Below are 72,089 nucleotides of genomic sequence, written 5' to 3'. Positions count from 1 at the left end.
TTTTGGTTACTACATGAAAATACACATAAAGAAAAACCCTTAAATGAGTTGGTGTGTCCAAAACTTTTGACTGTCACGTTCCTGACCTGTTTTCCCTTATTTTTGTATTTGTTTAGTATGGTCAGGGCGTGAGTTGGGGTGGGCATTCTATGTTGTGTGTCTAGTTTGTCTGTTTCTGTGTCCAGCCTAATATGGTTCTCAATCAGAGACAGCTGTCAATCGTTGTCCCTGATTGAGAATCATATATAGGTGGCTTGTTTTGTGTTGGGGATTGTGGGTGGTTGTTTCCTGTCTCTGTGTTTGTGTTCTGCACCAGATAGGACTGTCTCGGCTTTCTATTTTGTTATTTGTTAATGTTCATCGTTTATCATCTTATTAAACATGTTGAACAATAACCGCGCTGCATTTTGGTCCTCTCCTTCATCCCAGGAAGAAAGCCGTTACATTGACTGCTACTTATATATTATATAGTTATATATTTATATATATATATAACTTAAACATTTCTCATGAGGAAATTGTTCAACTGTCTTAACGCTTGTTTTACTCCAGCCCTTTCAGCTCTGGCAGGGTGACCGCTTTGTTGTTTTTCGAATCCCCTTTCCACCAAGTCGGCCCCAAGAGCTTTATGACTGACACCTTTCCTAACCTGCAGGAACAATCTGGGCACAGCAGATCATCACTTCTGTCTGCGAGTCAGAGATGGGTGATATCTATCCCAACAACTTGGAGATGATGCCATGGCTGGAGTATATTGACAAACGCCCTGACTATTCCTTACGCCCTAACCCGCGGCTATTCGCCTCCCACCTCACCCCTGTACTCATGCCCCCAGGCCTGAGGGACAAGAAGGCAAAGGTAGGCAAAGGAGGGTAGAATGAGAATGGTAATGGAGTACCCTACATGGAGGCCCGTAGGGCTGTAAATATCTCTCTTATTCTCAGATGATCTATGTGATGCGGAACCCAAAGGACAACGTGACTTCCTACTATCACTGGTGTGTTAACTGGGCCATGTTTGTGACCCCAAAGTGCTTCGAGGACTTTCTGGACCAGTGGTTAGCAGGGAATGGTAGAGTAAAGACATCATTCATAAAACACCATGGTTGTGTCCCAAAGTGCTTCGAGGACTTTCTGGACCAGTGGTTAGCAGGGAATGGTAGAGTAAAGACATCATTCATAAAACACCATGGTTGTGTCCCAAATGAATACCCTATTCCCTACATAGTGAACTAATTTTCACCATGGCCAATAGGGCTCTGGTCAAATAGGGTTCCACGTGGGACACTCAACAGCCTGTTATGATGCCGACAGCCTGTGTCCTAAATATTACCCTTTTTCACAGTTACACTACTTTTGACCAATCCATGAATACTGTATTGACCTTGGTGACACAGCCTGTTATGACCCTGTTATTTGCCCTACAGTTGGTGCTTCGTCCTGGTTTGACCACATCAGAGAGTGGCACAGTAAGAGAGACCAGTACAACATCTTGTTTCTGACCTATGAGGACATGATCATGGTAAGATATTACAGACTCATCTGACACCCGTATGACCTCTGACCTCCGTATGACCTCTGACCTGGATAGCTAGCTAGAGGCAACCAACCAGCCTGACTTTACCTATCCCTCAATATTTCAACCTAATTTTCCGATTTTATTAACAAGGATGGACATGGAAATGAAGAGGGAGACAGACAGAGGACAGAGTGTGTAGAAGTTCTGTGGGACCGGTATGTGATCCCACACAGGTAACAAGGATGGACATGGAAATGAAGAGGGAGACAGACAGAGGACCGAGTGTGTAGAAGTTCTGTGGGACTGGCATGTGATCCCACACAGGCAGGGGATTGTTAATGTCCCGAAGGGCAGTGGCCTTCACCACTTGACCAACCCCAGGGCACAGGGTTCCATCTTTAAATGGACATGCTTCTCCTTTCTCAGGATCTGAAGACAGCCGTGACGAAGATCTGCCGTTTCCTGGAGAGGGACCTGACTGAAGCAGACATCAACAAGATCGTGGAAAAAGCCACGTTCAAAAACATGAAAAACGACCGCAAGGCCAACTATGAGTTCATACCAGAAGACATTCTCAAAAAGGGGCAGTTCCTGCGCAAAGGTCAGGATCAGTTCTGCCTTTCAGATCATAATGAATAAGATCACATGGGACACAGTGGCCTGATCCCAGATCAGCACTTCTACTCTGAGACGCTTCATGAATATGGGCCTGAGATTGGGGGAGAAGAAAAAAAAAACTGTTTATAAATAAACTGCATATAAACCATTTTATAATGTTCCTACTCTGAATAATGATGTGTTGGTTGTGCTGTGGCAGGTAAAATCGGGGAGTGGAAGAACATGTTCACAGTGGCCCAGAGTGAGAGGTTTGACCAGGTCTATAAGGAACGGATGAAAGACATGACTCTGAAGTTCATCTGGGACATGGCTCAACAATCAGAGTGATGAGAGCCTCAGCTCCCTGGCTTCCTCTACCTGGGACATGGCTCAACAATCAGAGTGATGTGAGCCTCAGCTCCCTGGCTTCCTCTACCTCCTCACGTTCAGGAGTTCCAACAGCTGAGTGATGATTCCAGACTTGGAAGGATGGCAATGCAAGTCTACAGTGATAGAAGGGCGGAGCCTACAGCTCTGCCGCCACAAACCTCCCAGTGGACACTCTGCTAACGACATTCATGTCAATTATCTGTTGAATGTACCAAAACTTGACAATTCCTAAACCATTATTTTTTTTTGTATTGATGAGGAATTAAATGAAACAATACTGTCAGACTCAGATCTTTTATTTAAATGAATATTTATTTATTTATTTATTTATTTTGAGGTAAAGAGAACGCTCGCTGACAGTACAGCCGAGCCCAAAGGGCGGGGAAGATGGAGGAAGATGCTGAGTTGATATCAAGCAGTGGGTCGAGTAAATTAGACGAATGTTCTGAGTGGACAACAGTAGTATTGAAAACTGGAACAAAATGGAAATAGTCTAAAACTGGAGTGGAGGAAACGTGTGTTAAACGATAATGAATCGCGTCTTGTTGGGATGTGTTTTTTTTGAGTAAGGATGCATATGTGGGAAACCGGTTTGAGGTGTCAAATGGTGAAGTATGAGCTTGGAAAAGTGGAGTCTTGTCAGAGTGACTAGGAGTGGTCTTATTCTGATTTATTGTATTTCTGAAGAACAGAGGGTGATTTCAGTGAGATTCAAAAGAATCGGAACAACAGGTTTTGTGTTTTGAATTTCGCCCGTCCAAAGGAGTCATCTCAGGGGTGACGACGGATGTTCAGGTTTAATACCTGAAGATATTTCCTGGTGTGGTTGGTGCCCGGCGTCTGACCCGCTGGGTGAATGGAGAAAAATAAGGAAGTCTGTCGGTCCTGTTGTTTTTTTTTGATAAAGAGCAAATACCTACGCATGTGAAGCTTGGTTATGTAAAATACGCTGTAAGAGCTTTCGTCCTCAAATCACTGCAGTGCAAGAATTGTAAAGGATTTGGCCATGTTTCAAGTGTGTGCAGACGAACGGAGTATACTGAAGGACCGGTGTGTAGAAGGACGACGGTGTTGCAATTATGGTGTTGATCATGATCCTGAGTTCCTGTAGAGCCCTGTAAGGGTGAAGGAAATTGAGGTGAGGATCATGATCCTGAGTTCCTGTAGAGCCCTGTAAGGGTGAAGGAAATTGAGGTGGGGATCATGATCCTGAGTTCCTGTAGAGCCCTGTAAGAGTGAAGGAAATTGAGGTGAGGATCATGATCCTGAGTTCCTGTAGAGCCCTGTAAGGATGAAGGAAATTGAGGTGGGGATCACGATCCCGAGTTCCTGTAGAGCCCTGTAAGGGTGAAGGAAATTGAAGGTGGGGATCACGATCCCGAGTTCCTGTAGAGCCCTGTAAGGGTGAAGGAAATTGAGGTGGGGATCACGATCCCGAGTTCCTGTAGAGCCCTGTAAGGGTGAAGGAAATTGAGGTGGGGATCACGATCCTGAGTTCCTGTAGAGCCCTGTAAGGATGAAGGAAATTGAGGTGGGGATCACGATCCCGAGTTCCTGTAGAGCCCTGTAAGGTTGAAGGAAATTGAGGTGGGGATCACGATCCCGAGTTCCTGTAGAGCCCTGTAAGGGTGAAGGAAATTGAGGTGGGGATCACGATCCTGAGTTCCTGTAGAGCCCTGTAAGGATGAAGGAAATTGAGGTGGGGATCATGATCCTGAGTTCCTGTAGAGCCCTGTAAGGGTGAAGTTAGAGCGGTCATTCGAATCTCCTATGCGGAGGCCATTAAAATAATTGAGAAAACAAGTGATTCTAGTGAAGAGATGTTAATGGGTACACCACAGCCTGTAGTAAATGTTTGCTGCCAGACAAAAGATACCTTGGATGTTATAAAAGTGGATTTTGTTCCACTCATTGCCACAGTTATAAACTGTACAGCACAAGTCTCAAAGAAGTCAAAGAAACGGGACATTATTGTGGCTCCGACAGAATAGTTTTTTGGGACTCGAGGATTCTGAAGAATTGCAAGGGGTACTGGCACCGGAAGACCCGCCCTCCCTGGTTCCCCTTGAGCCTGTGTAGGGATCAGATCGGTTTTATTTATTTTTAACAGAAAAGTTGTTTGATTTCCAACCTGCATAGTAGGTGCATTTGCTCCTGTCAGATCATTGGAAATCCGTCTATTCACACACACACACACACACACACACACACACACACACACACACACACACACACACACACACCATGTATTAATCTATAAGTATAACATAAGGGTGTATAGACTAGTATAACATAAGGGTGTATAGACTAGTATAACATAAGGGTGTATAGACTAGTATAACATAAGGGTGTATAGACCAGTATAACATAAGGGTGTATAGACAAGTATAACAGAAGGGTGTATCCACTAGTATAACATAAGGGTGTATAGACTAGTATAACATAAGGGTGTATAGACTAGTATAACAGAAGGGTGTATTCACTAGTATAACATAAGGGTGTATAGACTAGTATAACATAAGGGTGTATAGACTATAACATAAGGGTGTATCCACTAGTATAACATAAGGGTGTATAGACCAGTATAACATAAGGGTGTATAGACAAGTATAACAGAAGGGTGTATCCACTAGTATAACATAAGGGTGTATAGACTAGTATAACATAAGGGTGTATACACTAGTATAACATAAGGGTGTATTCACTAGTATAACATAAGGGTGTATAGACTAGTATAACATAAGGGTGTATAGACTAGTATAACATAAGGGTGTATTCACTAGTATTACATAAGGGTGTATAGACTAGTATTACATAAGGGTGTATAGACTAGTATTACATAAGGGTGTGTAGACTAGTATAACATAAGGGTGTATAGACTAGTATAACATAAGGGTGTATCCACTAGTATAACATAAGGGTGTATCCACTAGTATAACATAAGGGTGTATAGACTAGTATAACATAAGGGTGTATAGACTGGTATAACATAAGGGTGTATAGACTGGTATAACATAAGGGTGTATAGACTAGTATAGCATAAGGGTGTATAGACTAGTATAACATAAGGGTGTATAGACTAGTATAACATAAGGGTGTATAGACTAGTATAACATAAGGGTGTATAGACTAGTATAACATAAGGGTGTATAGACTAGTATAACATAAGGGTGTATAGACTAGTATAACATAAGGGTGTATAGACTAGTATAACATAAGGGTGTATAGACTAGTATAACATAAGGGTGTATAGACTAGTATAACATAAGGGTGTATAGACTAGTATAACATAAGGGTGTATTCACTAGTAATCGCTCCTCTTTCACCCCAGCTGCCAAACTAACCCTGATTCAGATGACCATCCTACCCATGCTTGATTGCTGTGTTGTTGTCTTAGATCTCTTTTTATGTAGTGTTGTGTTGTCTCTCTTGTCGTGATGTGTGTTTTATCCTATATTTTTATTTTATTTTCTATTTTAAATCTCAGGCCCCCGTCCCCGCAGGAGGCCTTTTGCCTTTTGGTAGGCCGTCATTGTAAATAAGAATTTGTTCTTTACTAACTTGCCTAGTTAAATAAAGGTTAAATAAAAACAAAATAAAAATAGTATAACATAAGGGTGTATCCACTATTATAAACTGGGTGGTTCGAAACCTGAATGCTGATTGGCTGACAGCCGTAGTATATCAGACCGTATACCATGGGTATGACAGAACATAATTACACTACATGACCAAAAGTATGTGGACACCTGCTCGTCAAACATCTCATTCCACAATCATGGGCATTATTATGGAGTTGGTTCCCCCTTTGCTGCTATAACAGCCTGCAGTCTTCTGGGAAGTCTTTCCACTAGATGTTGGAAAATTGCTGTGGGGACTTGCTTCAGCCACAAGAGCATTAGTGAGGTCGGTCACTGATGTTGGGCGATAAGGCCTGGTGTGCAGTCGGCGTTCCAATTAATCCCAAATGGGTTTGATGGGGTTGAGGTCAGGGCTCTGTGCAGGCCAGTCAAGTTCTTCCACACCGATCTCGACAAACCATTTCTGTATGGACCTCGCTTTGTGCACTTGGGCATTGTCAGGCTTTAACAGGAAAGGGCCTTCCCCAAAGTTGGAAGCGCAGAATCCTCTAGAATGTCATTGTATGCTGTAGCTTTAAGATTTCCCTTTACTGGAACCAAAGGGCCTAGCCCGAACCATGAAAAACAGTCCCAGACCATTATTCCTCCTCCACCAAACTTTACGGTTGGAACTATGCATTGGGACAGGTAGCGTTCTCCTGGCATCCGCCAAACCCAGATTTGTCTGTCGGACTGCCAGATGGTGAAGAGTGATTCATCACTCCAGAAAACGCGTTTTGTCTGCTCCAGAGTCCAGTGGCGACGAGTTTTACACCACTCCAGCCGACGCTTGGCATTGCGCATGGTGATCTCAGGCTTGTGTGCGGCTGCTCGGCCATGGAAACCCGTTTCATGAAGCTCCCGACGAACAGTTCTTGTCCACATACTTGTGTATATGTAGTGTGTGTTGATAACCAGTTTATAATAGTAATAAGCCACCTCGGGGGTTTGTGGTATCTGGCCAATATACCACGGCTAACGGCTGTATCTGGGCACTCCGTGTTGTGTCGTGCATAAGAACAGCCCTTAGCCATGGTATATTGGCCAAATACCATACCTCCTTGGGCCTTATTGCTGAAGTGTAACACTGGTGTGACAGTGGAAAAGGAGCACATTTTTTCCCCCCCAGACATTTTTATGGACAGATTCAGTTGAGATAAGTGTGCAATATTGACTTCCATGTAAATCATTAACTTATGTCAGACTTGTGTGGTTCTCAAGTCAGAATACAGCCAAGTGTGCATACTTTGGGAAAAAGGGTTCACTTGTAAAATGGAGACCTCATTGTTGTGCATCTGAATGTTGTAAAATATGTTGTCAATGATACATATAGCTGGTAGCCAATGTTACATACAGCTGGTAGCCAATGTTACATACAGCTGATTGTCAATGTTACATACATCTGATTGTCAATGTTACATACAGCTGCTTATAATAGTTCTGAAGAGTTTAAGTCACAACTTCATCAAACCACATCACTGTCCCAAATGCCATATCCTGCCGTTGTGTCCTTGAGTAAAGCACTTCACCCTTAAAACTGTTTTTTGGACGCTACATTGGCTGCCCTCTGCTCCAACGTGTGTGTCTTTCAGAGGGGTTGGGATAAAGCAGAAACCTGATCAATCAAATATTCTCCATCAGATCACAGATCAGGCAGAATTCCTTCATGATTTCTTGAACTTTTTTGGAACTGAGCTCTGCACAGAAAATAAAAATAAATAGCATTAAACAAATGCAAGTGGGAAACTATTTTCCCATTAGTGAGTCCCAACAATTAGCTTGATCAGTTATCCCCCTTTTCAAATTCCAGGCAAAGCATCATACATGCTTATCTGTCTGTAAAACATAACCTGAAATACACAATATTGAGGAACTTGATGGAATGAGACTGAAAGGAACACTTACTTGGGTAGACTGACTGAGCGGGACATGAAAGTCAAAATGACAAACAGGAATCCCACAAAAGCAGCCAGACTGATCCAGAATAGGATCACTATCAAGTCTGAGGAGTTGACAATGTTAGTATCGCTGCATTACACTAAGGATTCATCCCAAATGGCACCCTATTTCCTTTGTAGTGCACTACTTTTAACCAGGGCCCTATGGGAATAAGGTGCCATGTGGGACACACTACTGCACACTAAGACCTCATCTCAACTATTCATGTAAAAGTAAAACAACGAGTGGCTCATAATAATGACGCAGGAGGAGATGGCTGCCGTTTTACGATCCCCTAACCAATTGTGCTAATTTGTGTGTGTTTTTTTCACGTTATTTGTAACTTATTTTGTACATAATGTTTCTGCTACCGTGTCTTAAGACCTGAAAAGATCTTCTAGATATCAGGACAGCGATTACTCACCCAGTACTGGAGGAATACTTTTTCTTTAACGAGTTGGACGGGAAGGATTTACTTCAGATGCCCGACAAGGCCCTCATCCCCGTCATTTGCAGGAGAAAGAGACAGAGGTATCGGGGACAAAGGTCTGGGTGCCTTGTAAGGATAAGACGGCGAGTGGGTAATCTCCCTTTACCATCGGTCCTATTAGCCAATGTACAATCAATGGATAATAAAATAGACTAACTACGACCACCTATATCCTACCAACAGGACATTAAAAACTGTAATATCTTATGTTTCACCGAGTCGTGACTGAACGACGACATTAATAACATACAGCTGGTGGGTTTTACGCTTTTTCGGCAGGATAGAACAGCGGCCTCTGGTAAGACAAGGGGCGACGGTCTATGTATATTTGAAAACAACAGCTGGAGCACGAAATCTAAGGAAGTCTCGAGGTTTTGCTCGCCTGAGGTAGAGTATCTCATGATAAGCTGTAGACCACACTATCTACCGAGAGAGTTTTCAACTATATTCTTCGTAGCTGTCTATTTACCACCACAAACCGATGCTGGCACTAAGACCGCACTCAATGAGCAAACAGAAAAACGCTCATCCAGAGGCGGTGCTCCTAGTGGCCGAGGACTCTAATGCAGGGAAACTTAAATCCGTTTTACCTCATTTCTACCAGCTTGTAGAAATGAAACGTGCAACCAAAGGGAAAAAAACTCCAGACCACCTTTACTTCACACACAGAGATGCGTACAAAGCTCTCCCTCACCCTCCATTTGGCAAATCTGACCATAATTCTATCCTCCTGATTCCTGCTTACAAGCAAAAATTAAAGTAGGAAGCACCAGTGACTTGGTCAATAAAAAAGTGGTCAGATGAAGCAGATGCTATGCTACAGGACTGTTTTGTTAGCACAGACTGGAATATGTACCGGGATTCTTTCCGATGGCATTGAGGAGTACATCACATCAGTCACAGTGACCGTACGTACATACCCCAACCAGAAGACATGGATTACAGGCAACATCCCCACTGAGCTAAAGGGTAGAGCTGCCGCTTTCAAGGAGCGGGACTCTAACCCTGAAGTTTATAAGAAATCCCACTATGCCCTCCGACGAACTATCAAACAGGCAAAGTGTTAATACATGACAAAGATTAAATCGTACTACACCGGCTCCGACGCTCGTCAGATGTGGCAGGGCTTGCAAACTATTACAGACTACAAAGGGAAGCACAGCCGCGAGCTGCCCAGTGACACAAGCCTACCAGTCAAGCTAAATTACTTCTATGCTCGCTTCGAGAGCAAGTAACACTGATACATGCATGAGAGCGTCAGCTGTTCTGGACGACTGTGTGATCACACTCTCCATAGCCGATGTGAGTAAGACCTTTAAACAGGTCAACATTCACAAGGCCGCAGGGCCAGACAGATTACCAGAACATGTACTCCGAGCATGCGCTGACCAACTGGCAAGTGTCTTCACTGACATTTTCAACCTCTCCCTGACTGAGTCTGTAATAACAACATGTTTCAAGCAGACCATCATAGTCCCTGTGCCCAAGAACACTAAGGTAACCTGCCTAAATGACTACCGCCCCGTAGCACTCACTTAGGTAGCCATGAAGTGCTTTGAAAGGCTGGTCATGACTGACATCAACAGTACCATCCCGGAAACCCTAGACCACTCCAATTTGCATACTGTCCCAACAGATCCACAGATGATGCAATCTCTATTGCACTCAACACTGCCCTTTCCCACCTGGACAAAATGAACACCTATGTGAGAATGCTATTCATTGACTACAGCTCAGCGTTCAACACCATAGTGCCCTCAAAGCTCATCACTAAGCAAAGGACCCTGGGACTAAACACATCCTTTTGCAACTGGATCCTGGACTTCCTGACGGGCCGCCCCCAGGTGGTAAGAGTATACGCCACGCTGATCCTCAACACGGGGGCCCCTCAGGGGTGTGTGCTCAGTCCCCTCCTGTACTCCCTGTTCACTCATGACTGCACGGCCAGGCACGACTCCAACACCATCATCAAGTTTGCCGATGACACAATAATAGTAGGCCTGAGCACGTACCCCAACGATGAGACAGCCTATAGGGAGGAGGTCAGCGACCTGGCCGTGTGGTGCGAGGACAATACACTCTCCCTCAACGTGATCAAGACAAAGGAGATGATTGTGGACTACAGGAAAAGGAGGACCAAGCACGCCCCGTTCTCATCAACGGGGCTGTAGTGGAGCAGGTTGAGAGCTTCAAGTTCCTTGGTGTCCACATCACCAACAAACTATCATGGTCCAAACATACCAAGACAGTCGTGAAGAGGGCACGACAAAGCCTATTCCCCCTCAGGAGACTGAAAAGATTTGGCATGGGTCCTGAGATCCTCAAAAGGTTCTACAGCTGCACCATCGAGAGCATCCTGACTGGTTGCATCACTGCCTGGTATGGCAACTGCTCGACCTCCGACCGCAAAGCACTATTGAGAGTAGTGTGTACTGCCTAGTACATCACTGGGGCCAAATTTCCTTCAATCCAGGACCTCTACACCAGGCGGTGTCAGAGGAAGGCTGTACAAATTGTCAAAGACTCCAGTCACCCTAGTCATAGACTGTTCTCTATGCTACCGCATGGAAAGTGGTACCAGAGCACATAGTCTAGGTCAAAAAGGCTTCTTAACATATTCTACCCCCAAGCCAGAAGACTCCTGAACAGCTAATCAAAGGGATACACAGACCTCTCTTTTAATTTTTTTTAAATTTATTTCACCTTTATTAAACCAGGTAGGCCAGTTGAGAACAAATTCTAATTTACAACTGCGACCTGGCCAAGATAAAGCAAAGCAGTGCGACACATACAAGAACACAGAGTTACACATGGAATAAACAAACGTACAGTCAATAATACAGTAAAAAAGTCTATATACAGTGTGTGCAAATGAAGATTAGGGAGGTAAGGCAATAAATAGGCCATAGTGGCGAAATAATTACAATATAGCAATTAAATACTGGAGTGATAGATGTGCAGAAGATGAATGTGCAAGTAGAGATACTGGTGTGCAAAGGAGCAAAAAAAACTAAAAACAATATGGGGATGAGGTAGTTGGGTGGGCTATTTACAGATGGGCTATGTACAGGTGCAATGATCTGTAAATTGCTCTGACAGCTGATGCTTAAAGTTAGTGAGGGAGATATGAGTCTCCAGCTTCAGTGACTTCATTGGCAGCAGAGAACTGGAAGGAAAGGCGGCCAAAGGAGGAATTGGCTTTGGGGGTGACCAGTGAAATATACCTTCTGGAGCGCGTGCTATGGGTGGGTGCTGCTATGGTGACCAGTGAGCTGAGATAAGGCGGGGCTTTACCTATCAAAGACTTATAGATGACCTGGAGCCAGTGGGTTTGGCAACGAATATGAAGCGAGGGCCAGCCAACGAGAGCATACAGGTCGCAGTGGTGGGTAGTATATGGCGCTTTGGTGACAAAACGGATGGCACTGTGATAGACTACATCCAATTTGCTGAGTAGAGTGTTGGAGGCTATTTTGTAAATGACATCGCCAAAGTCAAGGATCGGTAGGATAGTCAGTTTTACGAGGGTATGTTTTGGCAGCATGAGTGAAGGATGCTTTGTTGCGAAAATAGGAAGCCGATTCTAGATTTAATTTTGGATTGGAGATGCTTAATGTGAGTCTGGAAGGAGAGTTTACAGTCTAACTAGACACCTAGGTATATGTAGTTGTCCACATAAGTCAGAACCGTCCAGAATAGTGATGCTAGATGGGCGGGCAGGTGCGGGCAGCGATCGGTTGAAGAGCATGCATTTAGTTTTACTTTCATTTAAGAGCAGTTGGAGGCCACGGAAGGAGTGTTGTATGGCATTGAAGCTCGTCTGGAGGTTAGTTAACACAGTGTCTAAAGAAGGGCCAGAAGTATACAGAATGGTGTCGTCTGCGTAGAGGTGGATCAGAGACTCACCCGCAGCAAGAGCGACATAATTGATCTATACAGAGAAAAGAGTCGGCCCGAGAATTGAACCCTGTGGCACCCCCATAGACTGCCACAGGTCCAGACAACAGGCCCTCCGATTTGACACACTGAACTCTGTCTGAGAAGTTGTTGGTGAATCAGGTGAGGCAGTCATTTGAGAAACCAAGGCTTTTGAGTGCCGATAAGAATGCGGTGATTGACAGTCGAAAGCCTTGGCCAGGTCGATGAATACGGCTGCACAGTATTGTCTTTTATCGATGGCGGTTATGATATCGTTTAGGATAATTTTAGAAAGAGAGGGTCCAGATTATCTAACCCAGTTTATTTGTAGGGGTCCAGATTTTGCCGCTCTTTCAGAACATCAGCTGGATTTGGGTGAAGGAGAAATGGGGGAGGCTTGGGCAAGTTGCAGAGCTGTTGACTGGGGTAGGGGTAGCCAGGTGGAAAGCATGGCCAGCCGTAGAAAAATGCTTTTTGAAATTCTCGATTATCGTGGATTTATCGGTGGTGACAGTGTTTCCTAGCCTCAGTGCAGTGGGCAGCTGGGAGGAGGTGCTCTTATTCTCCATGGACTTTACAGTGTCCCAGAACCTTTTTGGAGTTTGTGCTACAGGATGCAAATTTTTGCGCTGCTGCTACTCTCTGTTTATTACCTATGCATAGTCACTTTAACTCTACCTACATGTACATATGACCTCAATTACCTCGACTAACCGGTGCCCCCGCACATTGACTCTGTACTGGTACCACCTGTATAGCCTTGCTATTGTTATTTTACTGCTGCTGTTAAATTATTTGGTTCTTTTATTTTTTACTCATCTATCTTTTACTTAACACTTATTTTTCTTAAAACGGCATAGTTGGTTAACGGCTTGTAAGTAAGCTTTTCACTGTAAGGTCTACCACACCTGTTGTATTCGGCTCATGTGATTTGATTTCTATGGGGTGGTTTATCTTGGGTTTGTGAAGTATCACTTAATTTTCTTATTTTCTTTTTACAGCTTTCTTGTGTTGTCAGCTACCCTTGAAATCCACATCGATCTTTATGATTAGCATCATTGATTTATCATCATATCGCCATCCTCAACTTGTGAGAAACACTTGAATAGCAACCTGACCCCACTGCTCACCCCTGTGGCGTGTTGTTGCAGCAATCCAGTCCTGGCCTCTTCTAGTCTGTCTCGCGAGAATTTGGTTCTGTGTTCCCGAGACGTGTTTCCCTCGGAAACGTTTTGGCCACACCTATTATCGCAAAGCGGATAGATGGGTTAGCAATGCAAGCGAATGTTTGCGACTACATAAACATAGTCAGCTAAATGAACGCGTATTATTAATTTAAAACGGTAATTTTTTCGGCATATCAACATATAATTATGGATTCCGTCAACGCTTTCAACTTGGAGGTAAAACATGAAGCTGTCGGTTAGCTAGCTACGCAGCTATTCTGCTAGCTAATCTAGCTAATGTTAGCTAGTTGAACTGTCGATGTATTGTCCAAATATGTCATAATTTAGCCAACTGTGTGTCATGTTACTAAAATGATGTAGACCAACAGAAGGACAATGTGTTTATTAAATGTAATAGCAAATCAAACGTTAGCTAGCTAAGCTACCCACTTTTCGACCTTCCAATCTCCAACTCAAAAATGACTAACGTTACGCAGCTAACGATAACAATCTAAAAGCTATCATGCAAGATGATGGCGAACTTTGCCCTTCTTGTTGACCTAAGAAGATGGAGCATCAACCTCAAGAGTTTTCTTGCTCAACTGGTCTGCGATTAATGTTTAACTCATGCCATAAACTGCTGATAGTGTGAACGCTATTGCACGGGCAATTTGCTGTTTTGTTGTGCTGATAGGGTCGGCTTGTTATTGACAAATACGCCAATGGTGGCTAATTTAGCTAACTAACTAACCTGAGTTGGTTTTGTTGTAGGAAATGCAGAAGCACATGGTTATGTCACTAAAAGTTTGATAATGTTAGTTGCCCAGTTGTTTCTATGTAAAAAGTTGGTTATGTCTTCCTGAAAAATACATCGTTACGTGAATATAACTAGTGTTACGGGGTAACGTTAGCAAGCGTCATTCTTGTTAGATAGCTGTCTTCCTCTTGCAGGTGACTAACGTTAGCCGTTAATTTTTTTTTAGCCTAATCCGAAATATGCAGTTTTTCCTTTCTTCACGTTGTATATGTTATTCTGTATTTGCACCATGTGTTCAGTGTAGAGGCATCAGTGTTTCCCCCCGTGAACACGACCTGTCTACCCTCAATCCCTCAATTCTGGTTTTACTGCTTATAAAAACAAATGTGCATTTGGGATTTATGTGGAGTCTGGATTAGATGACCTCGTTTAGGTGCTAGCTAAAGGTACTCTTCGTTTTCCTCCTTGTCCAGTTATTCTCCATGATTGACATGAAGCCTCCAATATCACGAGCAAAGATGATGTCAGTCACTAAATCAGCAATAAAGGCTATCAAGGTAAGTTCGGCCAACATTAGAGAAACGTGTGTGTTTCTCATTGGGAAATGAAATATGTAATTTATTTTAATGACAAAATGTGACCGTGTTTAGATTCACACCATGAAACATTTGATCCTGTTTCCACTTCTTGTCCCCCTCAGCTATACAAGCATGTCGTCCAGATTGTAGAGAAGTTCATCAAGAAGGTAAGTCATGGAAACACAACCAAGGAACTATTATCAATAGGGGGTCACTTTGCTTTCAGACAATGCCAGTAGCTTTCAAAAGCATATAACAAAAACAAACTTTTTTTTTTTTTTACCCTTAATGTAATTTTGTAGACCAGTGATAATGTGGAAAGACCAGTGATGATAACATCTGTTACTTGGTACTCCAGTGTAAGCCAGAACTGAAAGTTCCTGGCCTATACGTGGTGGATTCCATTGTCCGACAGTCCCGACACCAGTTTGGAGTGGACAAGGACGTCTATGGACCCAGGTTCCAAAAGAACTTCACTCAGACCTTCCAGAACCTCTACCTCTGTCCACACGATGACAAGGTGGGTTATTACTGTAGCTGTTTCAGGGATGCAGCGATAACACACTAATCAGCGGTTAAATCATTGATTTTTGTATAAATTTAATCAACGGTCAAATCATTGATGTTTGTATAAAATTAATCAGCGGTTAAATCATTGATGTTTGTATAAATTTTATCAACGGTCAAATCATTGATGTTTGTATAAAATTAATCAGCGGTTAAATCATTGATGTTTGTATAAAATTAATCAGCGGTTAAATCGTGGATGATTGTATTAAATTAATCAGCGGTTAAATCGTGGATGATTGTATTAAATTTAAGCAGCGGTTAAGTAGTGGATGATTGTATTTAATTAATCAGGGGTTAAGTAGTGGATGATTGTATTAAATTAATCAGCGGTTAAATAGTGGATGATTGTATTAAATTTAAGCAGCGGTTAAGTAGTGGATGATTGTATTTAATTAATCAGGGGTTAAGTATTGGATGATTGTATTAAATTTAATCAGGGGTTAAGTAGTGGATGATTGTATTACATTTAATCAGGGGTTAAGTAGTGGATGATTGTATTACATTTAATCAGGGGTTAAGTAGTGGATGATTCTATTACATTTAATCAGGGGTTAAGTAGTGGATGATTGTATTACATTTAATCAGGGGTTAAGTAGTGGATGATTGTATTAAATTTAAGCAGCGGTTAAGTAGTGGATGATTGTATTTAATTAATCAGGGGTTAAGTATTGGATGATTGTATTAAATTTAATCAGGGGTTAAGTAGTGGATGATTGTATTAAATTTAAGCAGCGGTTAAGTAGTGGATGATTGTATTTAATTAATCAGGGGTTAAGTATTGGATGATTGTATTAAATTTAATCAGGGGTTAAGTAGTGGATGATTGTATTACATTTAATCAGGGGTTAAGTAGTGGATGATTGTATTACATTTAATCAGGGGTTAAGTAGTGGATGATTGTATTAAATTTAAGCAGCGGTTAAGTAGTGGATGATTGTATTTAATTAATCAGGGGTTAAGTATTGGATGATTGTATTAAATTTAATCAGGGGTTAAGTAGTGGATGATTGTATTAAATTTAATCAGGGGTTAAGTAGTGGATGATTGTATTACATTTAATCAGTGGTTAAGTAGTGGATGATTCTATTACATTTAATCAGGGGTTAAGTAGTGGATGATTGTATTACATTTAATCAGTGGTTAAGTAGTGGATGATTGTATTACATTTAATCAGTGGTTAAGTAGTGGATGATTGTATTACATTTAATCAGTGGTTAAGTAGTGGATGATTGTATTAAATTAATCAACGGTTAAATAGTGGATGATTTGTATTGACTTAATCAGTAGTTGGGTCGGGTGTGGCTGTATTGGGTCGGGTGTGGCTGTATTGAGCTGATACAAAAATTAAGAGTTGAAACCTTACTCTTTCTGATATTCTTAAGGGCCAACTAAAACAACATAACTGTAAACCTCTCTCATTACGGATTCTTATTCCTCCCCTTTCTGTCTCCCTTTCCCTCTCTCCCTGCAGAGTAAAATCATCCGTGTTCTCAACCTGTGGCAGAAGAACGCTGTATTTGAGATGGACATCGTCCAGCCCCTGTTGGACATGGCTGCTGGCTCCTTAGTCCCTGCTCCCTCCCCCGAGGAGGACCCCCAGCCCCAGGTGCCCAGTGCCTCTATAGCATCAGTCCAGTCCCCAGTCTCCAGTTCTTCCATAGCAGCAGCCCTGCCCCAAGTCTCCAGTGCCTCCATAGCAGCAGCCCTGCCCTTGCTCCCCCCACAGCTCCAGAACCCTGAGGCCCTGGCTGCTGTGGCACAGCTTTTCCAGTCTGGACAGGGACACGAGGTGAGAGCTATATAGAATGAAAGTATGCATCACAATACCAGGTCAGCCATTATGAGTGCACCCTACTTCTGTGAAGTTAAATTGCCATTGTCAGTGGTTCTATTCCAGTTATACTCATTCTAAGTATTTTGTTATAGTTACACTATTACACACTACTAGCTCATATACCCCAGAACAACATGACTGTGACAGAAATTCACCATTGCTCTTTCTTGACCAATCCATTTGGCTGTTTACTGTAAACTAGTAAATTCTTCTGAAAATAAAGTTCTATACCAGCCCAATAAAGGATAAATGCATAGTATCTTGCTTGTCACCAAGGTAGTAACTGATTGGGTGGATTAAGTGTAATTCTGCTGTATTCCTTCCTGTCTGTCCAGCTTCAGAAGATCCTCCAGAGGTTCCAGCCAGGGCAACAGACTCCACCTATGGTTCCCAACACCATGGCTGAACAGAACCACCCACAGATGGTCCAAGGCCAGCATAATACACACCATCCACTGTTGAACACACACCACACACATCCTACGGAGCAGAAGAACTCACTAGCTAAGGTAATGCATTTTTGTACTTTAGGCATATTTTTGACCAACAGACAATTTAAGAGGCCTAATCAAACAGGACAGCTTTTGATTTCTGATTTATTAGGATCGTAATTAGCGACAGCTAGTCTTACTGGGATCCAACACATAAATAAAAATGTTTGTCACATATCAAATTTATTTCAAGCCCTTTTTACATTAGCAGATGTCACAAAGTGCTATACAGAAACCCCGCCTAAAATCCCAAACAGCAAGCAAGGAAGATGTAGAAACATGGTGGCTAGGACAAACTCCTTATAAAGGCAGGAACCTAGGAAGAAACCTAGAGAGGAACCAGTCTGAGAAAGGTGGCCAGCCCTCTCTCTGTGCCGGGTGGAGATTATAACAGTACATGGCCATTAAGGCCCGATCATTCTTCAGGATGTTCAAACGTTCATAGATGACCAGCGCGGGTAAATAATAAGCACAGTGGTTGTAGAGGGTGCCACATGTCAGTACGACACAAGTAAATGTCAGTTGACTTTTCATAGCCTAGCATTCAGAGGTCGAGACAGCAGGTGCGCTAGAGAGAGAGTTGAAAACAGCAGGTCTGGTGAACATGTCAGGGTTCCATATTAGCAAGCAGAACAGGTGAAACAGGAGCAGGTGGACTGAGTACAGCCAGGTGGACTGAGTACAGCCAGGTGGACTGAGTACAGCCAGGTGGACTGAGTACAGCCAGGTGGACTGAGTACAGCCAGGTGGACTGAGTACAGCCAGGTGGACTGAGTACAGCCAGGTAGTCCTGAGGCATGGTCCTACTGCTTAGGTCCTACTGGAGGGGGGAGAGAGAGAGAAATAGAGGGAGCATACTTAAATTCACACAGGACACCAGATAAGACAGGCGAATTACACCAGATATAACAGACTGACCCAGGCCCCCTGGCAGTATAGTTACTGGAGACTGGGGGGGGGGGGGGGGGTCGGGGACACTATAGCCACGTCCGACGATACCCCCGGACAGGGCCAACCAGGCAGGATATAACCCCACCCATTTTGCTAAAGCACAGCCCCCACACCACTAGAGGGATATCAACAGACCACCAACTTACTACCCTGAGACAAGGCTGAGTATAGCCCACAAAGATCTCCTCCACCGCACAAGCCCGCGCAAGACCAGACAGGAGATCATGTCAGTGATTCCACCCATTCAAGTGATGCAGGGACGGCATGGCAGAGCACTAGAAAGCCGGCGACTCAGCCCCTGTAATAGGATCAAAGGCAGAGAATCCCAGTGGAGGAAGTGGAGCCGGCCAGGCGTTGACAGCAACGGTGGTTCTTCCCTCCAGTGCCTCGCCGTTCACCTTCGCAGCCCTGGGCCAGACCACACTCAATCATAGGACCTACTGAAGAGATGAGTCTTCAGTAAAGACTTAAAGGTTGAGATGGAGTCTGCGTCTCTCACATGGGTAGGCAGACCATTCCATAAAAATATTAAAAAATATATAAAAATATAGAGAAAGCCCTGCCTCCAGCTGTTTGCCTAGAAATTCTAGGGACAATAAGGAAGCCTGTGTCTTGTACGTGTAGGTATGTACGGCAGAACCACATCGGAGAGATAGGTAGGAGCAAGCAAAGCCCACGTAATGCTTTGTAGGTTAGCAGTAAAACCTTGATCAGCCCTAGCCTTAACAGGAAGCCAGTGTAGAGGCTAGCACTGGAGTAATAGGATCACATTTTTTAGGTTCTAGTCAAGATTCTAGCAGCCATGTTTAGCACTGACTGAAGTTAGTGCTTTAGCTGGAGAGTAGAGCATTGCAGTAGTCTAATCTAGAAGTGACAAAAGCATGGATTCGCTTTTTTGCATCATTTTTTGACAAAACAGTTTCAGATTTTTGCAATTGTTATGAAGATGGAAAAATGATGTCCTAGCTGTGTTCGTCAAAAGAGAGATCACGGTCCAGATTAACGCTGAGGTCCTTCAGTTTTATTTGAGACGACTGACGACATCAAGATTAATTGTCATATCATACAGCAGATCTCTTTGTTTCTTGTTACCTAGAACTAACGGTTTGGTCTGATTTTTTAAAAAGTAAAACATTTGTGTCCCTTCACTTCCTTACGTCTGAAACACAGGCTTCCAGGGGGGGGCAATTTTGGGGCTTCACCGTATTTCATTGAAATGTACAGCTGTGTGTCGTCCGCATAGCAGTGAAAGTTGACATTGTGTTTCCCGAATGACATCACCAAAAGGTAGAATATATAGTGAAAACAATAGTGTTCCTAAAACGGAACCTTGAGGAACACCAAAACTTAAAATTGATTTGTCAGAGGACAAATCATCCACAGAGATGAACTGATACCTTTCTGACAGATAAGATCTAATCCAGGCAAGAACTTGTCCGTGTAGACCAGTTAGGATTTCCAATCTCTCCAAAAGAGTGTGGTGATCGATGGTGTCAAAGGCAGCAGTAAGGTCTAGGAGGACAGATGCAGAGGCTTTGTCTGACGCCATTAAAAGGTTATTTACCACTTTAACTAGTGCAGTCTCGGTGCTATGATGGGGTCTAAAACCAGACTGGAGCTTTTCATATACTTTATTTGTCTTCAGGGAGACAGCGAGTTGCTGTACAACACCTTTTTCCCACAAAACTGAGAGGAATGGGATATTCAATATAGGCCGATTTTATAGTTTTTTTAATACATTTTCTGGGTCAAGGTTTGGCTTTTTCAAGAGAGGCTTTATTACTGCCACTTCTTTACTGAGTTTGGTACACATCTGGAGGATAGGGTTTTTTATGTTCAACATAGTAGGACCAAGTACAGGAAGTAGCTGTTTCAGTAGTTGGAATATGGTCCAGTATGCAGCTTGACGGTTTAGAGGCCATGAATGTGTCGAGATACAGGATTTAAAAAAACTTGTCTCCATTGATCCTAGGTCCTGGCAGTTCTGTGTAGACTCAGGACAACTGAGGTTTGGAGAAATACTCCTCATCGAGGAGTCTGTAATTTTCTTTCTAATCATCGTTGTTTTTTTCGTCGAAGTCGCTGAATTCATCACTGCTGAAGTGAAAGCCATCCTCTCTTGGGGAATGCTGCTTTTTGGTTAGCTTTGTTACCGTATCAACAAATGCTGTAGTGTTCTTATTCTCCTCAATTAGGTTTGGAAAAATAGGATGATCGAGCAGCAGTGAGGGCTCTTCGATACTGCAATGTATTGTCTTTCCAAGCTTGTCGGAAGACTTCCAGTTTGGTGGAGCTCCATTTCCGTTCCAATTTTCTGGAAGCTTGCTTCAGGACTCTGGTATATTCTGTATATCTGGGCGCTAGTTTCTGATGACAAATGTTTTTTTTGTTTTTAAGGGTGCGACTGCATCTTGGGTTTTACGCAAGGTTAAATTTAGATCCTCAGGTGGTTAACTGATTTTTGTACTCCGACGACCTTGGGTAGGTGGAGGGAGAACGGAAGGGCATCTAGGAATTTTTGGGTTGTCCAAGAATTTATACAACGGCTTTTGATGATCCTTGGTTGGGGTCTGAGCAGATTTATATGTTGCGATTGCAAATGTAATAAAATGTTGGTCCTATTACTCCATGATTATGAAGAAGAACATTAAGATCCACAATATTTATTCCACGGGACAAAACTAGATCCAGGGTATGACTGTGGCAGTGAGTAGGTCCGGAGACATGTTGGACTAAACCCACTGAGTCGATGATGGCTCCGAAAGCCTTTTGGAGTGGGTCTGTGGACTTTTCCATGTGAACATTGATGTCCCCAAAAATGGGAATATTATCTGCCGTGACTGCAAGATCCGATAGGAACTCAGTGAGGAACGCTGTATACGGCCCAGGAGGCCTGTAAAACAGTAGCTATAAAACGTGATTGAGTAGGCTGCATATATTTCATGACTAGAAGCTCAAAAGACAAAAACACACCTTTTTCCCCCTTTGTAATTTGAAATTTGTCGTAAATGTTAGCAACACCTGTGCGGGATGCGTGGAGGATATGGTCACTAGTGTAATCAGGAGAAGAGGCCTCCAGATGCTCCAACCCCCCCCCCCCCCCCTCCCTATAGTTCCCAGCACCATGGCTGACCAGACATTACAATTTGCATACATTTATTAAAATTAACATGTAGTGTGTTTGTGTGAATCTATCAGTTACACATACATGTCAGTACATACACACAACAAATAGGTCGCATGGGGGAGAGGCGTTGTGCCGTGGTTTTCTTAAAGCCTCCTTGAGAGGGATGGTCAGTCACAGATATTAAGTCTAGTGTGATTATTACGGATGTCGAAGGAAATCATTGTACTCTGTTATGGATGTGTAGCTAAATTATGCATCTCTTATTGTTGTGTAGCTAAATTATGCAGGTCTTATTGTTATGGATGTGGAGCTAAATTATGCATCTCTTCATTGTTATGGAGCTAAATTATGCAGGTCTTATTGTTATGGATGTGGAGCTAAATTATGCATCTCTTTATTGTTATGGAGCTAAATTATGCAGGTCTTATTGTTATAGATGTGGAGCTAAATTATGCATCTCTTTATTGTTATGGAGCTAAATTATGCAGGTCTTATTGTTATGGATGTGGAGCTAAATTATGCATCTCTTTATTGTTATGGAGCTAAATTATGCAGCTCTTATTGTTATGGAGCTAAATTATGCAGCTCTTATTGTTATGGAGTTAAATTATGTAGCTCTTATTGTTATGGAGCTAAATTATGCAGCTCTTATTGTTATGGAGCTAAATTATGCAGCTCTATTGTTATGGAGCTAAATTATGCAGCTCTTATTGTTATGGAGCTAAATTATGCAGCTCTTATTGTTATGGAGCTAAATTATGCAGCTCTTATTGTTATGGAGCTAAATTATGCAGCTCTTTATTGTTATGGAGCTAAATTATGCAGCTCTTTATTGTTATGGAGCTAAATTATGCAGCTCTTTATTGTTATGGAGCTAAATTATGCAGCTCTTATTGTTATGGAGCTAAATTATGCAGCTCTTATTGTTATGGAGCTAAATTATGCAGCTCTTATTGTTATGGAGCTAAATTATGCAGCTCTTATTGTTATGGAGCTAAATTATGCAGCTCTTATTGTTATGGAGCTAAATTATGCAGCTCTTATTGTTATGGAGCTAAATTATGCAGCTCTTATTGTTATGGAGCTAAATTATGCAGCTCTTATTGTTATGGAGCTAAATTATGCAGCTCTTTATTGTTATGGAGCTAAATTATGCAGCTCTTTATTGTTATGGAGCTAAATTATGCAGCTCTTATTGTTATGGAGCTAAATTATGCAGCTCTTATTGTTATGGAGCTAAATTATGCAGCTCTTATTGTTATGTATGTGGAGCTAAATTATGCATCTCTTTATTGTTATGGAGCTAAATTATGCAGCTCTTATTGTTATGGAGCTAAATTATGCAGCTCTTTATTGTTATGGAGCTAAATTATGCAGCTCTTTATTGTTATGGAGCTAAATTATGCAGCTCTTATTGTTATGGAGCTAAATTATGCAGCTCTTATTGTTATGGAGCTAAATTATGCAGCTCTTATTGTTATGTATGTGGAGCTAAATTATGCATCTCTTTATTGTTATGGAGCTAAATTATGCAGCTCTATTGTTATGGAGCTAAATTATGCAGCTCTATTGTTATGGAGCTAAATTATGCAGCTCTTTGTTGTTATGGAGCTAAATTATGCAGCTCTTATTGTTATGGAGCTAAATTATGCAGCTCTTATTGTTATGGAGCTAAATTATGCAGCTCTTTATTGTTATGGAGCTAAATTATGCAGCTCTTTATTGTTATGGAGCTAAATTATGCAGTTCTTATTGTTATGGAGCTAAATTATGCAGCTCTTATTGTTATGGAGCTAAATTATGCAGCTCTTTATTGTTATGGAGCTAAATTATGCAGCTCTTATTGTTATGGAGCTAAATTATGCAGCTCTTATTGTTATGGAGCTAAATTATGCAGCTCTTATTGTTATGTATGTGGAGCTAAATTATGCAGCTCTTATTATTATGGATGTGGAGCTAAATTATGCTCTGCTCATTGTTATGGTTGTCGATCTTCAGAAACTCCTGGACCGTTTTGATTATGACGACGAACCAGAAGAAGTAAAGAGAGAGGAGATGAATCCCCTTGTTCCGGGGAACCAGTACGACGGCCATTTTCCTGGTCAGATGCAGCCCGGCCTGGAGCAACAGTTTCAGGGCCAGCCTGGCAGACAGCAGACGCCTGGTGGAGGATACCCTGGTCCGAACAAGGGCTCCAGCCAGAGCCAGCACACTGACCAGCAGAACCAGGACCAGGGAAACCCCAGAGAAAGAGAAGATCCGTCTGGGAGGAGGGAGGGGAGGCAGCGCGGCCACGGCAGGAGGTCACGCTCCAGGTCTGGCTCTCGGTAAGAAGCTGGGCCCTATTGTTGATATTAGTTGGTTATGTTTAGGAGACCTCTAATGGAATCCTGTCTGTTCCCACCTTTTAGCTTGGCTTTTAGTCCGCCCTATTACTGTTTTAGCTTGGCTTTTAGTCCACCGTATTGCTGTGTTAGCTTGGCTTTTAGTCCACCATATTGCTGTTTTAGCTTTTAGTCCCCCGTATTGCTGTGTCAGCTTGGCGTTTAGTCCACCGTATTGCTGTTTTAGCTTTTAGTCCCCCGTATTGCTGTGTTAGCTTGGCTTTTAGTCCACCGTATTGCTGTTTGAGCTTGGCTTTTAGTCCACCGTATTGCTGTTTGTAGCTTGGCTTTTAGTCCACCGTATTGCTGTGTTAGCTTGGCTTTTAGTCCACCGTATTGCTGTGTTAGCTTGGCTTTTAGTCCACCGTATTGCTGTGTTAGCTTGGCTTTTAGTCCACCGTATTGCTGTGTTAGCTTGGCTTTTAGTCCCCCGTATTGCTGTGTTAGCTTGGCTTTTAGTCCCCCGTATTGCTGTGTTAGCTTGGCTTTTAGTCCACCGTATTGCTGTGTTAGCGTGGCTTTTAGTCCACCGTATTGCTGTGTTAGCTTGGCTTTTAGTCCGCCCTATTGCTGTTTGAGCTTGGCTTTTAGTCCACCGTATTGCTGTGTTAGCTTGGCTTTTAGTCCACCGTATTGCTGTGTTAGCTTGGCTTTTAGTCCACCGTATTGCTGTGTTAGCTTTTAGTCCCCCGTATTGCTGTTTGAGCTTGGCTTTTAGTCCACCGTATTGCTGTGTTAGCTTGGCTTTTAGTCCACCGTATTGCTGTGTTAGCTTGGCTTTTAGTCCACCGTATTGCTGTGTTAGCTTGGCTTTTAGTCCACCGTATTGCTGTGTTAGCTTGGCTTTTAGTCCACCGTATTGCTGTGTTAGCTTGGCTTTTAGTCCACCGTATTGCTGTGTTAGCTTGGCTTTTAGTCCACCGTATTGCTGTTTGAGCTTTTAGTCCCCCGTATTGCTGTGTTAGCTTGGCTTTTAGTCCACCGTATTGCTGTGTTAGCTTGGCTTTTAGTCCACCGTATTGCTGTGTTAGCTTGGCTTTTAGTCCACCGTATTGCTGTTTTAGCTTGGCTTTTAGTCCACCGTATTGCTGTGTTAGCTTGGCTTTTAGTCCCCCGTATTGCTGTGTTAGCTTGGCTTTTAGTCCCCCGTATTGCTGTGTTAGCTTGGCTTTTAGTCCACCGTATTGCTGTGTTAGCTTGGCTTTTAGTCCACCGTATTGCTGTGTTAGCTTGGCTTTTAGTCCGCCCTATTGCTGTTTGAGCTTTTAGTCCCCCGTATTGCTGTGTTAGCTTGGCTTTTAGTCCACCGTATTGCTGTGTTAGCTTGGCTTTTAGTCCACCGTATTGCTGTGTTAGCTTGGCTTTTAGTCCACCGTATTGCTGTTTTAGCTTGGCTTTTAGTCCACCGTATTGCTGTGTTAGCTTGGCTTTTAGTCCCCCGTATTGCTGTGTTAGCTTGGCTTTTAGTCCCCCGTATTGCTGTGTTAGCTTGGCTTTTAGTCCCCCGTATTGCTGTGTTAGCTTGGCTTTTAGTCCCCCGTATTGCTGTGTTAGCTTGGCTTTTAGTCCCCCGTATTGCTGTGTTAGCTTGGCTTTTAGTCCCCCGTATTGCTGTGTTAGCTTGGCTTTTAGTCCACCGTATTGCTGTGTTAGCTTGGCTTTTAGTCCACCGTATTGCTGTGTTAGCTTGGCTTTTAGTCCCCCGTATTGCTGTGTTAGCTTGGCTTTTAGTCCCCCGTATTGCTGTGTTAGCTTGGCTTTGAGTCCCCCGTATTGCTGTGTTAGCTTGGCTTTTAGTCCCCCGTATTGCTGTGTTAGCTTGGCTTTTAGTCCACCGTATTGCTGTGTTAGCTTGGCTTTTAGTCCACCGTATTGCTGTGTTAGCCTGGCTTTTAGTCTGCCGTTTTGAGCTTGGCTTTTAGTCCGCCGTTTTGAGCTTGGCTTTTAGTCCGCCGTTTTGAGCTTGGCTTTTAGTCAGCCGTTTTGAGCTTGGCTTTTAGTCCGCCGTTTTGAGCTTGGCTTTTAGTCCACCGTATTGCTGTGTTAGCTTGGCTTTTAGTCTGCCGTTTTGAGCTTGGCTTTTAGTCCGCCGTTTTGAGCTTGGCTTTTAGTCCGCCGTTTTGAGCTTGGCTTTTAGTCCGCCGTTTTGAGCTTGGCTTTTAGTCCACCGTATTGCTGTGTTAGCTTGGATTTTAGTCCGCCGTGTTATATTTTTTTGTCATCTATCTCTTTTGCTTTTATATAGTCATTTATATGCTTTTATATATACAGAGCGCTACCCTCCTGTAGGTTTTAACTCCAACCCTGTTCCTGGAGAGAGACCCTCCTGTAGGTTTTAACTCCAACTCCAGTTGTAACTAACCTGATTCAGCTTATCAACCAGGTAATTATTACAATCAGGTGCACTTGATTACGGTTAAAGTGAAAACCGTACAGGACGGCAGCTCTTCAGGAACAGGGTTGGAGTTAAAACCTACAGGACGGTAGCTCTTCAGGAACAGGGTTGGAGAGCCCTGATTTAGTGTGTTGTGATTTTAAAAGCATTTGAAATAAGATTGTATTTCTCCAGTTCTCCCAGGAGAAAGAGGTCCAGGTCAAGTTCTCCCTCCCGGAAGCCCCGACACTCTTCACAGCGCTCTGGGTCCCGCTCCAGGGAAAGTCGCTGGAACTCCCCTCGCTCCCGCTCACAGGAGAGGAAGGAGAGAGAGAAGGACAAAGACCGTAGACAAAAAGGTCTGCCCAGCATCAAGAGCCAGACACTCAGTGGTACGTATTGTCAGATACACAAGGACCTGCGTCCCAAAATGGCTCCCTATTCCCTACTATATTTGACCAGTGCTCATATTGAATGTTTCCTTCGTTGTGTAGTTTGCACCACGACTCTGTGGGTGGGCCAGCTAGACAAGAAGACTTCTCAGCAGGACGTCATGTGTTTACTAGAGGAGTTTGGGCAGATAGACTCCATCAATGTAAGTATGAAGCTGACACTGGTCTACTCAATGGCAACCTATTCCCTTTTCATAGTGCACTACTTTTCACTGGAGACACATAAGAAATAGTCTAGTAGGAGAGTGCTCTGTATAAGACATAGCGGGAGATTGACCCTGAAAAATACACTGGGCTGTTTTGAAAGGGAACAATTTAGGAGCTAAAACCAACCTTCTCCATCCCTCTCCCCTTCAGATGATCCCTCCTCGGGGCTGTGCCTACATAGTGATGGTCCACAGACAGGATGCCTACAGAGCTCTACACAAACTCGGCAGAGGATCCTTCAAGGTCAACCAGAAGGCCATCAAGGTACTTGTTGATTTATGTTAAACCAACTCTTTTTTATAATGTGGTGAAATTATTCTAATCAAAGGAGAGACTTTTAGACTTCCTGAAAACAGTCAAACCTAATTGAATTACTGCGGACATGGAGCTTGTCAACGACCCCACCCATAGGTGATTTGTTGAGAACCCAACCAGCAGGGATAAGCCACAGCCCGGTTATAGCAAAGTTCATCCTCCTGGATGTTCATGACAAATCACAGATGAGAGAATTTATACCAAGGTACATTTTGCTCTCATGCAACAGACATCAAGATTTACATGGCGCCAAATATCTGTCTCTAGTTTATATACTGCTTGCTTATATAGGAATGCTAATGCAAAGTAGACACTAGGTCATTTCCTTAAATAAACTGTAGATTGTGTCTCCCTGGCACCGACAGACAGGCACACAGACACTAACCATGGAATGTTGTCTTATCACCAAGCCGTCGTAAATCTACTGTCAACGTTACATCTGAGGCTTCTCTCTCTCTTCACACAGAAACATGAGTTCTAAACACACTATTCTGTTGCATCTAAGAAAAACAGTCAGTTTGAGTACTAATATAGGATTACATTCTAATATTTTGAGGAGGCAGGTAGCCTAGTGGTTAGAGGAGGCAGGTAGCCTAGTGGTTAGAGGAGGCAGGTAGCCTAGTGGTTAGAGGAGGCAGGTAGCCTAGTGGTTAGAGGAGGCAGGTAGCCTAGTGGTTAGAGGAGGCAGGTAGCCTAGTGGTTAGAGGAGGCAGGTAGCCTAGTGGTTAGAGGAGGCAGGTAGCCTAGTGGTTAGAGGAGGCAGGTAGCCTAGTGGTTAGAGGAGGCAGGTAGCCTAGTGGTTAGAGGAGGCAGGTAGCCTGGTGGTTAGAGGAGGCAGGTAGCCTGGTGGTTAGAGGAGGCAGGTAGCCTGGTGGTTAGAGGAGGCAGGTAGCCTGGTGGTTAGAGGAGGCAGGTAGCCTGGTGGTTAGAGGAGGCAGGTGGCCTGGTGGTTAGAGGAGGCAGGTGGCCTGGTGGTTAGAGGAGGCAGGTGGCCTGGTGGTTAGAGGAGGCAGGTGGCCTGGTGGTTAGAGGAGGCAGGTGGCCTGGTGGTTAGAGGAGGCAGGTGGCCTGGTGGTTAGAGGAGGCAGGTGGCCTGGTGGTTAGAGGAGGCAGGTGGCCTGGTGGTTAGAGGAGGCAGGTGGCCTGGTGGTTAGAGGAGGCAGGTGGCCTGGTGGTTAGAGGAGGCAGGTGGCCTGGTGGTTAGAGGAGGCAGGTGGCCTGGTGGTTAGAGGAGGCAGGTGGCCTGGTGGTTAGAGGAGGCAGGTGGCCTGGTGGTTAGAGGGGGCAGGTTAAACAATTTCCATGTTGTCTGTTGTCTGTACCTTGTGAGGTGTGGAAACACTTTGATGCTTTTATGGATTTTGTCCTATGTTGCTCTGTCTGTATGCCATGTCTTGCTTGTCCTATGTTGCTCTGCGGGTGCTCACTGCTCATTGATTGTCTGTATTGTAATTGTTTTTAATAATCTGCCCAGGGACTGCTTTTGAAAAATAGCCGGTTTGCTGAAACAGGCACTTTTACTGAAACGTTGATTAATGTGCACTGTCCCTGTAAAAATATACTCAAACTCAATTTAAAGGCCATGCTACCAAATAGTAATTGAGTGTATGTAAACTTCTGAAAGAAATATAAACTGAAATAAATAATTCTCTCTACTTTTATTCTGACATTTCACATTCTTAAAATAAAGTGGTGATCCTAACTGACCTAAGACAGGGAATTTTTACTATGATTAAATGTCAGGAATTGTGAAAAACTGAGTTTAAATGTATTTGGCTATGGTGTATGTAAACTTTCGACGTCAAATGTATGAATGTGTATGTATGTATGTATGTATGTATGTGTATTACTGCTCGACTAAAACAATCACGGTCGACCAATAGCCTAACGACCAAACAATCGATCAGTCAACTAATTGGGGTCAACCCTAAGAACATCAATGTTTTATTTTTCTATTAGAAAAGTGAAAACCTGGAAACTCAATTTGGGGGGGGGGGGGGGGGGGGGGTGAATTTACCAAAATATATCAGATTTTATATGGCCCTACAACTGTAGACTGACAGATCAAAATCGCTAACAATAACCCCCCCTTTTTGAGATTGCGCAAAGGTTTAAAAAAAAAAATCCCTCCAAACAATCAATGTAAATCTGATATTGTCAAGTTAAAAATGTAATTATTTGTGTATGGAGGGTCGTTCATTATAAGATACTTGATCAGCCTGTTTCCCCAGGACAGTCTTCTTTTCATTCTGGCCAGTTAACACCGGCCCAGTGGCAAATTTACCTGAATGTCAAGGGCATGCTAATTTTAAAACATGTCCATTCATTATTAGCGTGTTTCTGTATGGAATGCAGGTACATTAGGGGACACAGGTCAGGTCATTATCGGCGTGAAAAAAGATTGGTACGGCCAAATCGTGCTGGTGCCATCAACTGAACAAATAATATTTTGTTTAGTGTATAACTTAAATATATTGTGTTTATGTAGATTGGTCTCTATAGAGCCCTGTTTGTTTAGTGTGTAACCTAAATATATATTGTGTTTATGTAGATTGGTCTCTATAGAGCCCTGTTTGTTTAGTGTCTAACCTAAATATATATTGTGTTTTTGTAGATTGGTCTCTATAGAGCCCTGTTTGTTTAGTGTCTAACCTAAATATATATTGTGTTTTTGTAGATTGGTCTCTATAGAGCCCTGTTTGTTTAGTGTGTAACCTAAATATATATTGTGTTTATGTAGATTGGTCTCTATAGAGCCCTGTTTGTTTAGTGTCTAACCTAAATATATATTGTGTTTTTGTAGATTGGTCTCTATAGAGCCCTGTTTGTTTAGTGTCTAACCTAAATATATATTGTGTTTTTGTAGATTGGTCTCTATAGAGCCCTGTTTGTTTAGTGTGTAACCTAAATATATTGTGTTTATGTAGATTGGTCTCTATAGAGCCCTGTTTGTTTAGTGTCTAACCTAAATATATTGTGTTTATGTAGATTGGTCTCTATAGAGCCCTGTTTGTTTAGTGTCTAACCTAAATATATATTGTGTTTTTGTAGATTGGTCTCTATAGAGCCCTGTTTGTTTAGTGTCTAACCTAAATATATATTGTGTTTATGTAGATTGGTCTCTATAGAGCCCTGTTTGTTTAGTGTGTAACCTAAATATATATTGTGTTTTTGTAGATTGGTCTCTATAGAGCCCTGTTTGTTTAGTGTGTAACCTAAATATATATTGTGTTTATGTAGATTGGTCTCTATAGAGCCCTGTTTGTTTAGTGTCTAACCTAAATATATTGTGTTTTTGTAGATTGGTCTCTATAGAGCCCTGTTTGTTTAGTGTCTAACCTAAATATATATTGTGTTTATGTAGATTGCGCAGGCTTTGAACAAGGTTATAGAGACGACTAGTGTTTTCATGATACCAGAATTTTGACTTTGATACAAGGTTTAGTATCACGATGCGCAATACCAAAATGATACCACAGCGACAAAAAAAATAACACATCTAAAGTCACTGAATAACCACTGGGCTTTACATTGAACAATATGTTGATAATTGTACGACTAAAATAACGAATTCTTTCAAAAATGAAACGCCCTATTAAATTACAGAAGAATCTTACATTTTCCTGATGCAAAACCATATCTGGGACTCAGAGCACTACATGGCCAAAAGTATGTGGACATCTGCTCATTGAGCATCTCATTACAATGTCATAGGCATTAATATGGAGTTGCCCCCCCCCCCCCCCCCCCTGCTGCTATAACAGCCTCCACTATTCTGGGAAGGCTTTCAACTAGATGTTGGATGATTGCACCGGTGACTTGCTTCCATTCAGCCACGAGAATTAGTGAGGCCGGGCTCTAATGTTGTGCGATTAGGCCTGGCTCGCAGTCAGCGTTCCAATTCATCCCAAAGGTGTTTGATTTGGTTGAGGTCAGGGCTCTGCGCAAGCCAGTCAAGTTCTTCCACCCCGATCTTGACATACCGCTTCTGTATGATCTCGCTTTGTGCACGGGTACATTGTCATGCTGAAACAGGAAAGGGCAAAACCTGTTGCCACAAAGTTGGAAGCACAGAATCGTTTAGAATGTCATTGTATGCTGTAGCTTTAAGATTTCCCTTCACTGGAACTAAGGGGCCTGAACCATGAAAAAACAGCCCCAGACCATTATTCCTCCTCCTCCACCAAACTTTACGGTTAGCACTATGCATTGGGGCAGGTAGCGTTCTCCTGGCATCGGCCAAACCCAAATTCATCCATCGTACTCATCACTCCAGAGAACGTGTTTCCACTGTTCCAGTCCAACAGCGGTGAGCTTTATACCACTCCAGCCGATGCTTGGCATTGCGCATGGTGATCTTAGTCTTGTGTGCAGCTGCTCGGCCATGGAAACCCATTTCATGAAGCTCCCGACGAACAGTTATTGTGCTGACGTTGCTTCCAGATGCAGTTTGGAACTCTAGTGAGTGTTGCAACCGGTGACAGATGAGTTTTACACGCTTCTGCACTCTGTGGTCCTGTTCTATGCGCTTGTGTGGTCTACCACTTTGCAGCTTAGCCGTTGTTGCTCCTAGACGTTTCCACTTCACAATAACAGCACTTACAGTCAACCTGGGCAGCTCTAGCAGGGCAGAAATTTGACGAACTGACTTGTTGTAAAGGGTGGCGTCCTATGACAGTGCCACTTTTTTAAAAGTCACTGGGCTCTTCAGTACGTTCCAATGTCAATGGAGATTGCATGGCTGTGTGCTCGATTTTATACACCTGTCAGCAACGGGTGTGGCTGAAATAGTAGAATCCACTAATTTGAAGCGGTGTCCACATACTTTTGGCCATGTAATGTATCTGTGTTTATTTGCTAAACTTTGGACAAAATATTGGGTCAGATGACATTCATTAGATACATGATTCATTATACATTACAGCTAAATAATTTAATGTACTAAATTAAGTTTAGTTCCAAAACAACATTAAAAACACTATGAAGGTCATTTCTGAAGCTTCTATATTACAATAGTCTACACACCATAGAAATACAATAGATTTTACACAGCATACTACGATTCCCATAGTGCATTTCAACTCCCATGGTGCAATGCTCCGCCCAGGCTGCTGGCTGGCTACTGCTAGCAAGCCCAGACAAACGCAAAGTACTCTTAATATATTGTCATATATTAATCGAGTGTATTTCACATTTACTTTTGGGTTGTAATCGTATTATAATGCTCACATGAATATCATGCTGAATATATGTTCATGTCATTGTCACTCATATTATTCCATTTTTGTGGGGGGAGCTAAAACCTCCCAAGCACTACTTTAACACCTTTAGCTTAGTAGTTTCGGTAGGCCGACCCTCATCTACTCTGTAAGTAAAGTATGCCCATACTTTGCTTCTGGAGCCAGTTGTCAACAAGCTGCGGGCTTGGAGGTATGATGTTTTCCTTAGAAGAAGTCATGCTGTCGGCGTTCTCTCTCCTCTCACTTGCTTCTCAAATGTGGCTCGGGCTGTGTTATCTACATGCACAAGTAGCCTGACTAGCTTACTACCGTCCCCTTGAGAAGACAAGTAGCCTGGCTAGCTTACTACTGTCCCCTTGAGAAGACAAGTAGCCTGGCTAGCTTACTACTGCCCCCTAGAGAAGACAAGTAGCCTGGCTAGCTTACTACTGCCCCCTAGAGAAGACAAGTAGCCTGGCTAGCTTACTACCGCCCCCTAGAGAAGACAAGTAGCCTGGCTAGCTTACTACCGCCCCCTAGAGAAGACAAGTAGCCTGGCTAGCTTACTACCGCCCCCTAGAGAAGACAAGTAGCCTGGCTAGCTTACTACTGTCCCCTTGAGAAGACAAGTAGCCTGGCTAGCTTACTACTGCCCCCTAGAGAAGACAAGTAGCCTGGCTAGCTTACTACTGCCCCCTAGAGAAGACAAGTAGCCTGGCTAGCTTACTACCGCCCCCTAGAGAAGACAAGTAGCCTGGCTAGCTTACTACCGCCCCCTAGAGAAGACAAGTAGCCTGGCTAGCTTACTACCGCCCCCTAGAGAAGACAAGTAGCCTGGCTAGCTTACTACCGCCCCCTAGAGAAGATTCAGACAAATTACTAGACAGACTGGTTCCTATCAATCCGTATATGTCGTGAGACACATTTGACAGAAAGTCCTGAAAGTAAAATTATTTCTGTTTGTCATGTTCTAGTATCGAAAAAGTACAGCACTTTCAGTATACCAGGCAGCAACTCAGTTATTTATTTTTCTAAACCCAATGTTTTACAATGTTTTTAAAGATAATCTATATTGACGGATGCTAAAATTAGTGGAAGATAAGCTTGTAATAGCCTGGGTTTATGGAGGAGTCAGTATTCACCAAAATGGACTGTTTGGCTGTCAAGGTTGATCACAAAAGAGCCTCCTAAACTCAAAGGTTTCTCATTAGCGAACTAGTTTCCTCCTTGCTGACCTGACGATATGATTTGAAGACAAGTATATTATAAGACAAAAATATTCTCAAATCATTTCGTCAGGTCAGCAAGGAGGAAACTAGTTTGCTAATTTGTTCTTTGTTCTTTTACTTAATAACTTAAGCGTATTGTATTTTTGTGTAGATTGCATGGGCCTTGAACAAGGGTATAAAGGCGACCCATAAGAAGTTCTGGGACATGGAGCGAGGCGTCACCTACATCCCCTGGAGCAAAGTGAAGATGGAGGAGCTGGAGGGGTACAGGGAGGGAGGCATGCTGGATGCAGAAACACTCTGTCCAGGTAAACATCTGACTAATGTCTTCTACCACCGCAACACTGTCTGCTTTGGGTGGATCTCAATTGTCTTCCTTGATTCCTCTCCTCGCCTCCTTCTCAAAATGCATTGGAGAAGAAGATTTCTGGTTCATCTCCTCAGACCTCCTCCAATGCACTTTGAAGAAGGATGTGAGGAATCAAGGGGTCCCTGTTGAGATTCACCTTCTGTCTAGATGTGGAATTATTGTGGCCTGGAGTTTTTCCTGAACTCTCAACTTGACTCGTAAAAAAACTGGCCTATAACTTTTCCTAGTTAGGTCAAGTGGTCTGAAGAAATTCCTGTCTAAGTCAGAAGTATTGGACACGGAGTTAGGTTATATCTATCTCTACATTGCTGGTGTAGCTAGCCTGTTTAAGTGTATAATTATTCCTGATTGATTGGTCTGTTTGTCAGAGTGGGGAGATGACGTGAAGGAGCTGACTAAACCAGGAGTACTGAACAATGGAGGAGGAGTGGACGCCATGGAGACCGAGGGAGCTGCCACCGCCCACGTACAGGTAACACCCACTACAGGGGACCCAATGAAACACACCTCAGACAGCAGGGTCCCAATGAAACACACTAGTCTGGGTGTTCTGTCTCACCGTAGTATCTCACCATCTTTTTTCTTGGGAAACAGAGTCTATCCTGAGGTTTTGTGCCTTAGTTGTCAGTTTTCTGTATTTGTTTATTAAAATTGCAGGTTTTCTAAGTATTGGTATAGAAATGCATACACTTTTCCTCAACACAAATGCAACAATGTGAGAAAGTGGATTAATAAAAACCGATTTTACTAGTATCATGGCATGGGGTGACTAGTATTTCACAGGTTTTCACTCACCTCAGTACATCACCTATATAAAAACAAAGGTCCATATTGAAAGGCTGTTGTATAGCTTTCCTCCTGTAGTAAGTCAACCAGTCTGCATGCAATGATCCAGTTTCTGCCTACACGACACCTTTTTACTGAGTTTCACAATAATCCCCAATAAATGGAAAGGTTACGTTACTAGTCAATACTTGTCTTTTCACTTGTCTAATCAAAAAAAGGTGCCTTCCTGATATTCCCTGATAGTAAGATATTAGGTGGGATCTAGGGATGTGACAAATGGAACATTTTTGATAATGTTTAAATGGCTATTTTTGTAGAGTTTTCCAACAAAATTCCAACAATTTCAATGCAGCTGCACTGGTGCCAGAAATGGTTTGGGTCTCACAGTACGTCCCCTTTTCAGATGGCTTAACTATTACACCTGTACTGCCATTAATGTTCCTCCATTCCACCTTGTGGTTTGGGTCTCACAGTACGTCCCCTTTCAGATGGTTTAACTATTACACCTGTACTACCATTACTGTTCCTCCATTCCACCTTGTGGTTTGGGTCTCACAGTACGTCCCCTTTTCAGATGGTTTAACTATTACACCTGTACTGCCATTTACTGTTCCTCCATTCCACCTTGCAAAAGTTTGGATTTCCTTCTCATTTAACTTCTCATAGTGTTGCCATACAGGACTTCCCTGCTGTCGCTTGCCTTCCTCTGCCATTTTTACCAACTGTTAACGACGATGACGTAGTGGTGGAGCGTCATCCCCCAAAATTAATTGATTTCTCGACACCTTGCATGTTGACTCCCGGCGTCGAATCCCGATTCTGAGTGTCAAGATTTGATTCTGCTAAGAAACGTTATTACGGTTCAGTGTTTTGGGAGAGGAGAGACTAGTTGCTGTACATCGCAGAACACAAACTCACATCTTTCATAGCGAGCTAGCGAGGGACTGAACGAGAGGAGAGACTAGATGCTGTACATCGCAGAACACAAACTCACATCTTTCATAGCGAGCTAGCGAGGGACTGAACGAGAGGAGAGACTAGTTGCTGTACATCGCAGAACACACTCACATCTTTCATAGCGAGCTAGCGAGGGACTGAACGAGAGGAGAGACTAGTTGCTGTACATCGCAGAACACACTCACATCTTTCATAGCGAGCTAGCGAGGGACTGAACGAGAGGAGAGACTAGTTGCTGTACATCGCAGAACACAAACTCACATCTTTCATAGCGAGCTAGCGAGGGACTGAACGAGAGGAGAGACTAGTTGCTGTACATCGCAGAACACAAACTCACATCTTTCATAGCGAGCTAGCGAGGGACTGAACGAGAGGAGAGACTAGTTGCTGTACATCGCAGAACACAAACTCACATCTTTCATAGCGAGCTAGCGAGGGACTGAACGAGAGGAGAGAATAGTTGCTGTACATCGCTGAACACAAACTCACATCTTTCATAGCGAGCTAGCGAGGGACTGAACGAGAGGAGTGGCACAGTATTGGCAGTTCGGCCACCAGGCAGACAGTCAGAACCGTGCACTAGGCCTATCGATCAGTATAGACAGGTCAGCCACCAGACAGACAGAACCGTGCACTAGGCCTATCGATCAGTATAGACAGGTCAGCCACCAGACAGTCAGAACCGTGCACTAGGCCTATCGATCAGTATAGACAGGTCAGACACCAGACAGTCAGAACCGTGCACTAGGCCTATCGATCAGTATAGACAGGTCAGCCACCAGACAGTCAGAACCGTGCATTAGGCCTGTCTATCAGTATAGACAGGTCAGACACCAGACAGTCAGAACCGTGCACTAGGCCTATCGATCGGCAAATCAAAAGCTGTATGTCGCAAAGGAATGCTGTCTCGCAATTTCTTGGCTTGCAACTTCAGTAAAGCAGGGCCTATCATTTAATGAATAGGCCAAGATGATTCAAAACGCAACAGACCAAAGACTGAACACACACTGGCATCGTTAGCAAAGAGAAAGAGCAGGCGAGCCAGCGTGAGGAAGAGAGCCGGCGAGCCAGCGTGAGGAAGAGAGCCGGCGAGCCAGCGTGAGGAAGAGAGCCGGCGAGCCAGCGTGAGGAAGAGAGAGGAGGGGTCAGGCAGAAAGAACTGTGAACATATGTCTTGGTAATCTGTATCTTTTGCACTCTTGCACGCCTCGCAAATTCACCAAAGTAGCCTAAAGTTCACCTCTTCCTCTCCTGGTTTTATTTAAATGACACACTCCCCCCCCCCCCCCCCCCCCCCCCCAGGCCTTTTATAGCCTAACGTCTAGTTGGGCTGGAACACAGACAATCGTGTTTTGTGATGACTATTGCACTGTGATGTTAACAGATTTTTCCAGTTAGGGACTTTTCTCAATGGTTCCAAATTTCGTTTTAACGTTGACCCTTCTAGTAGGGCCGCGTTGGTCACTGATACAGACGATAAACAGTTTTGCATAAAAATAAAACCTTTTTATGAAGCTGATTTAGAGTTTGTAATATGGATTTTCCTTCCATTTTTGAGTGTACCACCTGGTGTTCGGCTCCCTCTGATTGATTTTTCACCATATCAATGTCAGCTGCTGTTCAAAGTCCTTTTTGCCCTTTTTTTGTTTTCAAGCCAAATATATTGACATTCTAATTCGATTGACATTAGTTTGAACGGAATGTAATTGTGAGACTGAGGACTGCGTGCCCTCAGTCCCTCACCTCATGACTTTGACAATCACACCATTCTGTGATGTGCAGATGGGCCTGAAGTCCACTCGGTTTGTATATACTTCCTAGCATGACGGAGGCAGAATGATCTATGCTATCATGAAGATCATTGAACCAGCTTAATACTTGACTCACTTAACCCAGAATTTTAAAATATGTTTCTCTTTTGAGATTATCCCATTGGAAGGAACCACCTGTTCCACATTCCTTTAATACAGTGCATTTTGGAAAGTATTCAGACCCTTTGACTTGTTCCACATTTTGTGACGTTACAGCCTTATTCTAAAATGGATTACATGTTATTTTTTTCCCTCATCAATCTACACACAATACCCCAAAATGCCATCACAATACCCCAAAATGCCATCACAATACCCCATAATGCCATCACAATACCCCATAATGACATCACAATACCCCATAATGACATCACAATACCCCATAATGACATCACAATACCCCAAAATGCCAAAGCAAAAACAGGTTTAGACATTTTTGCAAGTGTATAAAAAATAAAGTATCTGAAATTACATGTTCATAAGTATTCAGACCCTTTAATCAGTACTTTGTCGAGGCACCTTTTGGCAGCGAGTACAGCCTCGAGTCTTCTTGGGTATGACGCTACAAGCTTGGCACACCGGTATTTGGGGAGTTTCTTCCATTCTTCTCTGCAGAGCCTCTCAAGCTCTGTCAGGTTGGATGGGGAGCGTTGCTGCACAGCTATTATCAGGTATCTCCAGAGATGTTCAAGTCCAGGCTCTGGCTGGGCCCACTCAAGGACATTGATACATACTCCTGCGTTGTCTTGGCTGTGTTCTTAGGGTCGTTGTCCTGTTGGAAGGTGAACCTTCCCCCCAGTCTGAGGTCCTGAGCGCTCTGGAGCAGGTTTTCATCAAGGATCTCTCTGTACTTTGCTCCGTTCATCTTTGGCTTGATCCTGACTAGTCTCCCAGTCCCTGCCGCAGAAAAACATCCCCACAGCATGATCCTGCCACCACCATGCTTCACCGTAGGGATGGTGCCAGGTTTCCTCCATATGTGACGCTTGACATTCAGGCCAAAGAGTTCAATCTTGTTTTCATCAGACCAGAGAATCTTGTTTCTCATGGTCTGAGAGACCTTTAGGTGCCCTTTGGCAAACTCCAAGCGGGCTGTCATGTGCCGTCTGGCCACTCTACCATAAAGGCCTGATAGGTGGAATGCTGCAGAGATGGTTGTACTTCTGGAAGGTTCTCCCATCTCCACAGAGGAACTCTGGAGCTCTGTCAGAGTGACCATCGGGTTCTTGGTCACCTCCCTGACCAAGGCCCTTCTCCACCAATTGTTCAGTTTGGCTGAGCGGCCAGTTCTAGAAAGATTTGGTGGTTCCAAACGTATGTAAATGTGACATTTTCAGTTTTTTATAAAAAATGTATAAACTGTTTCCTTTGTCATTATGGATTATTGTGTGTAGATTGATCACTTAAAAAAATAATTATTTAATCCATCCAATTTGTAAGTCGCTCTGGATAAGAGCGTCTGCTAAATGACTTAAATGTAATGACTTAAATGTAAATTTTAGAATATGGCTGTAATGTAACAAAATGTGGAAAAGGGGAAAGGGTCTTTCTGATTGCACTGTAATGCTCACAACACAAAAATAATCACATGATTTATTATTCAAAATATATTAGCAGATGGATTGCTTCACATCAAGTTTGACCTGTTAGTTGCATCGTGTGTGTGTGTGTGTATATAAATAGGTTGTACCAGAGGCTGTTTCTTGTTACAAGGCAGATCAGGGTGGTACTACTATGGACAATTGTGCTTGTAACTGTGTTCCTAGTTCTTGCACACAAACACACATGAACCCATGGACCTGAACGTTGTGGCATGTGCTGCAATCAAACACAACACAAGTTTATGGTTGTCTTCAGGCGCAGGCTTGGGATTTTATTATTTTTTAGAAGGGATTAATGAAAACATGCTCACTAGAAGGAAGAGACGATAATCTAAATGTCATTTTTGCCGTTTTTACAACATTTCTGGAAAAGGTAGCGATTTCCTGCAATAATTTATCAACAGAATATATATATATAGCTAAATAATATGCGTTATCAAACCTGCCTAAAACATCCTCTATTGCTATAATCAGTAACTTCAACATAGAACAGTTGTGTATGACACGTAATGTTTCTCACTACGTTTATTATACGTTTTCAAGATGCTTCATAGCACCTAGTTCAGTATCGGGGCCATACAGTCTAACCCTGAAACCCACTCCACCCTGACACGGACTCCCACGCTCCTCCAGTGGTCTTATCTGCCGGCCGTTTATGTCAGTCAACTTGAGGTTATCACCCAGGTAGGTGAAATGAGGTGAACCTGGAAGGTGATACTTTTAGCCACCCTAATAGCGTTCAACAAAGACACCAGCAGTGGCTACAATATATTTTTTTGTAGTCCCGTTCTGTGGCTCCAATTGACACTGTGTCAGGATCGTCAGTGTCACGAGGCCTCACTAAGGTGAGTGTTTCTGGACGTGGAATATGGATATCGCAGGTCCGTTCCTCGCTGGGATTAATACTGAGGAACTTCTCCAGTGGCTGACAGGTAATGGTGATGCTCCCTCCCCCGTTGGAATTTACTGGATTGTTCTCGTGATATATGGGGGGGGGGGGGGGGTCAAGTCCCAGAAACAACTGAACGAGCCACAGTTACTCTAATCTATCACAATTCAAGTTGCCACAAATGACCTGAAATTGGCGTCCGAGCAGAACAGTTGTTAGTTGTCATTATGCTGTTCCTGCGATATCAGATATCTTTATTGCTCAATTTACAATATTCCAGTGTTTTATTTGTGTAGGGCTCTCGTGAGGAGCTCCCTGTGGGCCAAAGACACGAGGTGAGCTGAAACAATGTTTTTCTCTATGTCCAGGACTCCCAGCTGATCATAATGTATGAAATGAGCATTGCTCACGGTTTCACACTAGCCCTGGGGTTTTTCAGGCCTTATCAAACAATATTGATACGGTTACATACTTTGCGTAGTTGAAGAGAAAGATTCCTAAACACATTTATTCAACAGTAAGGAAATATACAGGATGTTTATCTACCCAACAGTGATCTCAAATATGTTCTCAGTTCGGTTACGTTTAATCGGCAGAAAGTATCAACAATAAGATTGTTGGCCACTGTAGGGTGGGGGGGGGGACTGGAATTAGAGTTGTGGCTCTAGCAGGAACGAAGAAGGCAGACAGCCTGTGGGCACCACGGTGGAGCTCCACCACAGGATCCTCTGCCGGTGGAATCTGAGACCTGGGTAAGGATAAGACCCACTACCTCCCTGCGGTGGCACTGTGGCTGTGTGGTTATGTAGGAATTAATTCAGTTTCATGTTATCAGAAGTGTACGGTATGCAAATGCATATAAATACTATATTGAGCACATAAACATTGCTGCTACTTTCATTGACTAGGTGAGATCCTTTTGGATATGGTGTACAGAATGAGTCTTGGGTTCGGGGTTCAGTTTTCATTATTTTTACTCAGACAAATAAGCAGTAAGGATATGATTGTTATTCTAGTCTGAGCGTGTTATATTTATGCTAAACTATTCATGAGTTTTTACAATTCAACATTTTTTTGCCCATTTTATTAGTTAAATTTTTATTTGGGATCTTACTCCTCCACTTGTATGGTGTAGCTATAGGAAAGCTTGTCTACTAAAATACGGGAGGGTGCTGGGGAGTGCTGGGGAGTGCTGGGGGGCAGTCGCTTACTGTCACAGATCTAGGATCAGCTTATCTAAAGATGTAAATCTGATCTTGGATCAGATTTCAGGGGGCAACAAAAACAATGCCCTGTAGGTTGAGTAAATGATATTACTAAGCTGTTCTCGAACATACTATGCCAGGACATGGAAATCGATTCTATCGTAGTCCATGTGGGTTTTAATGACATTGTGAAGGGCAGCTCTGAACAGTTGAAAACTGGATTTTAAAGAGCTGATTGACTCTGCTAGACACTAATAAAAGACCCATCATGTCTGGCCCTCTGCCATCTCTGAATCGTTGCATTGAACACTTTAGCAGGATTCTTTCTCTTCACAAATGGCTACGTGATTATTGCAATGCAGTGGGTTTAACTTTTGTTGACAATTTCGTTACCTTTTTGTCGACAAAACACGTTTTATAAGGAGGATGGGATCCACCCAAATCCTGTGGGATCCTGGATCCTTTCACAGCATTATAAGGCTGCGCTGAGACAATGACTTATCAATGACCCGAGCCCTGCTCAGTTAATCCCTACCATTGTGTCGCTGAGTTGTCATAATGCTTCAGCAAATATACATTACACCAGGGGTGCTGGAAGACACAATGTAAGTAACCTAATTTATGTCCCTCTAACTGTCCTGAATGCCTCTGCTGATCCCACAGCTGTTGTATGCAGTACTCATGTGTCTATGAACCAGAGTTATACTGTTAGCACTGAGGTGGTGTGGCCTAGTAGGAAGTCCACTGTGTGCAGCTCACCCTGCACTAACATAAATAACATGAGCATGTCTACCTCTGCTAAGCTTCCCAGTAGAGCAATGAAAACAAGCAAGCATCCCAGAAAAGTGCTAAAAAATAGCCCACGTTAACATATGTAGCTTAACAAACGACGTTCATGAAATCAATAATTTGCTAGTACCTCTGACACTCACTTAGATAGTCAAATCAAATTGTTTTAGTCACATACACATGGTTAGTAGATGTTAATGCGAGTGTAGCGAAATGCTTGTGCTTCTAGTTCCAACAATGCAGTAATATCTAACAATTCCCAACAACTACCTAATACCTTTGATACAGTGGTAGCAATACAAGGTTATAACATTTACAGAAAATATAGAAATGCCAATGGTGGAGGTGTTGCTGTTTATATTCAGAACCACGTTCCTGTAAAGATTAGAGAGGATCTCATGTTAAATACTGTTGAAGTAATATGGCTACAGGTTCATCTGCCTCACCTAAAGCCCATTCTGGTGGGAAGCTGCTATAGACCACCAAGTACTAACAGTCAGTATCTGGATAATGTGTGAAATGCTTGATAAATGTATGTGATATCTACAGTTATATTTTCTGGGTGATTAAATATTGACTGGCTTTCATCAGGCTGGTCACTCAAGAAAATGCTTCAACCTGTAACCAGTGCCTGCAACCTGGTTCAGGTTGTCAGTCAACCTACCAGGGTAGTTACAAACAGCACAGGAATGAAATCAACATGTATTTTTCACATATTTACTAATGCTGCAGAAATGTTCTTGAAAACAGTATCCAGATACATCAGATGTAGCCATATCTAGGAAAACCAGTTCCTAAGGCTGGTCCTAATATAGTGTATAAGAGGTCATACAAGAAGATTTGTAGTGATTCCTATGTTGTTGATGTAAAGAATATCTGTTGGTCCGTGGTGTGTAATGAGGAGCGAACAGACACGGCACTTGACACACTTATGAAATTGCTTATTCCAGTTACTAATAAGTACGCACCTATTAAGAAAATGACTTTTAAAAACTGTTAAATCCCTGTGGATGGATGAGGAATTTAAACTGTATGGTTGAGAGGGATGAGGCAAAAGGAATGGCAAATAGGTCTGGCTGCACAATTGATTGGCAAACATTTTGCACATTGAGAAATGTGACTAAACTGAATAAAAATAATTAACTACACTATGAAACAAAGATAAATGACAAAGAATGATAGTAAAAAGCTTTGGAGCACCTTAAATTAAATGTTGGGCAAAAGGGCAAACTCGGCTCCATCATTCATTGAATCTGATAGCTCATTCATCACATAACCAACTGATATTGCCAACTACTTAAATTATTTTTTCATTGGCAATATTAGCAAACTTAGGCATGACGTGCCAGCAACAAACGCTGACCCTACACGTCCAAGTATATCTGACCAAATTATGAAAGACAAGCATTGTAATTTTGAATTCTGTAAAGTGAGTGTTGAAGAGGTGAAAAAATTGTCTATCAACAATGACAAGCCACCGGGGTCTGATATCTTGGATGGCAAATTACTGAGGATAATAGCGGATGATATTGCAACTCCTATTTGCCATATTTTCAGTTTAAGCCTACTAGAGAGCGTGTGCCCTCAGGCCTGGAGGGAAGCAAAAGTCATTCCGTTACCTAATAATATATATTTTTTTAATTACTGGCTCAAATAGCCAACCAATCAGCTTGTTACCAACCCTTCGTAAACTTTTGGGAAAAATGGTGTTTGACCAGATACAATGCTCTTTTACAGTAAACAAATTGACAAACTTTCAGCATGCTTCTAGGGAAGGACATTCAACAAACACAGCTCTTACACAAATGACTGATGATTGGCTGAGAGAAATTGATGATAAAGAGATTGTGGTGGCTGTTTTTTCTTCAGTGCGCCTTTTTGACGTTTTCTATCATAGTCTGCTGCTGGAAAAACAGACCACAGAGGGTGTTCTTAGACGGAAGCCTCTCTAACATAGTCCAGGTAGAATCAGGAATTCCCCAGGGCAGCTGTCTAGGCCCATTTGACTATTTTTCAATCTTTATTAATGACATGCCACTGGCTTTGAGTAAAGTGTGTCTATGTATCCGGATGACTCAACACTATTGTACACGTCAGCTACTACAGTGACTGAAATGACTGCAACACTAAACAAAGAGTTGCACTTAGTTTCAGAGTGGGTGGCAAGGAATAAGTTACTCCTAAATATTTAAACTAAAAGCATTGTACTTCACTAAACCCTAAATCTCCACCAAATCTTGTAATAAATAATGTGGAAGTTGAGTGAGTAATCCTGGATTGTAACCCGTCATGGTCAAAACAGAGATACTTCTCCCAATCTGAGCTACTGTTGTATGTCCATAATAAAGTGCTGCTCTACCTTCTTAACAGCACTATCAACAAGGCAGGTCCTACAGGCCCTAGTTTTGTCGCACATGGACTACTGTTCAGTCGTGTGGTCAAGTGCCACAAAAAGGGACTTAGGAAAATTGCAATTGGCTCAGAACAGGGCAGCACGGCTGGCCCTTGGATGTACATGGATCGCTAATATTAATAATATGCATGTCAATCTCTCCTGGCTCAAAGTGGAGGAGAGATTGACTTCATCACTACTTGTATTTATGAGAGGTATTGAAATGTTGAATGAACCGAGCTGTCTGTTTTGAACTACTGGCACACAGCTCAGATACCCATACACACCCCAAAAGACATGCCATCTCTTCACAGTCCCCGTCGAGAACAGACTATGGGCGGTGAACAGTACTACATAGAGCCATGACTACATGGTACTCTATTCCACATCAGGAATAGAGTCAAGATGCACCAGTAGAATTATATTTAAAAAAACACATAAAAATACACCTTATGGAACAACGGGGACTGTGAAGACACATAGACACATGCATACACACACACACGATAGCATACGCACTATACACACACGTACACATGGATTTTGTACTGTAGATATGTGGTGAGCAGCGCAGTTAACATCGACGTCGTTAACGTGGAAGACGTGGATGTCGATTATGGCAGCCCCCCCGCACCTCTCTGGTTCAGAGGGTTTGGTTTAAATGCGGAAGACACATTTTCAGGTGAATGCATTGTTGTACAACTGACTAGGTATCCCCCTTTTTCCTTTAAATTAAATCAAATTTGTTTATAAAGCCCTTCTTAGATCAGCTGATGTCACAAAGTGTTGTACAGAAACCCAGCCTAAAACCCCAAACAGCAAGCAATGCAGGTGTAGAAGCACGGTGGCTAGGAAAAACTCCCTAGAAAGGCCAGAACCTAGGAAGAAACCTAGAGAGGAACCAGGCTTTAGTGGTGGAGTAGGGGCCTGAAGGCACACAGTGTATTGTGAAATCTGTAAATGTATTGTAATGTTAAATTTTTTTAATAAACTGCATTAATTCTGCCGGTCCCCAGGAAGAGGAGCTGGCAATAGCTAATGGGGATCCATTATAAATACAAATTCTCCTTTTGTAGCAACCAATGATGTGTATAAACCCTGAATGACTGACAGGTGGCGCTGTTTTGAAGTCACCATGCAGCCATCTTGGTACACCATTGTAAAAATGGTTTGGAAGCTATAGAAATAATTTAATGTCTACATTGACACGTTTATTCTAATTACAGCAAAAGTAATTTAAAAACATGTCATTTTGACCTTTTTAATACTGTAGAATTCCATTCATTCCTAGCATAGAGGACTGCTCCATAGAGAACGATAGAGAGCGCTAGTGACCAAAAGGCTGTTTTATCATGTGCAGTCCCATTGAGGGCTTCCGCCATTTTAATATAGTACACTGGGTGAGATTTCATTGGCTGATCCTTCCAACCAGTCATGTCCAACTGGGTCATCAGAAGGGATCACCCAATCGCGAAGAAGAAAATTGACTACTTCAAAATGGAGATTGCCTCAATGGCGCGACCTATGCCGTCATGGCACAGAAACAAAGATCAGTCCTCTATCTATCTCTATGGACTGCTGCTCCTGGTGGCTTCAAAGCGTCTCACTGGGCAACACATAGCATCAGCAATGCAGGGTTTATACAAGTTATTGGTAGAAACGGGGATGTAAATTACACATGCCACGTCTAGTGAGGTGGTGTGACGTCAGAGAAAAAGTAAGCAATTTAGTCTCGTCTACTTCGTTTCCAGCAAATACTTATTTTAAAATCTTGGTTTTGTCGGTCTACTCTTCTAATGTAGTGAAGTCAGTTATTTTGAAGTAGTGGTACTTTCACTTGAGTACAGAGTTGCAGTACTCTACCCAGCCCTGCTAATCAGTTGTCTGTATTAAAGGAGGGGAAATTAAAGTGGCAATCTGTGATTGCTACATCTATTTTTATCTATACTAATGATATATATACCCATTTGATTCTTGACAAATATTAACTTAGAAATGCCTTGATGAGCTTAGTTCAACTGTCATACCCCATCAGAACACAAAATACACAGTAAATGTGTTTTTACTCCATTGTTAGTTTGCAATTAGATTGTTTACAAACACTATAGCTTTGAAACATGGTTAAAACCTATCATTTTGATATCGTGGATGGTCAGTCCTTTCATCCATAGTCCCTTCTATGAATTTGAGAGTGGTTGCATTTCTCCAGCCCCATCCCTAAGCCGTTTACCCTTAAAATGTGACGGTGTTATTGTTTGTTTTGTAGATTGCCCCCTTTTTTAAGCTTTATTTGTTTGGCCTTGAACTACTTAATACTGTCAATGAACTTGCAGCTCATGTGCAGTCCCTCTTAAGCTTTTTGTATCTGTTGTTGATGAAATTAATTGCCCCCATTTAAATCCAAAGGACATACATGTTATGTGGAAGCAATGAAAGTAAAGGTAGGTTACTGGTAGTGTGGTACAAGCCACTAATATATATTTTTTTACAGTTTCCCTTCAATAATATGGTCAATACGTGACAACGGTTACATTAGACATATAGACAATCTATAGAAAACTGAAGAGAACAACAAACAAGTTCCCGTAAGTAAAAGGGATAATTATGCTTTAAAAAATAATAATTAATGTATGAATTTCACTTGTTTATTAATCATTCTTAAATTGATAGAAATACACATTTTGTTTGAATTTGTGATCAAAACAAGGTATCCTTTTCTTCAAAGATGAGTTGATTTTGAGGGATGTTAACAATATCTGAAGGTATCACAAAACCTCAATCGGAACCCTGTACAATCGTGTTTCTCAACCTGTTCCCGTGGACCCAAAGGACTGCATATTTCTGTTCCCGTCCAGCATGACCCCAGGTGCTTCAATAAGCCCTTGATTAGTTGATTCAGGTGTGTGTGTGTGTTAGACCAATCACTTTTGGCACAGACGTTTCTTCTTTTAAACTCACATAACCTACTATGAAACATAATTACCGACGCCAGCGGTAACCGTACCCATAGCTACCATGCTTTTGAACTGTATCCTACAACTTGGAACATAACAGACGTAAAACGTTAACTTGTTGACCATATATGGCGTACTACAGGTAACAACTGCTTCTACTTATTATAAGTGGTCCTGTGTGGCTCCCACAGTCGGTAGAACATGTTGATTGCATCATCAGGGTTGTTGGTTCCATTCCCGCTGGGAGCCACCGATATGAAAACTTATACGTGGCATTAATGTAAGGCGCTTTGGATAAAAGCATCTGCTAATTGGCAATTTGGCATATATTATAAAAACACCATATCAAGTAAGATTACTATTATCATACAAACTCTCAATTTGATGTTTTGAAGAGAGAGAAAAAATCCATGATCAATGCTTAGTCCACACCTGAGTACATCTGTCAGAACTTATGGTCTGAACTGTTTCCATCCTTCCAGCACGGCTCCACACCTGCTCATGTTTATCCTTGCCTTTTAACCAAGGACTGATTGCTACCTGGGAAACCAGTACCCTTTTCACACTGTCGTACATGCTGGAACCAAACTGCTGGCACCCGATACTCAGGCCAGCTGAGTACAACTTGGCTCGGTTCAGCTTGGCAGTGTGAGAATCCCTCAGGTGTGGACACTCCAACCAATCAGTAACATTCATTGATCAAGTAGGTGCCAGGGAGAAACGTGTAACCGGCAGGGCTTTATAGAACTCAAGGAGATGAGTTCATTAAGCACCCCCTGCACTACAGTGATCACAAAAGGACATGAGCTAAGGGTCTGTCATCATCGTTATGGAACTGCAGCACAACCTAGTCAGCAAAGCCTCTTGATGGGAGAATTTACAACTGAAACGGTGAAGACCTATTTTCTCTGGTCATGTCGTCTGGTCATCCCTTGGCGCTTGCCAGACGGTCACAAATACCTTGTATTTATCTGCATGTCACAGCAGTCTTAATCAAATAATGTATTTATAAAGCCCTTCTTTGATATCAGCTGATATCTCGAAGTGCTGTACAGAAACCCAGCCTAAAACCCCAAACAGCAAGCAATGCAGGTGTAGAAGCACGGTGGCTAGGAAAAACTCCCTAGAAAGGCCAGAACCTGGGAAGAAACCTAGAGAGGAACCAGGCTATGAGGGGTGGCCAGTCCTCTTCTGGCTGTGCCGGGTGGAGATTATAACAGTACATGGCCAAGATCGTCTTCCATCGGTGTCTATACAGAATATTTCTCAATGCACACCATTGCTTATTGCAGTGCACTGACACACTGGGTGTGTCATTTGACTCTCTGAATCCCGTCTTTAAATACTAGACATGCTCACTACTCCAACTATAAGATGAGTGTGTTTTTGTCAGTAGCGATAGCATGGCAATAAAATAATAATGTTTTCCACTGATTTCTTTAAACTCACAATTGATGTAAATTGAAATGATACCGGAGTGTGTTGTGTCAATGTGAATCAGGTGAGGAGTATAAACTTCACACTCACCTGTGAAGAGTGACGTATGGTCAGGATATTATCTACGGCCCGTCTATAACTGGCACCTAAAGCACTGAGGATTTGAGTTCTGACGTCAGGAACACCTGGGTTTACTTCCCTGTTCACGGCAGTGGAGGCTGGTGGGAGGAGGACGGGCTCGTTGTAACGGCTGGAGGTAATAGAACGTAGTCAAACGTGGTTTCTGTATGTTTGATCTGTTTGATACTGTTCCGTTTATTCCATCCTAGCCATTACAATGAGCTTGTCCTCCTACAGCTCCTCTCACCAGCCACCCCTGACTCCCTGGTATTAATATGTGATGTCATCCGTAACATGTGGGCTGTATACAATACAACTATTTTTGTTCATTTGTGACAACAGAAAGTGGTATTCTGCTCTTCTCTTACCCCCCCCCCCCCAGACAACACACAAACACACATATTTGTCAGCCACAGTACCGTGTCCCAAGAGCTATTTTGGGGCTTAAGAGCATTGCCAAAGGGCACAGCGGTAGGAGAGTCTGTCAAGGATATGACACCAACAGCCCTCCAGATGCCAGTTCAGTCCCCACCGTATCATCCCACTGGGCACACCACGTCATTTCAATGTGAAAATGTGGGTAATATTTGGTTGAGACGTTGATCAATGAGATTCGACCCTTTATTTGCCCATTCAAAAAAGACAGCAAGAAGTTTGTTGAAATCCCAATGTGTTATTACTATGCTTTTTGAATCTTGCTTGGGCAGCTTCTGCGGCCACATTTTTTATCCAATGGGTTTTATAGTAAAGACATTTACTTAACTGTAAAAAAAAAAAAAAAAAAAAATCTTTTACCTTTTAATGTGCCATGAACACAACCAGTCATGACATTTTCATCAGATTGTCAAACAAATCACTTCAAAAAGTAGGTTACCTTCGTACGTTCATCCAAAATAATTCCAGCATCCAAAACAGTGCACTGTTGTATTTTTTTATTTTGTATTCCCTGCTCACGAGACCCCTTGATGATGTGAGTCGTGATGCAATTGCCTCTTCTGCCTAATGGTAAGTACACCACTGCCTGCGTGTAGACTGAAGTTAATCAAGCAGCTGACCAAATGACTTCTGGGTTAACAGAGATTACTGTGCTTTCAACTATTTATACTGAACAATAATATAAACACAACTTGTAATGTGTTGGTCCCATTTTTCATGTACTGAAATAAAAGTTTACTAGAAATTTTCCATATGCACAAAAATGCTTTATTTCTCTCAAATTCTGTGCACAAATTTGTTTACATCCCTGTTAGTGAGCATTTCTCCTTTACCAAGATAATCCATCCACCTGACAGGTGTGGCATATCAAGAAGCTGATTAAACAGCATGATCATTACACAGGTGCACCTTGTGCTGGGGACAAACGGCAACTCTAAAGCGTGCAGTTTTGTCATGCAACACAATGTCTCGGGTTTTGAGGGAGCATGCATTTGGCATGCAGACTGCAGGAATGTCCACAAGAGCTGTTGCTAGATAATTTAATGTTAATTTCTCTACCATAAGTTGCCTCCAATGTCGTTTTAGAGAATTTGGCAGTACGTCCAACCGGCCTCACAACCGCAGGCCACGTGTAACCACGCCAGCCCAGGACTTCCACATCAGTCTTATTAACCTGAAGGATCATCTGAGACCAGCCACCCGGACAGCTGTTGAAACTGGGGGTTTGCACAACCAAAAGAATTTCTGCACCAACTCTCAGAAACCGTCTCGGGGAAACTCCTCTGCGTTCTCATCGTCCTCACCAGGGTCTTGACCTGACTGCAGTGGGCAAATACTCACCTTTGACCTTTCACTGGCACGCTGGAGAAGTGTGCTCTTCATGGATGAATCACAGTTTCAACTGTACTGGGCACATGGCAGACAGAGTGTATGGCGTTGTGTAGGCGAGCGGTTTGTTGATGTCAATGTTGTGAACAGAGTGCCCCATGGTGGGGTTATGGTATGGGCAGGCATAAGCTACGGACAATGAATACAATTGCATTTTATCGATTATCAATTTGAATGCACAGAGCTACTGTGATGAGATCCTGAAGACCATTGTCGTGCCATTCATCCGCCACCATCACCTCATGTTTCAGCATGATAATGCACAGCCCCATGTCACAAGGATCTTTACACAATTCCTGGAAGCTGAAAATGTACCAGTTATTCTATGGGCAAAATACTCACCAGACATGTCATCCATGGATCGATGTGTACAACAGCATGTTCCAGTTCCCCCCGATATCCGGCAACTTCGCACAGCCACTGAAGAAGAGTGGGACAACATTCCACAGGCCACAATCAACAGCCTGATCAACTATGTGAAGGAGATGTGTCGCGCTGCATGAGGTAAATGGTGGTCACACCAGATACTGACTGGTTTTCTGATCCACGCCCCTTACATGTTAAGGTATCTGTGACCAACAGATGCATATCTGTATTCCCAGTCATGTGAAATCCATAGATTAGGGCCTAATGAATCTATTTAAATTGACTGATTTCCTCATATGAACTGTAACTCAGTACAATCTTTTAAATTGTTGCACGTTGCGTTTTATATTTTTGTTCAGTGTAAAAGCACAACCAAATTCCAACTGGAAAAACAATGTCAGATTTGTATAATTGTCATGTAAATGTGTTATCACTGCACAACCATTTTAAAAAGCACAACAAAGTTCAAATGGGAACACAATGTCAGATATTTAGTATTTATACATCAACTCATTGTGTTATCACTGTGCTTCATCTAATAGCACAACCCAATAACCTGGATTACAGTTGAGAATGAGATTACATTAAAGTACATGGTGCGATGTGATCGACGCTGTTCAATATTCTACACAGATTATTACAGCAGTTGTGAAGATCTCCACCGACCTGCGACCTTTGCACTCTATCTTGAACATACGTTTTCTATTATTACATAAGACATTTATAGTTACAATAACCTCAGTCGCCATGGATGTGTTACTGATTTTAAGGTGGAATAAATACTGTTAAATTAGTTTGTTGCATAAATACGGTTACATTAGTTTGTTGAATAAATACTTTTACATTAGTTTGTTAGTACCTTAGCCTAAAGTTATCTACTATATTTGGTTGTTTGGTTGACAAAGCAACCGAATATTAACATTTTAAAGGAGAAGTGTCTTCGGTGCCACTAACTTTATGAATTAAGAATTTATTATGTTGAATTCACATCTCCATCTCAACCAAAAATCAAAGTTAAGGAATTGGACTAAATCACATCTTTATTTTAAAGTGCTTTTAAAAGGTGAACAATGCAGAAATCGCTCTCTGCCATTTCCTGTTTGCTGAAATTAGAAAAGTTAGCCTAATTTCAGTTTGTGACAAAAACAAGCAAGTATAGTGTAGAGATTTATTGTACCATCTAAACCGCTGTGAAATATATTTTCCATAACCAAAAAGTATTGTATTTTCAGCTGTTTTTAAAGCTGGTGTACAAAAACCGAAAGTAAAAGATGCAAAAACGAAACGTAAGATCGGGAAACATAGAAATAGAGGACATACTGTAGATATATAGAACATAGAACATATCTACTGCTGCTTAGACTGGCTTTCAATGAGATTGACAGATCTATAACTGAATTTGACCGGGTCACCCAAAAATGTACATACTGCAGCTTTAAAGTATGATTGGATTTATTCCTATTCTTTAACTTAGATTTTTTTGGTTGAAGTGGAGACGTGAATCCAACATATCAATTATTAATTTGTAGACAAACTGTAATTAAATCCAGACTAAGTCAGTAGCACAGATGGAACTTTCCAAGCAGAAGATACATCTTCAAATGTTGATATTTGGTTGCGTTGACAACCAAACACAATTCAATATCCAGTGTGTCTATAAATGTATAATTTTTATGTTGGATTCACGTCTCCATCTCAACCAAAAATCTAAGTTGTAGAATGTGACAAAATCAATTCAAACTTTAAATGCACTCTTATCCAGAGCGACTTACAAATGTACCTTTATATTTAACTAGGCAAGTCAGTTAAGAACAAATTCTTATTTTTCAATGACGGCCTAGGAACAGTGGGTTAACTGCCTGTTCAGGGGCAGAACGACAGATTTGTACCTTGTCAGCTCGGGGATTTGAACTTGCAACCTTTCGGTTACTAGTCCAACGCTCTAACCACTAGGCTACCCTGCCGCCCCTTGTTATTGCAACAAGCAAAGGAAGCTAGCTAGCTAGGTATATTTTTGCTATGGAAGGTTTTTCATATGGCTGATGTCATCTGTGTAAACTAAATCAGAGCACAAACAAATAAGCTAGCAAATGTCCTAGGCTGCTATTATAGCCAGTTAGCTAGCCAACTAGTCAGTAGTAGTTACAAGCCAACGAGCTTGCACCATAGCTTTATAGATCGTCCACCACAAATCAATGTTGACAATATATCCTAGCTAGCTACATTCTTCTAATAAGCATAGCTGGGCTAGCTAAGTAAAGTTAATCGTCAACACCAAACATTGGGAAACTGCCACGCTGCTAACTTATGATACAGGCAATGGGCATTGCTCATCAAGCTACTCCGGTATGATAGTCAAACTGGCTAGCTACGTGGATAGCTACATGTGCAGCCAGATGTCAGTTTCAGCACAAACACTGCTAGTTAGCCTACAAGTGCTCAGCATATGTGGGAACTCCAAGACTGTTGGAAAAACATTCCAGGTGAAGCTGGTTGAGAGAATCCCAAGAGTGTGCAAAGCTGTCATCAAGGCAAAGGGTGGCTACTTTGAAGAATCTCAAATATAAAATATATTTAGATTTTTTTAACATTCTTTTGGTTACTATATGATTCCATATGTGTTATTTCATAGTTTTTATGTCTTCACTATTATTCTACAATGTAGAAAATAGTAAAAATAAAGAAAAACCCTTGAATGAGTAGGTGTGTCCAAACTTTTGACTGGTACTGTATATATACACTATATATACAAAAGTATGTGGACACCCCTTCAAATGAGTATTTGGCTATTTTAGCCACACCCGTTGCCAACAGGTGTATAAAATCGAGCACATAGCCATGCAATCTCCATAGGAAAAACATAGGCAGTATAATGGCCTTACTGAAGAGCTCAGTGACTTTCAACGTGGCACCGTCATATTCTGAGTTTATGTCAATGTCAATCAGGAATGGAGACAGGCTCTATAGAACTCTATATAAATGAGTGACTGAGGCAAACACACCTGTTATGTTGGGCACCTACAGACAAAAAAACATGCTATGAAATACACACCCAGTGTACAAAACATTAGGAACACCTGTTCTTTCCATGACAGACTGACCAGCTGAAAGCTATGATCCCTTATTGATGTCACGTGTTAAATCCACTTCAGTCAGTGTAGATGAAGGGGAGGAGACAGGTTAAAGAAGGATTTTTAAGCCTTGAGACAATTGAGACATGGATTGTGTATGTTTGCCATTCAGAGGGTGAATGGGCAAGTCAAAATATTTAAGTTCCTTTGAACGGGGTATGGTAGTAGGTGCCAGGCGCACCGGTTTGAGTGTGTCAAGAACTGCAACGCTGCTGGGTTTTTCACGCTCAACAGTTTCCTGGGTGTAACAAGGATGGACCACCAACCAAAGGACATCCAGCCAACTTGACACAACTGTGGGAAACATTGGAGTCAACCTGGGCCAGCATCCCTGCGGAACACTTTCAACATCTTGTAGAGTCCATGTCCCGACGAATTGAGGCTGTTCTGAGGGCAATGTACTTGAGCTGCAGCCCAATATTAGGAAGCTGCTCCTAATGTTTTATACACTCAGTGTACATTTAAGCAATAAAGCACGAGAGGGGTTTGGTATATTGCCAATATACCACGGCTAAGGGCTGTTCTTAGGCACAACGCTAATATACCACAAACCCCCGAGGTGCCTTATTGCTGTTATAAACTGGTTACCAACGTAATTAGAGCAGTTAAAATACATGTTTTGTCATACCCGTGGTATATGGTCTGATATACCACGACTGTCAGCCAATCAGCATTCAGGGCTTGAACCACCCAGTTTATAATGCTAAAATAAAAGTTTGAGGAAATGCAGGCACCACATTACAAAACAGCTCAATGTAACCTTTATTTATTTAACTAGGCAAGTCAGTTAACACATTCTTATTTACAATGACGGCCTACCGGGGAACAGTGGGTTAACTTGCTTTGTTCAGGGGGCAGAACGACAGATTTTTACCTTGTCAGCTCAGTAACCTTTCGGTTACTGGCTCTACCCACTAGGCTACCAGCTGCCCCAATCAAGCATGATGTTCTTTTAAGTATAACAGCAAAGCTAGCTTTCATATAATAATTTTTTTAAAAGCTTGAAAAGGTAAAGGAATGGAATTAGTGTTGTGTACATGTACTTTAACTTGTATGCGGTACAAATCACAATATGGTGGAAGCCCCTTATATAAGAGTATGAATTAGGTCATTCCTTGGCCGTGTGTTATTGCGTCATTTTAAGAGCATTCCTTGGCCGTGTGTTATTGACAATGATGGTGCAGGTATTCAAGCCTTATTGCTTAATTATGTGCGTTGTGCAACATGTTGAGGTGTACTGTGTAACATCAAATCAAATTTATTTATATAGCCCTTCTTACATCATCTGATATCTCAAAGTGCTGTACAGAAACCCAGCCTAAAACTCCAAACAGCAAGCAATGCAGGTGTAGAAGCACGGTGGCTAGGAAAAACTCCCTAGAAAGGCCAAAACCTAGGAAGAAACCTAGAGAGGAAACAGGCTATGAGGGCTGGCCAGTCCTCTTCTGGCTGTGCCGGGTGGAGATTATAACAGAACATGGCCAAGATGTTCAAATGTTCATAAATGACCAGCAGGGTCAGATAATAATAATCACACTAGTTGTTGAGGGTGCAGCAAGTCAGCACCTCAGGAGTAAATGTCAGTTGGCTTTTCATAGCCGATCATTCAGAGTATCTCTACCGCTCCTGCGGTCTCTAGAGAGTTGAATACAGCAGGTCTGGGTTAGGTAGCACGTCCCGTGAACAGGTCAGGGTTCCATAGCAGCAGGCAGAACAGTTGAAACTGGAGCAGCAGCACGGCCAGGTGGACTGGGGACAGCAAGGAGTCATCATGCCAGGTAGTCCTGAGGCATGGTCCTAGGGCTCAGGTCCTCCGAGAGAAAGAAAGAGAGAATTAGAGAGAGCATACTTAAATTCACACAGGACACCGGATAAGACAGGAGAAGTACTCCAGATATAACAGACTGACCCTAGCCCCTCGACACATAAACTACTGCAGCATAAATACTGGAGGCTGAGACAGGAGGGGTCAGGAGACACTGTGGCCCCATCCGATGATACCCCCGGACAGCACTGAGTGAACAAAACATGAAGAACACCTTCCTAATATTGAAAGTCTCCTCCTTTTGCCCTCAGAACAGTTAAAACAGAGAAAGTTGATCTAGTCTTAACAGTGATATTCTTGTGTTTCTGTGTCTCCAGGTGCCTCCAGTCCAGCCAGTAAGGTCTATGAGTGGTCCCCCTGGATTCCCTGGCCCTCCCCCCTCTCTCACCCCCGGTGGACCCCCTTCCTTCCTGCCCGCTGGCTTCAACCCCACACAGATGCCTCCAGGTAACACCAAATGAACAACTAGAGGGATCACAAACAAACCTTGTCGTCGCCCCCCCCCCCCCCCCCCCCCCCCCCCGGATTGTCATTGTAGAATTATAACATATTTGTTATGAAATATACAAGAAGTCCAAACCAACCTTTTTATAATCACGAACATGTTTAAAGATATGATGTTAGTCATTTGTTTGATTTGAACTTTTCTAACCCATATGTTTTATGTGTCTGCTCTGTCTGCAGGTTTCCCTCCACCAGTGGTGGGAGGGCCAAGGAGCACCAAAGATGACTCGGGGTCTAAAGACAAGGCTGGAGGGAGTGGTGGCCTCTCTGGCCCCTCAGACCCTCCAGACAGCCAGCTGGGAGCTCCAGGGCCAGGGGCCGGGATGAGTCCTCCAGGCCCCGCAGTGTTACTGGGTCCCAGGCCGGCCATGATGACCATGCAGCCTCGTCCAGGACTACCGCCCCCTTTCGCCCCTCACCTCCCTCCCCCCAACATGCCCCCAATGATGATGGGCTCCAGGGGTCCCAACCACATGTTCCCCCCCAGGGGGGGCCCTCCAGGTGGGTTCAGGATGCCCATGGGCCACCAGTCCATGGAGGACTTTCCTCACGGACCCCCCAGACATCCCTTCCAGCCTGGACCCCCCGGGGAAGACGGTGGCAACTGGGAGGGCGGGAGACACTTCAGGGGCGAGAGGCCAGGGTTTGGGGGACATGACAGGGATTGGGGGAGGTTTGGGGAGCAGGCGAGAGGGTTTCCGAGAGGAGGAAGAGGGGGAAACGGTTGGTCCAGAGGTGGGCCTGAGGGGAGGGACCGTTTCATGAACCGACAGGATAGATTTGAACGGTGATGACAGGGGCCAAGGGGGTGGAGCTGAAGAGACGGGGATCAGCTTCCAGGGTCCTGTAAGGAGAAAACCTTTAGGAACAGGAATGAACGACCTGATCTCGTCCAATAAAAACACAGAGTTTAGTTTCTCTACAGTGTGTGTAACTGAACACAGCCCAGATTATCTCTGGCCTCAAGAGAACCACTTGGAGACTGGGCACATTTGAGTCAGACACAAACTTTGTAAGAATACAGCCTGTCCCTGATCAATTTCTCTACCGTTCCAAAGACATTAAGACTAACACAAAGAAACATTATGGTCCGGTTAGACCAGACACAGAATAGACCTAGTCCGTGAATAAATGGATGGATCTCTGTTAGAATGACTTCTTAGTCCAGGACTAGATTTAATCTGTGTCTGGGAAACCGACTCGATGAGAATATCACAGTTTAAACCAACGGAAGTCTAATTTTGCAGTCAGTTCATGTGAATAACTTTGTCCTATTTTGAGCTGGTATATTCTGACAGAAAACCACAGAGAAGAATACTGCTTGGTATATATTGTATGTGCTGATGAAGGCCAATATCTTGTTTGGTATATTTTGAGTGAATGTTTTGTTAATTCTCAAGTAAGTCTGTCACTAGGCCAGTTAGAAAAACAAACTTTATTTGTTGTCAGTTTTACGGTTGGATCCGAAAACACGATGATCTTTGTATTGATTGGGGTGGGCGCTTCAGAACCCGAAAATATTTTGCTTCAGAATTTGTATCATTAGCTGTTTTGTTTTTAGTAAACTATTTTTGTACTAAGCAAGTGTCTCTTGTAAATTCTTCATGGGAGGCAAATTTTAAATGCAATGTTTTTTTTTTCACTCACTGACCAGGGAAACTGTTGGCAGTTCCATTGTCTACCACTAGAGGGCAATGTAGCACTTTTTTAAACCTGGGATAGTAGCCAGGGTCTCACTTTTACATGTTAATCAAATCAAACTTTATTTGCCACATGCAACATACATACATACACACATACAACAAGTGTAGACTTTACCGTGGAAATGCTTACTTACAAGCCCTTAACCAACAGTGCAGTTCAAGAAGAAGAAAATATTTACCAAGTAGACTAAAATAAAAAGTAATAATAAAAAGTAACAGAATAAGAATAACGAGGCTTTATACAGGGGGCACCAGTACCGAGTCAGTGTGCAGGGGTACAGGCTAGTTGAGGTAATCTGTACATGTAGGTGGGGGCGAAGTGACTATGCATAGGTAACAAACAAACAGCGAGTAGCAGCAGTGTACAGAGAGTTGGGGGGGGGTCAATGTAAATTATCCAGTGGGGATTTTTATGAATTGTTCAGCAGTCTAATGGCTTGGGGGTAGAAGCTGTTGAGGAGCCTTTTGGTCCTAGACTTGGTGCTCCGGTACCGCTTGCCGTGCGGTAGCAGAGAAAACAGTCTATGACTTGGATGACTGGAGTCCCTGACAATTTTATGAGCTTTCCTCTGACACCGCCTATTATATAGGTCCTGGATGGCAGGAATCTTGGCCCCAGTGATGTACTGGGCCGTACGCACTACCCTCTGTAGCGCCTTACAGTCAGATCCCGAGCAGTTGCCATACCAGGCGGTGATGCAACCGGTCAGGATGCTCTCGATGGTGCAGTTGTAGAACATTTTGAGGATAATTTACCTTCGCTTCATTGGGCACAGGGACTATGGTGGTCTGCTTGAAACATGTAGGTATTACAGACTCGGTCAGGGAAAGGTTGAAAATGTCAGTGAAGACACTTGACAGTTGGTCTGCGCATGCTTTGAGTACACGTCCTGGTAATCCGTCTGGCCCAGCGGCTTTGTGAATGTTGACCTGTTTAAAGGTTTTGTTCACATCGGCTACTGAGAGCGTTATCAGACAGTCATCCAGAACAGCTGGTGCTCTCGTATGCTTCAATGTTGCTTGCCTCGAAGCGAGCATAAAAGGCATTTAGCTAGTCTGGTAGGCTCGCGTCACTGGGCAGCTCGCGTCTGGGTTTCCCTTTGTAGTCCATAATAGTTTTCAAGCCCTGCCACATCCGACGAGCGTCAGCGCCGGTGTAGTAGGATTCAATCTTAATCCTGTATTGACGCTTTGCTTGTTTGATGGTTCGTCTGAGGACATAGTGGGATTTCTTATAAGCGTCCAGATTAGTCTCCCGCTCCTTGAAAGCGGCAGCTCTAGCCTTTAGCTCGATGCGGATGTTGCCTGTAATCCATGGCTTCTGATTGGGGCATGTACATACGGTCACTGTGGGGACGACGTCGTTGGCTTCATCAATAAGTGCATCGATGACTGAGGTGGTATACTCCTCAATGCCATTCGATGAATCCCGTAACACGTTCCAGTATGTGCTAGCAAAACAGTCCTGTAGCTTAGCATCTGCTTCATCTGACCACTTTCTTATTGATCTAGTCACTGGTACTTCCTGCTTTAGTTTTTGCTTTTAAACAGGAATCAGGAGGATAGAATTGTGGTCAGATTTGCCAAATGGAGGACGGGGGAGAGCTTTGTATGCATCTCTGTGTTTGGAGTAAAGGTGGTCTAGGATTTTTCCCCCTGGTTGCACATGTGACATGCTGGTAAAAATGTTGTTTAAGTTTGCCTGCATTCTTAGTCATTTCTCAGATGCTCTTATCCAGAGTGACTTCCAGTTAGTGCATTCATGTTAAGATAGCTTGGTGAGACAACCTCATATCACAGTCAGAGTAAGTCAATTGTTCCTCAATGAAGTAGCTAACTGCAAGAACTAATACGGGGAAAGTCAAGTGTGAGTGTTAGTTCATGAAAGGCAAGTTGTTTTTTGGGTGGTGGTGGTGGGGGGGGTTACTGTGCCACCCTATGCACAATATATTTCACCGTTTTTGACCGGGGCCCATAGGTCTCTGGTCAGAAGTAATGCACTATATAGGAAATAGAATAGGGTGCTAATTGGGATGCATGGGTTGTCTCTGCAGCCATCTTAAGTGTTCTCTATGTTCAGCTCGTCATCTGTCTGTGGGCTCATCCAGATGGTGTCCATTTTGTACGTCTGTTTACATTATCTGACAACAACAGGTATATTATTCCCACCTGGTTTGTTATCTCAGTGCCGTCAGGAAGTTTCCCCCTCGACTTATTCCACACTTTGTTGTTGTTACAGCCCGAGTTAAACATGGATTAAATGGATTTATTTTCTCACCCATCTACACACAAATGCCCGATAATCGTTACTGATTACAATTTTGGACATGTAACCGTAACGGATTACATTTAGAAAGTAACCTACCCAACCCTGTATTGGAAAACCCTAGTCTTTGTGGTTGAATCTGTGTTTGAAATGCACTGCTCGACTGAGGGACCGTACATATACATGTATGTGTATATGAGGTACAGAGATGAGGTAGTCATTCAACAATCATGTTAAAACACTCACTTGATCGACTATGAAAAGCCAACTGACATTTACTCCTGAGGTGCTGACTTGCTACACCCTCGATAACTACTGTGATTATTATTATTTGACCATGCTGGTCATTTATGAACATTTGAACATTTTGGCCATGTTCTGTTATAATCTCCACCCGGCACAGCCAGAAGAGGACTGGCCAGCCCTCATAGCCTGGTTCCTCTCTAGGTTTATCAATCACGTTAAAACACTTACTGCACACATTCCATGCAACTTATTGTGACTTGTTAAGTACATTTTTACTCCTGAACTTATTTAGGCATCGCCATAACAAACAGGTTGAATACTAATTGACTCAAGACATTTCAAGCTTTTCATTTTTAATTACTTTCATAATTTTTTCAAAAAAAAAACGTGAATCCACTTTGACATTATGGGGTATTGTGTGTAGGACAGTGACACATAAGCTCAATTGAGTCATTTTTAAATTCAGGCTGTAACACAACAAAATATGGAAAAGGTCAAGGGGCGTCTTTCTGAAGGGCGCTGCACGTGTTAAGGGTGACTGTTTCTTAACCCCACAACAACATGTGGAAAAAGGTCAAGGGGCGTCTTTCTGAAGGGCGCTGCACGTGTTAAGGGTGACTGTTTCTTAACCTCACAACAACATGTGGAAAAAGGTCAAAGGGCGTCTTTCTGAAGGGCGCTGCACGTGTTAAGGGTGACTGTTTCTTAACCTCACAACAACATGTGGAAAAAGGTCAAAGGGCGTCTTTCTGAAGGGCGCTGCACGTGTTAAGGGTGACTGTTTCTTAACCCCACAACAACATGTGGAAAAAGGTCAAAGGGCGTCTTTCTGAAGGGCGCTGCACGTGTTAAGGGTGACTGTTTCTTAACCTCACAACAACATGTGGAAAAAGGTCAAAGGGCGTCTTTCTGAAGGGCGCTGCACGTGTTAAGGGTGACTGTTTCTTAACCTCACAACAACATGTGGAAAAAGGTCAAAGGGCGTCTTTCTGAAGGGCGCTGCACGTGTTAAGGGTGACTGTTTCTTAACCTCACAACAACATGTGGAAAAAGGTCAAAGGGCGTCTTTCTGAAGGGCGCTGCACGTGTTAAGGGTGACTGTTTCTTAACCCCACAACAACATGTGGAAAAAGGTCAAAGGGCGTCTTTCTGAAGGGCGCTGCACGTGTTAAGGGTGACTGTTTCTTAACCCCACAACAACATGTGGAAAAAGGTCAAAGGGCGTCTTTCTGAAGGGCGCTGCACGTGTTAAGGGTGACTGTTTCTTAACCCCACAACAACATGTGGAAAAAGGTCAAAGGGCGTCTTTCTGAAGGGCGCTGCACGTGTTAAGGGTGACTGTTTCTTAACCCCACAACAACATGTGGAAAAAGGTCAAAGGGCGTCTTTCTGAAGGGCGCTGCACGTGTTAAGGGTGACTGTTTCTTAACCCCACAACAACATGTGGAAAAAGGTCAAAGGGCGTCTTTCTGAAGGGCGCTGCACGTGTTAAGGGTGACTGTTTCTTAACCTCACAACAACAGCCTCTGTTCAGTTTACACGAGTGAGTCCATTGCTAACGGCCGCTTGACTCTACATGATACAATGTTGTCTTTGACGTTTTCTCTAAGCCTGCGTCTTACGATTCCCCCCCCCTATAGCCCCGAGGTTATTACTGGTGGAGAGTGAGACAAAGCTTGAACTGTTTGAGGTTATGAAAGACCATCACCAAGCCAGACCCGGAGGTATCAGGTGTGTGATGGGAACACACTTTTCAGAGATGTGACCAAGACAACAACAAAAAGAGTTCATAATAACTGAGTTTATAACTTTTGAAGATATTCAACTATTTCAACTTTTTGGTTTCCAATGTTAGAGGAACAAACAGTTCAAGCTTTGTCTCACTCTCCACCAGTAATAACCTCGGGTTATAGGGGGGGATCCTCAACAGCTTCTACCCCCAAGTCATAAGACTGCTGAACAATTAATCAAATGGCCAACGGACTATTTACATTGACCCCCCCCCCATTTGTTTTGTATACTGCTGCTACTCTCTGTTTATTATCTATATAGTCACTTTACCCCTACCTACATGTACACTGCTGCTACTCTCTGTTTATTATCTATGTATAGTCACTTTACCCCTACCTACATGTACACTGCTGCTACTCTCTGTTTATTATCTATGCATAGTCACTTCACCCCTACCTACATGTACATATTACCTCGACTAACCTGTACCCCCACACACTGACTCAGTACCGGTACCCCCTGTATATAGCCTCGTTATTGTTATTTTGTGTTACTTTTTATAAAACTACAACTACTAATACAACTAATAAAACTACAACTACTAATAAAAACTACAACTACTAATAAAAACTACAACTACTAATACAACTAATAAAACTACAACTAATACAACTAATAAAACTACTAATACAACTAATAAAACTACAACAACTAATACAACTAATAAAACTACTAATACAACTAATAAAACTACAACTACTAATACAACTAATAAAACTACAACTACTAATACAACTAATAAAACTACAACTACTAATACAACTAATAAAACTACAACTACTAATACAACTACTAAAACTACAACTACTAATACAACTAATAAAACTACAACTACTAATACAACTAATAAAACTACTAATACAACTACTAGAACTACAACTACTAATACAACTAATAAAACAACCTACTGCTACAACTACAACTAATAAAACTACAACTACAACTACAACTAATAAAACTACAACTACAACTAATAAAACTACAACTACTAATACAACTAATAAAACTACAACTACTGCTACAACTAATAGTCCTGTTCTGTGAGCTCATGTGGCCTACCACTTCTCGGGTGAGACGTTGTTCATCCTTGACGTTTCCACTTCACAGTAACAGCACGTACAGTTGAAGGGGCAGTTCTAGCTTGGCAGAAATGTGACAAACTGACTTGTTGACTATGACAGTGCCACGTTGAAAGTCACTGAGCTCTTCAATACGGGACATTCTACTGCCAATGTTTGTCTATGGAGATTGCATGGCTGTGCGCTCCACTTTATACACCTGTCAGCAACAGGTGTTGCTGAAATAGCTGAATCCACTAATTTGAAGGGGCGTCCACATACTTTTGTATATTAGTGTATTTTAACTAATAAACGTTCAAAACCTAAAAGGACAATCTCGGGTTAAATCTTCATTGACATTAATTTATCACGGACATAGGTTGCTACTCCCCCCACCTAGAGTGCACCTAAACAACCTATCCATTACTACATTTCTATTCGATCAAATAAACCTCACGTAGCAAATTAGCAATAAAAAAATATTGAGCAATTTTGACACGCTCTCATTGACCTGCATACAAAAATTCCTCACTTCGTGGGTTTATTTCCGTGGACAGATTTTGGGCGGAGTAAAACCTCTCGCTTCGCCTCTTCCTCTCTGTCGTGGCGTAGAAACAACATGGTAGCGGCAACAGACGGAGCTTTCCGCGGCACAGACTAGCGATGGCATATTCTACACAGCGCGTCCAATTCACCGCATACATTGGACGACAGCCTCAATAGTCAACTGCGAGTAATGAACAGGTATGTTTTTATGCATAATGTTTGTTTTCTTCTCATGTGGTGGGGATAAATTAGCCTGATGTTTGACGCCGAGATATCTTCCCCCCTAGGTCCTAGAGACCGGGGCCAATAACCGTGACCGCGTCAATAACAAGGCATAACGCAGATTTCTCTTTCATAGATAGGCTGCCGTTTTGTCTAATTGTTTAAGACGGGCTAAACTCACAGGTAGGATGTCTGGTCTTTGTCAAATTCAGCAATCAAAGCTGAAATGACTGCATAAGCCATGTAGCCTACACTTGGTTTCCCATAAATAATGGATACATGCATGTGCGCGCCCATTCAATGCCCTAACATAATTTTCAATGCCTCCGTCACATGAAGGGCACCTATAGCCTTTATAATCTATAGGCTACATTGAGCAATAATTCACATCACAATATGTTCCAGTCCCCGCCCCAGTGAGAGGTAAAACCCCAAGTGTGATGTCTCTGTTGTATGTCTCTGTTGTATCTTCGTCACTGACCAGAGAAGCCCAGGGTGACTCTGACAAAGAGACACAGACTATTCATCACATGCCTGCCTTGCTACAGGTTTTTTCCCAATTAAACTTGACACCAGTCTATTGTAAGCTATTGATTAAACCAAATACACATGTAGGACATAAAAGACAACCTGTAGAATAATACGAATTGATTATGTTGATTTGACAATGTATTTGGAAACCAGCTGTAGTACTCTCATGGTCATATCATGAACGAATCGTCTCAGAATGACTTGTGTGGTAGAATGAGGAGGGACTAAATATCCTGCAGATTTGATTAGATTTGTAACAATGTTAGACCCTTGTCTGTCTTGTCTACCACTGATGTTTTGGGGACAAGTCTTCTGCATATCATCACCAACACCCTGGTACAAAAACAGAGTTAGTCATTAGTTACGTCCCAAATGACACCATATGCCCTATATAGTACACTACATTTGACCAGAGGTCTATATAGGGAATAGGGTGCCATTTGGGATTGCATCTTTGACTAATTTGTGCAGCAGCATTTAACACAGTGACCTTGTTGGAGGATGAAGGCTAGCAGAATTATCACTCTCGGTATCTGAGAACATGGGCAATTCCACGATAACAGAATGATACTGAGACTCAGATTGTATGTCAAACAACAACAAAAAAAATAAGATTTTAAAGTTAAACAAACCATACAACTCTATGTCCAGGGACAATTTTTTAAAATAATTTCCAGGGAGAATTTTACAGAAACACATTTACTAAAAGAACAGTGCAGATTTTTTAGGTATTTATTTAATTTAACCTTTATTTAACCTTTATTTAACGAGGCAAGTCAGTTAAGAACTAATTCTTATTTACAACGACGACGGCCTACCAAAAGGCAAAGGCCTACTGCGGGGACGGGGGCCTGGGATTTAAAATATAAATAAATACAATATAAATATAGGACAAAACACACATCACAACAAGAGAGACAACACTACATAAAGAGAGACCTGAGACAACAACATAGCAAGACAGCAACACATGACAACACAGCATGGTAGCAACACAACATGGTATAAACATTATTGGGCACAGTCAACAGCACAACGGGGAAGAAGGTAGAGACAACAATACATCACACAAAGCAGCCACAGCTGTCAGTAAGAGTGTCCATGATTGAGTCTTTGAAAGTAGAGATTGAGATAAAACTGTCCAGTTTGAGTGTTTGTTGCAGATCGTTGCTGCAGCTAGCGACTGGAAACTGAAAAGAGGAGCGACCCAGGGATGTGTGTGTTTTAGGGACCTTTAACAGAATGTGACTGGCAGAACGGGTGGAGGATGAGGGCTGCAGTAGATATCTCAGATAGGGAGTGAGGCCTAAGAGGGTTTTTATAAATAAGCATCAACCAGTGGGTCTTGCGACGGGTATAGAGATGACCAGTTTACAGAGGAGTATAGAGTGTCCTATAAGGAGAATTGATGGCAAATCTGATGGCCTGAATGGTAAAGAACATCTAGCCGCTCGAGAGCACACTTACCTGCTGATCTATAAACGATGTCTCTGTAATCTAGCATGGGTAGGACGGTCATCTGAATCAGGGATAGTTTGGCAGCTGGGGTGAAAGAGGAGCGATTACGATAGAGGAAACCAAGTCTAGATTTAACTTTAGCCTGCAGCTTTGATATGTGCTGAGAGAAGGACAGTTCACCGTCTCGCCATACTCCCAAGTACTTGTATGAGGTGACTACCTCAAGCTCTAAACCCTCAGAGGTAGTAATCACACCTGTGGGAAGAGGGGCATTCTTCTTACCAAACCACATGCCCTTTGTTTTGGAGGTATTCAGAACAAGGTTAAGGGTAGAGAAAGCTTGTTGGACACTAAGAAAGCTTTGTCTGAGTATAAGACTGTATCATCTGCATATAAATGGGTGAGAGCGCTTCCTACTGCCTGAGCTATGTTGTTGATGTAAATTGAGAAGGGCGTGGGGCCTAGGATCGAGCCTTGGGGTACTACCTTGGTGACAGGCAGTGGCTGAGACAGCAGATTTTCTGACTTTATACACTGCACTCTTTGAGAGAGGTAGTTAGCAAACCAGGCCAAAGACCCCTCAGAGACACCAATACTCCTTAGCCGGCACACAAGAATGGAATGGTCTACCGTATCAAAAGCTTTGGCCCAGTCAATAAAAATAGTAGCACAACATTGCTTAGAATCAAGGGCAATGGTGACATCCTTAAGGACCTTTTTAAAGTTTCAAAGACACATCCAAAACCTGAGCGGAAACCAGATTGCATACCCGAGAGAATACTATAGACATCAAGAAAGCCAGTCAGTTGATTATTGACACGTTTTTCCAACACTTTTGTCAGTTAATAAACAGGGCGAAATAGAAATAGCACTATAAGTTAGGATCAGCTTGTTCTCCCCCTTTAAATAAAGAATGAACCGTCCGGCTGCCTTCCAAGCAATGGGAACCTCCCCAGAGGAGAGACAGGCTTGGCAATGATAGGGGCATTAACCTTAAAGAAGAAAGGGTCTAAACCATCTGACCCAGATGTTTTTGGGGGGTCAAGTTTAATAGGATAGGGGTCCCTCTAGCGGGACAACTTCCGGTGAAACTGGAGGGCACACAATTCAAATAAATAATCATAAATATTATGGATTTCAAACATTTATGTACATATAAGTGTCTTATATCGGCTGAAAGGTTAAATTATTGTTTAATCTAACTCCACTGTCCGATTTACAGTAGCTATTACAGCGAAAACATGCCATGCGATTGTTTGAGGATGGCGCCCCACATCAAAATATTTTTCCACCGGCACAGGTTTCATACATAAACATATAATGATAAAATATTCACTTACTTTTTGAAAATCTTCCTCTGATTTGTCATCCAAAGGGTCCCAGCTATAACATGTAGTGTCGTTTTGTTAGATAAAATCCTTCTTTATATCCCAAAAAGTCAGTTTAGTTGGTGCCATCGATTTGAGTAATCCACTCGTTCAACTTGAAAGGAATCTGAAAATCTACCCCTAAACTTTGTTTCAACAAGTCAAAATACGTTTCTATTTGCTCCTCAGACACTCTAAAATGTAATCAAACTATAATATTTATTTCGGAAAGAAGTATGTTCAATAGGAAACCGATTTTAGCAGGTGCGTAATGTCTTCATGGCGCGCGCAAACACGAATTTCCAAGACTTTGTCCCTCCACTAAAATGGTTATTTCTTATTCGTTTTGGAAGTTACAAGCCTGAAACCTGGAACATATAGACTGCTGACACCCTGTGGAAGCCATAGGAATTGGAATTCTAAGAGGATGGTCTCTCTCAACAACAAAAAACTTCCGGGTGGTTTTTCTTTGGATTTTCTCCTACCATATCTATTGTGTTATATTCTCCTACATTATTTTAACATTTCTACAAACTTCAAAGTGTTTTCTTTCCAATGGTACCAATTATATGCATATCCTGGCTTCAGGGCCTGGGCTACAGGCAGTTTACTTTGGGCACATCATTCAGGCAGGAAGTGGAGAACAAATGGGCCTAGCCCTAAGAAGCTCCTTTAGCACCTCGGACTCAGTGACTGCCTGGAGGGAGAAACTTTGTAGCGGGGCATGGGAAAAAGAGGGAGGAGCATCGGGGATAGTTGCACTACAAGAAAAATGCAAAGCAGAATCAAAGTTCGATAACAGATTGATGTCACAAACAGCACGAACAGTCATTCTGTTGTTACCAACCCTTTGCATTGGCACTGTTTTTCAATCTGTTTTTGTAATATTTTCTGTGGAAATTGTTAAAAGTAGTCTGTTGTGCATAGCGTTGTATGGTTTGTTTTGGTTTGACATACACTCACATTTCTCACTTTAAAATGTGAGCATCATTCTGTTACCGTGGAATTGCCCATATAGGGACCTTTAATATGACTTTGACCTTAAAAAAAATAATCAAGCCCTGTTAAATTGGTTGTTGATCATTGCAAGACAAATATTTTCAAGTCTTGCCGTAGATTTTCAAGCAGATTTAAGTCAAAACTGTAACTCGGCCACTCAGGAACATTCACTGTTCTTGGTATGCCACTCCAGTGTAGATTTGGCCTTGTGTTTTAGGCTATTGTCCTTCTTAGCTCTACTCCCTTCTTTTTGTATCCTGGAAAAATTCCCAAGTCCTTAATGATTACAAGCATACCCATAACATGATGCAGCCACGACTTTGCTTGAAAATATGGAGATTGGTTCTCCGTAATGCGTTGTATTGGGTTGGACTCAAACATAACACTTTCTATTCAAGACAAAAAGTTTGTTGCTTTGCCACGATACACTATTATTGCAGTATTACTTTAGTGCCTTGTTGCAAACAAGATGCATGTTTTGGAATATTTTTTATTCTGTACAGGCTTCCTTCTTTTCACTCTGTCATTTAGGTTAGTATTGTGGAGTAACTACAATGTTATTGATCCATCCTCAGTTTTCTCCTATCACAGCCATTAAACTCTGTAACTCTGTGAAGTCACCATTGGCCTCATCGTGAAATCCATGAGCGGTTTCCTTCCTCTCTGGCAACTGAGTTAGGAAGGACGTCTGTATCTTTGTAGTGACTGGATGTATTTATACACCATCCAAAGTGTAATTAATAACTTCACCAAGTTCAAAAAGATATTCAATGTCTGCTTTTTTTAACCCATCTACCAATAGGTGCCCTTCTTTGCGAGGCATTGGAAAACCACCTTGGTCTTTGTGGTTGAATATGTGTTTGAAATTCACTGCTCGACTGAGAGACCTCACAGATAATTGTATGTGTGTGGTAAAGAAAATCATGTTAAACACTATTATTGCACACAGAGTGAGTCCATACAACGTATGTGACTTGTTAAGTACATTTTTACTCCTGAACTATTTTAGGCGTTGCCATAACAAAGGGGTTGAATACTTATTGACTCAAAACATTTCAGATTTTCATCTTTCATTTTTTTGTAAATATTTCAACAACAAAAAATAATTATACTTTGACATTATGGGGTATTGTGTGTAGGCCGTGTGACCAAAAATCTCAATTTAATCCGTTTTAAATTCAGGCTATAACACAACAACATGTGGAAAAAGACATGGGGTGTGAATACTTCCAGAAGGCTCTGTATAAATCTATAATTGCTGCAAGTGATAAGTTCAAATGTTTGCCTTAGTTCTGCTTTGTAGAATTAGTCCATTTCGATGTGAAAGACCAGTGTCTTGTTCAGGGGGTGTACTTGTACATCATACTGCCTCATGCTACAGAAACAGGATATGGGCTCCTGATCTATAGGCCGTTCTGGCTCGGACAAGGCTACTTACTTTTACTTTTCAATGTTGATGCACAAAGTACTGCAATAAGGCTGCTAGGAGGTTCTGGAAGCTCTGTGAATATGAGCTGTAGGTACTAACTCTCTATGTGAATATGAGCTGTAGGTACTAACTCTCTCTGTGAATATGAGCTGTAGGTACTAACTCTCTCTGTGAATATGAGCTGTAGGTACTAACTCTCTCTGTGAATATGAGCTGTCTGTACTAACTCTCTCTGTGAATATGAGCTGTCTGTACTAACTCTCTCTGTGAATATGAGCTGTAGGTACTAACTCTCTCTGTGAATATGAGCTGTAGGTACCAACTCTCTCTGTGAATATGAGCTGTAGGTACCAACTCTCTCTGTGAATATGAGCTGTAGGTACCAACTCTCTCTGTGAATATGAGCTGTAGGTACCAACTCTCTCTGTGAATATGAGCTGTAGGTACCAACTCTCTCTGTGAATATGAGCTGTAGGTACCAACTCTCTCTGTGAATATGAGCTGTAGGTACCAACTCTCTCTGTGAATATGAGCTGTAGGTACCAACTCTCTCTGTGAATATGAGCTGTCTGTACTAACTCTCTCTGTGAATATGAGCTGTCTGTACCAACTCTCTCTGTGAATATGAGCTGTCTGTACCAACTCTCTCTGTGAATATGAGCTGTCTGTACCAACTCTCTCTGTGAATATGAGCTGTCTGTACCAACTCTCTCTGTCAATATCCTCTTTCCCGACCCATCATGTAGCCTGAAGCAGGGTAGTGTGTAGGTACCAGGTTAAGTTACCTGGAGGGTGGGAGAGAGTGGAGGGATGGTGGGAGGGAGAGGAAGATGTGGTGGCGGTATGAGTCTCCTCTAGAAGAGCCTCAGAGTCCTGAGGACTGGAAGATGAGAAGATGATTGACAACAAGACCATAAGCCTCATACACACAGAGAGGGAGTATCTCTCTCCTCTCTATCCTCCATCTCTCTGTCTGCCCCCTCCCTCTCTCCCCCGCCTATCTGCCCCGCCTATCTGCCCCCTCTCTCTCACTCTCTCCTTCTCTCTCTCTCTCCCTCATCTTTCTCCTTCTCTTGCTCTCTCCCCCCTCTCTGTCTCGCCCTCTCATCCCCCTCTCTCTCTCCCCCCTCTCCGTCTCGCTCTCTCTCCCCCCTCTCTGTCTCGCTCTCTCTCCTTCTCTCTCTCTCTCTCCTTCTCTTGCTCTCTCCCCCCTCTCTGTCTCGCTCTCTCTCCCCCCTCTCTGTCTCGCTCTCTGTCTCGCTCTCTCTCCCCCCTCGCTCTCTCTCTCCCCCCCTCTGTCTCGCTCTCTCTTCTCTCTCTCTCTCCTTCTCTCTCCCCCTCTCTCTCTTCTTCTCTCTCCCTCTCTCTCTCTTCTTTCCTCTCCCCC

The 72,089-nt window shown here is 42.6% G+C and overlaps 2 protein-coding genes across 3 annotated transcripts in view; both read left to right on the top strand.

Annotated features, from left to right (window-relative positions):
- sult3st1 (sulfotransferase family 3, cytosolic sulfotransferase 1) overlaps positions 1 to 2,790 on the top strand; it is a 7,817-nt gene extending 5,027 nt beyond the window's left edge. Inside the window, exons 2-6 of one of the 2 annotated variants that reach the window (XM_038961929.1) lie at positions 656 to 858; positions 945 to 1,071; positions 1,427 to 1,521; positions 1,945 to 2,119; positions 2,336 to 2,790. In XM_038961929.1, the coding sequence (XP_038817857.1) occupies positions 656 to 858; positions 945 to 1,071; positions 1,427 to 1,521; positions 1,945 to 2,119; positions 2,336 to 2,463 (728 nt within the window). In that variant the 3' untranslated portion in view covers positions 2,464 to 2,790. Of the gene's footprint in view, positions 1 to 655; positions 859 to 944; positions 1,159 to 1,426; positions 1,522 to 1,944; positions 2,120 to 2,335 lie in introns of both variants that reach the window. The other variant, XM_038961928.1, reaches the window with a different exon arrangement.
- Positions 2,791 to 13,719: 10,929 nt separating this feature from the next.
- Positions 13,720 to 58,661, top strand: LOC120018043 (SR-related and CTD-associated factor 4-like). The gene is made up of 14 exons (XM_038961002.1): positions 13,720 to 13,874; positions 14,868 to 14,951; positions 15,095 to 15,139; positions 15,331 to 15,492; positions 17,014 to 17,331; positions 17,712 to 17,885; positions 23,944 to 24,272; positions 26,899 to 27,095; positions 27,198 to 27,298; positions 27,513 to 27,626; positions 34,277 to 34,433; positions 34,864 to 34,967; positions 56,900 to 57,029; positions 57,267 to 58,661. Exons 1-14 carry the CDS (start codon positions 13,845 to 13,847, stop codon positions 57,875 to 57,877), a joined length of 2,556 nt encoding a protein of 851 aa, XP_038816930.1. The 5' UTR covers positions 13,720 to 13,844; the 3' UTR covers positions 57,878 to 58,661.
- The last annotated feature ends 13,428 nt before the right edge of the window (positions 58,662 to 72,089 follow it).

The sequence above is a fragment of the Salvelinus namaycush genome, chromosome 23, assembly GCF_016432855.1.
Source record: "Salvelinus namaycush isolate Seneca chromosome 23, SaNama_1.0, whole genome shotgun sequence".
Classification (NCBI taxonomy): Eukaryota; Metazoa; Chordata; class Actinopteri; order Salmoniformes; family Salmonidae; genus Salvelinus; species Salvelinus namaycush.
This window is presented reverse-complemented; position numbering and strand designations above follow the sequence as displayed.

Coding starts and splice junctions, on each gene's coding strand:
- LOC120018043 (XM_038961002.1), top strand. CDS start 13,845: ATGGATTCCGTCAACGCTTTCAACTTGGAG. Junction 24,273..26,898: donor CGCTCCAGGTCTGGCTCTCG/GTAAGAAGCTGG, acceptor GTATTTCTCCAG/TTCTCCCAGGAGAAAGAGGT. Junction 27,627..34,276: donor TCAACCAGAAGGCCATCAAG/GTACTTGTTGAT, acceptor ATTTTTGTGTAG/ATTGCATGGGCCTTGAACAA.